The sequence below is a fragment of the Eptesicus fuscus genome, chromosome 7 (genome assembly GCF_027574615.1).
Source record: "Eptesicus fuscus isolate TK198812 chromosome 7, DD_ASM_mEF_20220401, whole genome shotgun sequence".
NCBI lineage: Eukaryota > Metazoa > Chordata > Mammalia > Chiroptera > Vespertilionidae > Eptesicus > Eptesicus fuscus.
Window position 1 is genome coordinate 84,658,143 of NC_072479.1, and position 72,089 is coordinate 84,730,231.

The 72,089-nt window shown below is 39.5% G+C and overlaps 5 protein-coding genes and 3 pseudogenes across 5 annotated transcripts; 6 read left to right on the top strand and 2 right to left on the bottom strand.

Annotated features, from left to right (window-relative positions):
• The first annotated feature begins 4,331 nt into the window (after positions 1-4,331).
• Positions 4,332-5,256, top strand: LOC129149681 (taste receptor type 2 member 31-like). The gene has a single exon (XM_054718509.1). The coding sequence runs from the start codon at positions 4,339-4,341 to the stop codon at positions 5,254-5,256; it is 918 nt and encodes a 305-aa protein (XP_054574484.1). The 5' UTR covers positions 4,332-4,338.
• A 6,865-nt stretch (positions 5,257-12,121) lies between these two features.
• LOC103285432 (polycomb group RING finger protein 6-like) lies at positions 12,122-40,423 on the bottom strand (annotated as a pseudogene).
• LOC129149682 (putative taste receptor type 2 member 33) lies at positions 15,264-16,182 on the top strand. The gene has a single exon (XM_054718510.1). The coding sequence runs from the start codon at positions 15,265-15,267 to the stop codon at positions 16,180-16,182; it is 918 nt and encodes a 305-aa protein (XP_054574485.1). The 5' UTR covers position 15,264.
• Positions 24,395-25,322, top strand: LOC129149891 (taste receptor type 2 member 43-like; annotated as a pseudogene).
• Positions 40,424-44,151: 3,728 nt separating the features above from the next.
• LOC129149683 (putative taste receptor type 2 member 33) lies at positions 44,152-45,074 on the top strand. Its single transcript, XM_054718511.1, has one exon. The coding sequence runs from the start codon at positions 44,157-44,159 to the stop codon at positions 45,072-45,074; it is 918 nt and encodes a 305-aa protein (XP_054574486.1). The 5' UTR covers positions 44,152-44,156.
• A 5,288-nt stretch (positions 45,075-50,362) lies between these two features.
• On the bottom strand, positions 50,363-61,114 carry LOC103285429 (polycomb group RING finger protein 6-like; annotated as a pseudogene).
• LOC129149684 (taste receptor type 2 member 20-like) lies at positions 54,131-55,048 on the top strand. The gene has a single exon (XM_054718512.1). It carries the CDS (start codon positions 54,131-54,133, stop codon positions 55,046-55,048), a length of 918 nt encoding a protein of 305 aa, XP_054574487.1.
• Positions 61,115-66,262: 5,148 nt separating the features above from the next.
• Positions 66,263-67,165, top strand: LOC129149726 (taste receptor type 2 member 14-like). Its single transcript, XM_054718621.1, is given in 3 exon segments — positions 66,263-66,638; positions 66,641-66,839; positions 66,841-67,165. Coding segments are annotated over 3 exon segments (900 nt in total).
• The last annotated feature ends 4,924 nt before the right edge of the window (positions 67,166-72,089 follow it).

Below are 72,089 nucleotides of genomic sequence, written 5' to 3' on the forward strand. Positions count from 1 at the left end.
ATAGACTGAGGAACAAGAACAGAACCAGAAACAAGGAGGCATCGATCGGACTATCGGGCCTCAGAGGGAGGATAGGGGAGGGTGGGGGGAGTGGGGAGAGATCAACCAAAGGACTTGTGTGCATGCATATGAACCTATCCAATGGTTAAGTTCAACAGGGGGTTGGGGCATCCATGGGGAGGGGTGTGGGATGGGAATGGGGGATGAGGACAAATATGTGACACCTTAATCAATAAAGAAATTAAAAAAAAAAAGAAAAAAAATAAATTCAACTTTATGCATGTGGATATTAAATTTTGCTAGCACCACTCATTGAAAAAATACAGAGGTAATTTCCCCATTGATTCAAACACAGTACCTTAAAAAAAACAACATCTGAGACACATGCCCTTAAGATAGCCGTGTATGCAAACGTAGTACTCACATCCTCCCACAACCACACCAAAATTACAACTAGAACAACCATCATGCAGAGCAGCCTGAAATTTGGTTGAATGGAAGCACTACATCCAGGGAATTAAAGAAGAAGCCACATTGAGACTCATAGGAGGGACAGAGAAGCATAAGGGGCTGGTCGCATACCCATAGGTGGTGGAAAAGAATCAGGAGGGAAATCTCGGTTACAGAGGTCCCTCTGAGGAGCAAGGGGTCCAAGCTCCAAATGAGGTACCCAAACCCAGGATTCCAGTGCCAGAAGGAGAAGTGCCCAACATTTCTGGCTGTAAAACCCAGAGGATTGAGGCTGAGGGAGATGGAGAGCTTCTACAGTCCCAGACATTCCTCTTAAAGGGCCCACACCTGGACTTCCTCCAATTAACTTCCTTTGAGCTCTGGTGCTGGGACAGCAACTTGAAAGGCACCAGAGACATATGGGGTGGAACTTATTTGTCCAGCATCTGGGCAGGAGCTGGGAAGGCAGCTTTCTCCCAGACAGAGTGCTAGAAGAGGCCACTGTTCCTTTGATGAGCTCTCCCGCCTCCAGGCAGCTACCATGTCTGAGACTCCATTAATCTGGCTCACATTATTTGCTCTGCCTGGGTGATTCCGTAAAGCCCCTCCTCACTCAACTTTCAGGTCCACCCAAGCTGTTTTCAGTGACTTTTTTTTTTTTTTAAATACAAATAGCCTGTCTTGGCTAATGCTTCAGATTTTCAGAAAATCTCTCAAACAAGCATCATCGTGCCCCATGCCTCTTGCTAAATGACCCCACGTCTGGCACTAGCAGCTGAACTTAGTTTGTGCGTGGCCTTGGCAGGGCACCTCCAAGCCACACAAGTAATAACCATCTGCAGATTGCATTGTGGCTCATGCCAGGTGGCTCCTGGAAGTACACAGGCAGTGACTGACCTTGTCCTGTACCTTTCCAGAGTTCCCAGAGCCAGAGCATGCAGTGGACAGGTTCAGACCACATTGAAGCACCACCACTAAACCACCTCCACAAGTGACACACTCAAGGAGTAGTCTCAGCAGGTACCAGAGTCCTGCTGAAATATGTCCTGCTCTGCGGGGTGGGCCCCAGCATTGCTGACCCTCAACAGGGGTCTGTGGTCACAGCCAGTCCTTGCAACTAATTGGCCTAGAGGTGCCAACAACATGCCAACAACATGCTCCCATTGACATGCCAACAACAATCAAGGCTCAACTAAATGGAAGGGTGTATATAGTGCACACAGGGAATCCTCTGGAGTGCCCAGATTGGATAATCAAGGAGGCTGTGCCATGGACCCTACAGGACACCTACTACACAAGGCAATTCTATCAAACCCGGGAGAGACACAGCAGCTCTACTTAACACATAAAAACAAACACAGTCAATAGGAGGAAACAAAGAAACATGTCCCAAATGAAAGAACAGAAAAAGAACTAAACAAAAAGGAGATTAACAATATACTAGATGCAGTGTTCAAAACAATGGTTATAAGGATGCTCAATGAACTTAGGAAAAGAGTAGATGAACTTAGTAAGAACTTCAAAAAAGAGATAGGAAGTATAAAGATGGAGATAGAATATATTAAAAGAATCAGTTAGAAATAAGTACATTAACTTCAATGAATAATGTATTATAGGAAATCCACAGTAGAGTAGCTAAAACTGAAAATCAAATCAGCAATATGAAATATAAGGAAGCAAATAATACCCAATCAAAACAGCAGCCTTTCTGCCCCTGGAGTCTCAGACACAAAGTGTAGGGGGCTCAGCACCTCACTATGGATCCCTCCCACTAGCCACCTGGGATGGCAGGGTCTGGGGAATGACTTAGTCTATACTCACCCTCCCAAACTCCCACCTGATTCTGTAGACCCTTTCCCCTGTTCTGGCATCTGCTGATCCCTCTTACTCTCCCAGTACCTCCAAACCTTCCTATGCTGACCCCAACTCTCCTTCTGCACCAGCACTCCCCCACAGATTTTACCCTCTCTCCCCTACCCCCCAGTCTTCTACCCCATACTTCTTCCTGCCCTGCTCTGCCCTACCTCCATTCTGCCCTCCTGCCCAGACCATCCAGCAGCCCTGGCTCTGGGAGAAATGGTTAGAACAAAGCTTTCCTTGGCTGGAAGAGACTCTCCAGGGAGCTGCATGCAGAAAGGCACTCCCAGTCCTGCAACTACTCTGTCCTGCCAGATGCCAATCAGAAATTGTGTCTCTGGAGACAGAGGATAGCAGAAGTAGGCTGCTGTCCTTTGAAGCCCCTCATCAGGAGGAAACTCTCCCCTCCCTATCTGAAAAAAAGTTCACCCTGCTGCCTCCCTTGTCACTTTCATCAACCCTCCTTTGCCTCTTTCCTTGGAAGTGGAAGGATTGGAGCACATCCAATATAATAAAGAGGTAATATGCAAATTGACCCTCACACCCTCATATCACAAGATGGTTGCCCCCACATCGTCACAAGATGGCTGCACCCATGTCATCACAAGATGGCTGCCCCCATGTCATCACAAATGGCCACCCCCACATCATCACAAGATGGCCTCCCCTATATTGTCAGAAGATGGCCAGCAGGGGAGGACAGTTGTGGGGACCAGGCCTGCAGAAGAGGGCAGTTTCGGGGGGGGGGGGGGGGGGCATGTCTGCAGGGGAGGCTAGTTGGGGGCGATTGGGCTGGCAGGGGAGCAGTGAGGGGTCAATCAGGCCAGCAGGGGAGCAGTTAGGGGACGATCAGACTGGCAGGCAGAAGCAGTTAGGGGCAATCAGGCAGGCAGGCAGGCGAATTGTTAGGATCCAGCAGTCCTGGATTGTGAGAGGGATGTCTGACTGCTGGTTTATGCCTGATCCCTTCAAAATCATACCTACACCAGCAGTTGGATATCCCCCAAGGGGTCCCAGATTGGAGAGGGTGAAGGCTGAGCTGAGGGACAACCCCCTCCCCCGCCACTGCACAAATTTCATGCACTGGGCCCCTAGTCTATATATATATATATATATCTATATATATATATATATAAACACATATCTATATCTATATCTATATCTATATCTATATCTATATATATAGAGTAATATGCAAATCAATGGAGTGGCAGAACAACAAGAAAGGCTGCTCGACAAGTCGCTATGAGGCGCACTGACCACCTATCGGTCCCTCCCCCTGATGGCGAACGGGGAACCCCAGTTGGGTGATGGTGGCTGCCAGCAGCTGGAGAAGATGGCCCTGATCACAGGCCAGGCCTAGGGACCATACCCTCGCACGAATTTTGTGTGCCTGGCCTCTAGAAGCTAATAAAAGACTTCCCCCTCCCTGCACTCTCTACTGACACCTTTTTGTTGGACTCAGCCTGTCTGCACCCAGGCTCCTGAAATAAAAGCTTTTTGATATATTACAGCCTCATGTCATAGGTGTGTGATCCTGGCACACTCTGAATCTTTCAATGATCAAATCTATGACCAAGCTTTATTGAACAATATAGCTTTCATTGTATATTCAATGTACTGGGCTTTTATGTTTTCCTAATGACAAAGTTGATGAATACAAATTATGGAGAGCTTAAACAAAGAAAATTGCAAATCAATGAAAGAGAATTTGTCTATATTTGCATGCTAGCAAATGAGAATTCAGCTTTTACAACAACATCAGTTATGATATATTCCAGCCTACAGCAAGGACATTATTTGAATAGCAGTTAATTTGAGCTGTTTGGGTAATAAGAATGTTTTCATAAAGAAAACATTGAACTCTTGCATTAGCATTCCCTGGTGCTTTCCTGCTTTGCATTGGTCATAGAATTTAAAAGAAAGAAGAATTTTATACACATTCAAGATCAGCTGCAAATAGAACTTAAGGTCAGAATAGTAAAGGATTCACGACCAATAATCTTTGACTTGGCTTTTTTTTTTTTAGACATGATAAATTTATTACAGAGCATTCTTTCCATCCTCATAATAGTGCAATGTGTTCTAGGAAGTTCTGCCAATGGCTTCATAGCGCTGGTGAACTGCATTGACTGGGTCAAGAAACACAAGATCTCCTGTGCTGATGGAATTCTCACTGCTCTGGCGGTCTCCAGAATTAGTTTGCTTGGGATAATAGTATTCAATTGGTATGGAACTGTGTTGCATCCATCCATCTATAGTTCAGAAGTAAAAACTATTGTTCATATTACCTGGGTAGTAAGCAACCATTTTAGTCTGTGGCTTACAACCAGCCTCAGTGTACTTTATTTGCTCAAGATAGCCAATTTCTCCAGCCTTTTATTTCTTCACCTAAAATGGAGAGCTAACAGAGTGGTTCTCATGATACTCTGGGGCACTTTGGTCTTCTTTATTGTTCATCTTGCAGTGATAAGCACAGATGAAAAAATGAAGATGAATGTATATAAGGGAAACATCACTTGGGAGAGCAAATTGAAGGACATTGCACACCTTTCAAATGTGATCATATTCACGCTTGCAAACTTCATACCCTTTACTATGTCTCTGACAGCTGTTCTGCTCTTAATCTTTTCCCTGTGGAAACATCTGAGAACGATGCCGCTCAGTGGTAAAGGATCCCAAGATCCCAGCACCGAGGTCCACATAAGAGCCATGCAAACTGTGATCTCCTTTCTCTTGCTGTTTGTCATTTACTTCTTTGCTCAAATCATCTCAATTTGGAATTTTAATATTATGCAGAACAATTCAGTTCTCTGGATTTGCCAAGTTCTTGGAATCCTGTATCCGTCAAACCACTCATTTATCCTGATTTGGGGGAATAAGAAGCTGAGACAGGCCTTTCTGTCATTTCTGAGGCAGGTGAGGTGCTGGCTGAAGGAAAGGAAATAAATGGGGCACCTTGTGTCTTCTGTAAGAAAATAAACTGACGAAGTTTGCAATGTTTTGTGCTTCCTACTACATTTCTTAATGTGTATGGAATTAGGTAAGGTATACCTAGAAAGTGCCTTTCTGCATTTTATCACAAAAATATATATTTGTGCATGTTTATAAAAAATACAAGAAAGATTATATGATTACCATGTTATATTTTTCAAGCAAGCAATCTAATTTTATAAAAGATTGTAAGAAATTGCTCCAAATTATAAATTTATGAACACTTCACATACAAATTCTATGTTATCATCTTGCAAGCAAAGAATTTATGGTCTATATTTATGCATTTTTAAGCACTGATAACTCATCTCAGGGAATTATTGACATTTTCCATTGTAATTAGTACCACGCATATGTATCATAGTGAGTTTAAATTTTTTTTTTGTTTGAACCTGCAATCTTTGGGATAGTAAGGGTATTCAATTCTAAATCACACACTGAGGATACATGCTTAAATAGACATTATTCCATCATGAATTCTTACTTCCTGACTAATAGAAAACAATCAGAACTCTTGGTAAAAGATGCACGTAATGAAATTAAAGAGTGACAAACATACTTGGAAAGTATTTCATATTCATGTACAATAAATAGTACGAAAGATTATTAGATTTAATACAGTAGGTGAAAGCTTAGAAAATAAACAAGTTCTGCAATTGTAATAAAGAAGAAAGCAAAATAATCATGATGTTTTTACTGATGCTATTGTTTTTGAGTTGAGAAGACATTTTCTAATTCAAAAACTTATATCAATTTATTTAGTTTACATATTCACCATGTTTGGGCCTCTGAATTTGGAATCATCTGCTCCATCTTTCTATTTAAGAATTTCTTTTAAACTTCGGAGAAAATGTTTAAATTTTACCTATCTTAAACCTGTGCCCAAAATAAATGTAGTATATAATTATGGTACATAAGTCAATGATCTTTCTGCACACATGAAAATTGATATCTATGATGTCTATGTAATAATTATTAAAAAGTCTTCAGATCTGTTTGTATTATAATCTTATGGAAAATGGTGAAATAGACAGTGTGTTGAAATATATTTGGTTTCGAGTTCTATCATAAGAAAGAAATGTATAACCTTGTTAAACAACTGGGGTGGTGGGGCTTGTCCTGGGAGGTGGGAGTGACTGGGGGGAGGTCAATCGAGGAAAAAGGAGACATATGTAATACTTTAAACAATAAGAAAGACAGAAAAAGAAAAATTTTTTTAAAAGAAAGAAAAGTATAACCTGTTTAGCAAGTAAAATGGTAGTATTATGATATTTTAACAATAATATCTATACCTTAATGTATATATTTCATACATCTGATTTATTCATTTGTTTCTTTATCACCTGTCTTCTCAGTAGAATATAAGAACTATAATTTGGGATGCTGTCTTTCCTGTGTCCTACTAAGTCTCCAGGACATAAAACCCAGCCCTTGGGATAACTGGAGAAAATGATATTCTAAATATTAAATAATAACACGAATAAGCCACATTAGTTCTGGAAAACCAATGAAATCAAAACCCATCACAAAATCAGTAGATGGCATAGGAACTGGTTCTGTTTTTTCACCATTCCAGTGACTCTTAACAAATCTGTATGTGCTTGGTTCCAATTACTGCCTTAGACTGGGTGAATGAACAGCGGTCACCAATAGGCTCCAAAACAAAAAAGCAAGTCATACGTGATCTAAATTCCCTATTGCTTTTTTAACAGTCCTGATGTGTTCAAGGAGTCTCCTCTATGCAGTTATCCTGGGAAGAAGGCTGATCACAACTATGCCATCACAGACATGTGGCTTCCACGATTGCCTTGGAATAATTGCCATTGCAGACAGCAGGGCGAAAAAAGATGTATGGGGAGCATGTGTGGGAGATACTTTGGGTGTGGGCCTATAAATGGTTCACTTAATTTTCATTCACAAAACATCAATCCACATCATTCACATTGCCATACCATCTGTAAGGGAGTCTCAAAAACATCGTCACTCTATTGCCTAGAAAGGAGATTAAGAGATTTTGTTTAGGACATAGATATTGGAGGGCACTTAGAAACCTTAGAAGCTTTTCAGTTGAAAAGCCAATTAGATATTGTAAAACAAAAAAAGTTTCTCTGCTTAGAAGGGTGTCATATTTGTTCATGTCACTGATAATTTGACATGACCTTACACCAGTCTTGAATTTATTTCTGTATTTCTTCATAAATTCTAAATAATTCAAGTTCCTGCTAAATATTCCTGACTTCACCAAACTATAATTGATTTTGCATTGTAGCATTTGTAGCTGCCTTGTGTATATTCCTGGTATACATTGCTTATAACTTCTGATTTAGCTTCTATACTATTCCCACATGATTATTTTTAGTTATTTGTTCTAGGACTTGTGTGTGGTCTTTGAACTAGAAATAATTGCAATAAGTTATTTATGTAAATTAAATTACATAAACAAAAATACTAGATATGTACAAGGATCTTATTGATAAGTAGCAAATCATAACTTAATTATATAAAAGCTTTTCCTCTAGCAACTACTATTCAAAATTTAAAATATTTGCATTTAGATGTATGTTCCAAGGAGATAGAAATACAAGTTGGTGGAAAATAATCTCTCTCAGATTTGCATGTTTACATATTTTACTTTCTCCATTTAGTCAGTGGCACAAAGGAAAATTTGCAGCCGGTGTTGAGATAAGTGGACAACATTTATGTTTATACTAGAGGCCCGGTGCATGAAAATTATGCACTGTAGTGGGGTCCCTCAGCCTGGCCTGCCCGCTCTCACAGTCTGGGAGCCCTCAGGGGCTGTAGGAGACCTGGCAATCAGGGGAAGGCGACGCCCCATCACACCTCTTCTCCTACCATTGCCAGCAGCACAAGCCCAGGCCGGCCCTGGTTACCTGAATCTCGGGCGGCCCTGGGCGGCTGGGCAGCTTCCATCTTAGGCTTGCCTATGCCTCGGGCTGGCCCTGGGAAGCTGGGGGGCTGAGGGGACTTGGGGACTCTGGAGGCAGATGCACGGCAAGTCTTAAGGGTCTGGGTGCTGCCATCTTGTGGCTGTGGGTGCTGCTATCTTTGAGGGCAGGGCAGTCAATTAGCATATTCCCTCCTTATTGGCTGTGGGCACCACCATCTTTGTGATGATGTGAGGGTCAATTAGCATATTCCTCTTTATTAGATAGGATAGTAGCTGACTGTAAGGAATACTACAGGTATTCCTGAAATGTGTGTGTCTTCACAGAACTGTTCAGTTTAGCACTGGAATTACAATACAAATAGAATGCACTATTCTTTTGTGAAGGTCTCTGGAACTATATCTCAAGGCAGAATTTTGGTTGTACTTTCTGGAATTATGATGAAAATATTTATGGAAAGCATCATAAATGGATGTCCATCTGCAACTGTTTCACAATAAAGCTTTCATTGAGGCACAACATTAGAAACATTCTTATACCAATGTCATTTGAAATGAAGGCCACCTTTCTGGTTGTGTCAACAGGAATGATCATCTTAGGAGTGCTAGGAAATGGGTTCATCGGACTGGTGAACTGCATCGAATGGTTCAGGACTGGGAAAGTTTCCTCAGCTGATTTCATCCTCACCAGCTTGGCTCTGGCCAGAATCATTCAACTGTTGGTAATACTCTTGGATTCATTTATAATGGGGCTAGCTCCACATGTGTACGCTATTGGTAAACTAGCAAAGGTGGTTACTATTCTTTGGGCATTAACTAATCACTTAAGTACCTGGATTGCCACCTGCCTCAGCGTTTTCTACTTCCTTAAGATCGCCAATTTCTCCCACTCCTTTTTCACGTGGCTGAAGTGGAGAGTCAACAGGGTGCTTCTTCTGCTTTTCCTGGCGTCTTTCTTCCTACTGTCTCTTAACCTCTTAACGCACGATGCTATTAGTGAATTCTGGTTGAATTCCTACAGGGTACATGAAATAAATATGACTTTGCGGTTTGAAGAAAATGAAATGTCCTATCTCAAAAGTCTTCTTCTTCTCAGTTTGACCTATATTATCCCCTTTTTCCTGTCCCTGATCTCTTTGCTTCTTTTATTTCTGTCCTTGGTGAGACACACCAAGAATTTTCAGCTCAACCTGGCGGGCTCAGGGGACTCAAGCACAGAGGCCCATAGAAGGGCCATGAAAATGGTGACAATGTTCCTCCTCCTCTTCATCATTTACATTATTTCTCTTCTAACAGCAATTTGGATCTTCACTAAAGTACAGACCTATCAAGTCATGATGCTTGTCATAGTGATTTCAACTGCCTTTCCCTCAGGCCACTCTTTTATTATAATTTTGGGAAACAGCAAGCTAAGACAGATTGCCTTGAGGCCACTGTGGCACTTAAATTCTCTGAGAAAAAGCAAAACCTTTGCCTTTATAGACAGAATTTGAAATAACCTTGTGCATCCTATTGGAAAATATCTTAATAGAAAACCTTCAGCATTTCTTTATATCAGGGTTTGTTAAACAGCAGTAAAATTTCCCTATAACATCCTTTAAGTAATTATATTTTCTTAAAGTGATAAGACATAATATTTGACTAAAGGACATGTCTTTATTTTTTTAACAGTTTTTGGTAACAGTAGAGTATTTGAGACCTGGAGGAGTATGGTTATAAAAGTCTATAATGAAATATTGATAAATGTATAAACAATATACAATGTAATATGAATAAGTGTATATAGAATTACAGTTACTGAAAACGAAAAAGTAACACAAATTTTTCTAACTAAAGATAAGTTTGAAAGTAGAATTGAAAAAGAATTGTAAAGGTTAAGTGTAATAATATGTTATATAAACATAAAAGTGTTAATATTAGTGTGATGTTTCTACTGTTGGAAAGGATCTGAAATAATAGGAATTTTCATACCATATTTATTGGATTATGCATTGATAAAACAACTTTGTTCAAGAGTATGGCATTATGCATTCAATGTGAACATGCATATCCTAGGACCCATTAATTGTACTCCTCCTTGTTATACTAGAGAATTTTTTCATACATGTGTGACAGAATATACATGCAAAAATGTGCACGGTACTGCTGTTATTAATAGCTGAAATTGGGGAGTCATGTAATTCTCAAATTGAGAAATCATATAAATGCCCATTAGTTATAAAATGGACAAATAAGTCATGGCATACGGACACAATAGGAAACAACACAAAAATGAAAATGAACAAATTAGACCTATAAATTTCTTAGTTCCTTGATGGAGAAAAAAGACAGAGACATAGAAAGGCAAATTTGTAAAAGCAAAATACATATTTAGTGTAGTATTTGGGTATGTTTGTACATATGTAGTGCAACTTCTGTAATAAAATGATTCAGATTAATGACAATAGCTGGGCATGTAATCAGCAGAGAAGAGAAGTTTGCTTGCTAATGATGCTATTAAAATATGAAATAAAGTTTATATACTGTACTCTTATATAGAGGTTATATGCATTCCATATGACAATTCTATACGAGCAAAGTTCTTTTTGTTTGATTCACAGTGCCTTAATTTTATAATGTGGTAAAAAATAGCAAATATATTATCAGAAATATTTTGTTTGTAACTTACTCTTGATAAAGTTTTAGATGATATTGTTCCTTCAAATCAGACCTGATGTTGAGAATTATGTATCATAAGCCATGGAATAGATCTGTAATGTTCTTTCATTACAATGAATTCTGTCTCTTAGAAAAGTGGATAAAGTCACAACTTTCAGAGATCTCCCATTTAACTGCCTTCATCATCATCATCATCACCGTCATTATCCTGTTACTTTATTTAATGATTTACATTTCAAATATTTACACACATAATTTTGGCAATGTGTGAATTATTTCTTAATGATCATTGTATCTAAATTATGTTAGTTATTAGCAAAGTTAACATCAAGTGAAAAGCTTTATAAATTGAACATTCTTTCATTTTAAATGTATTGCTTGAGCAAATTATTCATGAATGATCTTAAAATCACGGAATTAAGCTACTGAGACCCATTTCTAACATTAGAAACAAAGTAAATGCAAAATGACTCCTAAAAAATAACTCATGGATTAGGATTGTGTCTCTTTGATTGATGTATTTATATTTTGGTTATTTGAATAAACATATATATATATATTTTTTAAATAAACATATATATATATTTATGTCGATGAAGTCTTTATTGTACTAAAGGCTTATGTTACCAACCATAAACCACATAGGAGACAGTATCTTCACTCAGAATAATGATAATTTATCTCTTTTAGAAGTAAACAACCAAAAGAAAAAACGATGCAAGTTTAAAATATGATGGCAACACACAAAGGTGGCCGATAGTTTTGGTCTTTGTCAGAGGAATACAACCTGTATAGTTTAACAAAGTCTGGCTTTAGGTCTTCATTTCAAAAGCATACTTTCTTTGTGCCATACTGATGGCATCCCAGAGAGTAGAATCCACACCACCAACTTCAAAAGGATATGGCTCAATGAGGAAACTAGTTATTGATTTACATCAAACATTATGAAACAAAATCATTATTATAGTATTTGAAATCACAAGAACTTTAAAAATTCAGGACTTTGAAATTTCCCTCCTGAGATATTGATGCTTCTAGTACATAGTCGCTAGTAAGACAGATGCATTCTATCATTCCAAGTGTACTTATAAATATGATACTTGGTGCTGAAAATAGATATTATGTCTTAGCACAAAATGGCAGCAGTTACGTTTGCTAAATATTTTTGGTGAGATGCACTCTTTGGTGAGAAGCAAAATAACATTGAGAAGCCACCTTATTTTGTTTCTCTCCTACCTCCTGATACTCTCAGAATCTTTAAGTAATTTTCAGAGGAGAAACCACAAGACCAGAATGAATGAGTGAAGACCATCTATGTGTAGCCCATGGACCATCAGATCTGCTCTAGGCCAATCAGCTTGCATTGCTGTATCACCTGTTGCACATGGAATTTCCCTTAGAGTTTCTATCGCTCTAACAAGTGATGGCCAGAAATGATTTCTACCTGACAAGCTAGGTCAAGATCCATTTTCATTCTCAGAAAGTTTTCTATATGCCCAAATAGTTGCTTTCTGTGGCTTAGCATTGGACAGGTGTTACTGAAGGTGCCTGCCCCTGCCTTGACTTTTCCAAACAAGTCTGAGCCTCTGGGTGTTTCCTCAGACTCCTCCTTGCTTAAAAGACACTACAGATGCATGTGTTTTATCAAGGATGCTTGCCTTGCTGATTGTATCTAGAGGTTAATTGTAGTTCATGCTGTTGTTATAATAAAAGTCTAAGGAGGCAGGCAATCGAGGATGCTTAGTTCCTAAAGCCAAATAGCCCCTTAGCCTTCCCTTTCACAAAAAAAAAAAACATGAGTCAGAGTAATCTTTTCACCCATCATTCAGGTGTGTTGGTCATTCCGGCAGCTTTTCCTGAAACTTGGAGAAACATTTTTTTCAATAGCTTAAAGTATCTTGTGCCTTCATTAGCACCAATGAATTCTAGTAATAAAGACATATCAAGCCAAAACCGGTTTGGCTCAGTGGACAGAGCGTCGATCTGCGAACTGAAAGGTCCCAGGTTTGATTCCAGTCAAGGGCATGTACATTGGTTGCGGGCACGTCCCCAGTGGGGGATGTGTAGGAGGCAGCTGGTCGATGTTTCTCTCTCATCGACGTTTCTAACTCTCTATCCCTCTCCCTTCCTCTCTGTAAAAATTCAATAAAATATACTAAAAAAAAAAAAAAAAAAAAAGACATATCAAGTTCAGGTGGAATCCTAAACACTGATTCTAAGGCTTTCTTAGATCTTCTTTTGCTTCAAGGGCCGGGTTGTAGAAAAGTAGGTTGAGGTACTTCTATACCTCTTTCTTTATAAAAAAAAAAATATATTTTATTGATTTTTCAAACAGAGAGGAAGGGAGAGGGATAGAGAGCTAGAAGCATCGATGAGAGAGAGACATCGACCAGCTGCCTCCTGCACAACCCCCACCAGGGGATGTGCCCGCAACCAATGTACATGCCCTTGACCGGAATCGAACCTGGGACCTTCTAGTCCGCAGACCGACGCTCTATCCAGTGAGCCAAACCGGTTTCGGCTATACCTCTTTCTTTATAAACTCATGCATTTGCTTTTTTCCTCTTTCTTCTAGATTGATTACTAATTTGTACACTATGTCTTGTAACTGTCAGCCCAACCTTATGTTACAAAGAGGTTGTGTCTTATGAATTACTGGTTGCATTTTGGACATCTGTTGCTATAGTAAAAATGTCTTACAATGCAGCTTTTACAACATGTATGAAGATATTCTATAATTTTAGTTACATGTGTTTGTAGTTGAATGGGGTCAGCTTAGAGGGATTATTCTGCTTTTAAGTGTACCTCAGCCCAGCCTGCACCATCTCCAATCTGGGACCCCTTGATAGATGCCTGACTGCCTGTTTAGCCCTGATCCCACAAAACGGGCAGTAGGACATCCCTCTGACAATCCAGGACTGCTGGCTCCTAATCACTTGCCTGCCTGCCTGCCTGATTGCCCCTAACTGCTTCTGCCTATAAGCCTGATCACCCCCTAACCTCTCTCCTGCCAGCCTGATTGATGCCTAACTGTTGCCCTGCTGGATCCATTGCCCCGAATTGCCCTCCCATGCCAGCCTGGTCGCCCATAACTGCTCTCCCCTGCAGGCCTGGTCCCCACCAACTACCATACCCTGCAAGCCTTGTACCTCCCAACAGCCGTCCCCTGCAGGCCTGGTCCCTTGCAATGCCCTCCCTTTCTGGACTGGTCATTCCAAACTGCCCTCCCTTGCCAGCCTGGTCCCCCCAAATGCCCTCCCTTGCAAGACTGGTCATCCCAAACTGCCCTCCCCTGCTGTCCTGGTTGCCCCTAACTGTCCTTCCTTGCAGGCCTTGTCCCCTGTAATTGCCCTACCCTGCAGGCCTTGTCCCTCCCAACAGCCCACCCCTGCAGGACTGGTCCCTCCAACTGCCCTTCCTTGCAGGTGTGGTCACTTAAACTGCCCTACCCTGCAGGCTGGGTCACCCCTAACTCTCCTCCCCTGAAGGCCTGGTCACCCCCAGCTGCCCTCGATTCTGGCCCGTTCTCCCCTAACTGTCCTCCCTTGGCAGCCTGGTTCCCCCAAACTGCCCATCCCTGCAGGTCTGGTGCTCTCCCCCCCACAATTGCCTTCCCCTGCAGGCCTTGTCCCTTCCAACTGCCCTTCCTTGCTGGCCTGGTCGCCTCAACTGCTCTCCCCTATAGGCCTAGTCCCCCCAACTGTCCTCCCTTGCTGGCCTGGTTGCCCCAACTGCCCTCCCATGCAGGCCTGTTCCACCCCCACTGCCCTCCCATGCAGGCCGGGTTCCCCCCTTTCAAGTGCCCTCCCTGCTGGCCTGATCGCCCACAACTGCCCTCCCCTGCTGGCCAAGTTGTGGCAGCCATCTTGTGTCCACATAGGGATGGCCATCTTTGACCACATAGGGGAGGCATCCTGTGTGTTGGAGTGACTGTCTATTTGCATATTACCTCTTTATTATATAGGATAGCTTTCACTATATATTCAATGCATTGGGCTTTTATGTTTTCCTAATGACAAAGTTGATGAATACAAATTATAGAGAGCTTAAACAAAGAAAATTGCAAATCAATGAAAGAGAATATGTCTATATTTGCATGCTAGCAAATGAGAATTCAGCTTTTACAACAACATCAGTTATGATATATTCCAGCCTACAGCAAGGACATTATTTGAATAGCAGTTAATTTGAGCTGTTTGGGTAATAAGAATGTTTTCATAAAGAAAACATTGAACTCTTGCATTAGCATTCCCTGGTGCTTTCCTGCTTGGCATTGGTCATAGAATTTAAAAGAAAGAAGAATTTTATACACATTCAAGATCAGCTGCAAATAGAACTTAAGGTCAGAATAGTAAAGGATTAATGACCAATAATATTCGACTTGGCTTTTTTTTTTAGACATGATACATTTATTACAGAGAATTCTTTCCATCCTCATAATAGTGCAATGTGTTCTAGGAAGTTCTGCCAATGGCTTCATAGCGCTGGTGAACTGCATTGACTGGGTCAAGAAACACAAGATCTCCTGTGCTGATGGAATTCTCACTGCTCTGGCGGTCTCCAGAATTAGTTTGCTTGGGATAATAGTATTCAATTGGTATGGAACTGTGTTGCATCCATCCATCTATAGTTCAGAAGTAAAAACTATTGTTCATATTACCTGGGTAGTAAGCAACCATTTTAGTCTGTGGCTTGCTACTAGCCTCAGCATACTTTATTTGCTCAAGATAGCCAATTTCTCCAGCCTTTTATTTCTTCACCTAAAATGGAGAGCTAACAGAGTGGTTCTCATGATACTCTGGGGCACTTTGGTCTTCTTCATTGTTCATCTTGCAGTGATAAGCACAGATGCAAAAATGCAGATGAATGAATATAAAGGAAACATCACTTGGGAGAGCAAATTGAGGGACGTCGCACACCTTTCAAATGTGATCATATTCACGCTTGTAAACATCATACCCTTTACTATGTCTCTGACAGCTGTTCTGCTGTTAATCTTTTCCCTGTGGAAACATCTGAGAACGATGCCGCTCAGTGGTAAAGGATCCCAAGATCCCAGCACCGAGGTCCACATAAGAGCCATGCAAACTGTGATCTCCTTTCTCTTGCTGTTTGTCATTTTCTTCGTGGCACAAATCATCGCAGTTTGGAATTCGAGTACTCAGCAGAACAATTCACTTCACATGATTTGCAAGGTTCTTGGAACCCTTTATCCTTCAAGCCACTCATTTATCCTGATTTGGGGGAATAAGAAGCTGAGACAGGCCTTTCTGTCATTTCTGAGGCAGGTGAGGTGCTGGCTGAAGGAAAGGAAATAAATGGGGCACCTTGTGTCTTCTGTAAGAAAATAAACTGGTGAAGTTTGCAATGTTTTGTACTTCCTAATACATTTCTTAATGTGTATGGAATTAGGTAAGGTATACCTAGAAAAGTTTATCACAAAAATATATGTGTGTGCATGTTTATAAAAATACAAGAAAGATTAGAAGATTGGCATATTATATTTTTCAGTTAAGTAATCTAATTTTATAAAATGTTGTAAGAAAATGCTCAGAATTATAAATTTATGAACACTTCACATACATATTCTATGTTATCATCTTGCAAGCAAAGAATTTATGGTCTATATGTATGCGTTTTTAAGGACTGATAACTCATCTCAGGGGATTATTGCCATTTTCCATTGTAATTAGTACCATGCATATGTATCACAGTGAGTTTAATTTCTTTGTTTGAACCTCCAATCTTTGGGATGGCAAGGGTATTCAAGTCTAAATCACACTCTGAGGATACATGCTTGAAATAGATATTATTACATCATGAATTCTTACTTCCTGGCTAATAGATAACTATCAGAACTCTTGGGAAAAGATGCACGTAATGAAATTAAAGAGTGACAAACATATTTGGAATGTATTTCATATTCATGTACAATAAATAGTACTAAAGATTATTAGATTTAATACAATAGGTGAAAGCTTAGAAAATAAACAAGTTCTGCAATAGTAATAAAGAAGAAAGCAAAATAATCATGATGTTTTTACTGAAGCTATTGTTTTTGAATTGAGAAGACATTTTCTAATTCAAAAACATATCAATTTATTTAGTTTACATATTCACCATGTTTGGGCCTCTGAATTTGGAATCATCTGCTCCATCTTTCTATTTAAGCATTCCTTTTTAACTTCAGGGAAAATATTTAAATTTTACATATCTTAAATATATGCTCAAAATAATTGTAGTATATAATTATAGTACATAAGTCAATTTTCTTTCTGCACACATGTCTATGTAATAATGATAAAAAAGTTTTCAGATCTGTTTGTATTATAATCTTATGGAAAATGGTGAAATAGACAGTGTGTTGAAATATATTTGGTTTTGAGTTCTATCATAAGGAAGAAATGTATAACCTTGTTAAACAACTGGGGTGGTGGGGCTTGTCCTGGGAGGTGGGAGTGACTGGGGGGTGGTCAATCGGGGAAAAAGGAGACATATGTAATACTTTAAACAATAACATAAGAAAGAAAAAGAAAAAAAATTTTTAAAGAAAAATAAAGCATAACCTTATTAAACAAGTAAAATGATAGTATTATGATATTTTAACTATAATATCTGTACCTTAATGTATATATTTCATTCATTTGATTTATTCATTTGTTTCTTTATCACCTGTCTTCTCAGTAGAATATAAGAACTATAATTTGGGATGATGTCTTTCCTGTTTCCTGCTAAGTCTCCAGGACATAAAACCCAGCCCATGGGATAATTGGAGAAAATGATATTCAAAATAGTAAATAATTACATGAATAAGCCACATTAGTTCTGGAAAACCAATGAAATCAAAACCCATCACAAAATCCGTAGGTGGCATAGATTTCCTGGTTCTGTTTCTTCACCATTCCAGTGCCTCTTAACAAATATTTATTTAGACTGGGTGAATGAACAGTGGTCACCAATAGGCTCCAAAACATAAAGCGACTCAAACATAATCTAAATTCCCTATTGCTTTTTTAACAGTCCTGATGTGTTCAAGGAGTCTCCTCTATGCTTTTATCCAGGGACGAAGGCTGATCACAACTCTGCCATCTTAAACATGTGGCTTCCATGATTGCCTTCAATCATGGCCATTGCAGACATGAAAATTAAGTGCACCATTTATAGGCTCACACCCAAAGTATCTCCCACACATGCTCCCCATGCATCTTTCTTCCAGGTAGGAGCAGTGGGCAGTTCCAGGGCTCACCAGGCTCTCTACTCTCGAGGTGGACTCTGGGGGCCAGGACCAAGGCCACAACCACATGGGTTTCTATTTCCATTCTCTAGACATGTGGTCGGCAAACCGCGGCTCACGAGCCACATGCGGCTCTTTGGCCCCTTGAGTGTGGCTCTTCCACAAAATACCATGGCCTGGGAGAGTCTATTTTGAAGAAGCGGCGTTAGAAGAAAGATGCATGTGGAAGAAAGATGCATGGGGAGCATGTGTGGGAGATACTTTGGGTGTGAGCCTATAAATGGTTCACTTAATTTTCATTCACAAAACATCAATCCACATCATTCACATTGCCATACCATCTGAAAGGGAGTCTGAAAAACATCGTCACTCTATTGCCTAGAAAGGAGATTAAGAGATTTTGTTTAGGACATAGATATTGGAGGGCACTTAGAAACCTTAGAAGCTTTTCAGTTGAAAAGCCAATTAGATATTGTAAAATAAAGAAAGTTTCTCTGCTTAGAAGGGTGTCATATTTGTTCATGTCACTGATAATTTGACATGCCTTTAGATCAGTCTTGAATTTATTTCTGTATTTCTTCATAAATTCTAAATAATTCAAGTTCCTGCTAAATATTCCTGACTTCACCAAACTATAATTGATTTTGCATTGTAGCATTTGTAGCTGCCTTTTGTTTGTAACTTACTCTTTTTAAAAATATATATATTTTATTGATTTTTACAGGGAGGAAGGGAGAGGGATAGAGAGCTAGAAACGTCGATGAGAGAGAAAAATCGACCAGCTGCCTCCTGCACACCCCCTACTGGGGATGTGCCCGCAACCAAGGTACATGCCCTTGACCGGAATCGAACCTGGGACCTTCCAGTCCGCAGGCCGACGCTCTATCCACTGAGCCAAACCAGTTTCGGCTGTAACTTACTCTTGATAAAGTTTTAGGTGATATTGTTTTTTCAAATTAGACCTGATGTTGAGAATTATGTATCATAAGCCATGGAATAGATCTGTAATGTTCTTTCATTACAATGAATTCTGTCTCTTAGAAAAGTGGATAAAGTCACAACTTTCAGAGATCTCCCATTTAACTGCCTTCATCATCATCATCATCACCATCATCATCCTGTTACCTTATTTAATGATTTATATTTCAAATGTTTACACACATAATTTGGGCAATGTGTAATTTATTTCTTAATGCTCATTGTATCTAAATTATGTTAGTAATTAGCAAAGTTAAAATCAAGTGAAAAGCTTTAAAAATGGAATATTGTTTCATTTTAAATGTATTGCTTGAGCAAATTATTGATGGATGATCTTAAAATCATGGAATTAAGCTACTGAGACCCATTTCTATCATTAGAAATGACTCCTAAAAAATAACTCATGGAATAGGATTGTGTCACTTTGATTGATGTATTTATATTTTGGTTATTTGAATATACATATATATATATTTATGTCGATGAAATCTTTATTGTACTGAAGGCTATGTTACCGACCATAAACCACATAGGAGACCGTCTCTTCACACAGAATAATGATAATTTATCTCTTTTAGTAAACAACAAAAAGAAAAAAAACGATGCAAGTTTAAAATATGATGGCAACACACAAAAGTGGCCAATAGTTTTGGTTTTTGTTGGAGGAATACAATTTGTATAGTTTAACAAAGTCTGGCTTTGAATCTTCATTTCAAAAGCATACTTCTTTCCTGCCATACTGATGCCATCCCAGAGAGTAGAATCCACATCACCAACTTAAAAAGCATATGGCTCAATGAAGAAAGTAGTTACTGATTTACATAAAAAAATTAGGAAGTAAAATCATTATCATAGTATTTGAAATCACAAGAACTTTAAAAATTCAGGACTTTGAAATTTCCCTCTTCAGATATTAATGCTTTTAGTACATAGTCGCTAGTAAGACAGATGCATTCTATCATTCCAAATTGTACTTATAAATATGTTGATTGATATTGAAAAATAGATATTATGTCTTAGCACAAAATGGCAGCAATTACTTCTGGTAAATATTTTTGGTGAGATGCACTCTTTGGTGAGAAGCAAAATAACATTGAGAAGCCACCTTATTTTGTTTCTTTCCTACCTCCTGATATTCTTAGAATCTTCAAGTAATTTTCAGAGGAGAAACCACAAGACCAGAATGAATGAGTGAAGACCATCTATGTTTAGCCCATGGACCATCAGATCTGCTCTAGGCCAATTAGCTTGCATTGCTGCATCAGCTGTTACACATGCAACTTCCCTTAGAGATTCTTTTGCTCTAACAAGTGATGGCCAGAAATGATTTCTACCTGACAAGCTAGGTCAAGATCCATTTTTCTTCTCAGAAAGTTTTCTACTAGCCCAAATATTTGCTTTCTGTGGCTTGGCATTGGAGAGGAGTTGCTGAAGGTGGCTGCCCCTTCCTTGACTTTTTAAAACAAGTCTGAGCCCCCCGGTGTTTACTTAGACACGTCCTGGCTTAAAGGACACTACAGAGGCATATGTTTTCTCAAGGATGCTTGCTCTGCTGATTGTATCTAATAGTTAATTGTCCTACCTAATAAAATGGTAATATGTAAATTACCATCACTCCGCTACGCCCACGATTGGGCCAGCAGGAGGCACAGGGGGCGGGACTCAGGGTGGCCGGGGTAGCCGATTGGGCCAGCAGGCTGCTGGCGACGCGCGCTCAGCGTCTGCGCCATGGCTGTGCTGTGGCACAGAAGGAGCCTCTGGGGCAGCGAGCTCACGTCCCACCATGGACCATCAAAAGCGGGGGAGCTGGGTGCCTGTCTGCTCCGGCACCAGGCCTTTCGGAAGCCTCCGCCGCGCTGGAGGCTTCCAAAAGGCCTGATGCACGAGCAGACAGGCACCCAGCTCCCCCGCGATCAAAAGTGGAAGCGTGTAGGGGACCCTACACGTGCATGATTCAATCATGCACTGGGCCTCTAGTAGTTCAATAAAAGCCTAAGGAGGCAGGCAATCAAGGATGCTTAGTTTTAAAGCCAAATAGCCCCTTAGCCTTCTCTTTCACAAAAAATGTGTGTCAGAGTAATCTATTCATCCATCACTCAGGGTCTGCTGGACAGTTCCGGCAGCTTTTCCTGAAACTTGGAGAAACATTTTTTTCAATAGCTTAAAGTATCTTTGCTTTCATTAACACCAATGAATTCTAGTAATAAAGACATATCAAATTCAGGTGGAATCTGAAACACTGATTCTAAGGCTTTCTTAGATCTTCTTTTGCTTCAAGGGACTGGTTGTAGAAAAGTAGGTTGAGGTACTTCTATACCTCTTTCTTTATAAACTCATGCATTTGCTATTTTCCTCTTTCTTCTAGATTGGTTACTAATTTATACACTATGTCTTGTAACTGTCAGCCCAACCTTATGTTATAAAGAGGTTGTGTCTCATGAACTACTGTGTTGCATTTTGGACATCTGTTTCTATAGTAAAAATGTCTTACAATGCAGCTTTTACAACATGTATGAAGATATTCTGTATTGTAGTTGCATGGGTTTCTGTTAAGTAACCTCTGGAAATGGAACACAAGATGAATGGGGTCAGTTCAGGGATTAATCTGCTCTTAAGTGTTTGTCCTTGTCCTTTGACTAGAGGCCCGGTGCATGAAATTTGTACACGGAGAGGGGGGTGTCCCTCAGCCAAGCCTGCACTGTCTCCAATTTGGGACCCCTTGAGGGATGCCTGACTGCCCATTTATGCCTGATTCCTTTAAACAAGCAGTCGGACATCTCTCTCACAATCCAGGACAGCTGGCTCCCAATTGCTCACCTGCCTACCTGCCTGATTGCACCTAACTGCTTCTACCTGCCAGCCTGATTACCTTCTAACCACTCCCCTGCCAGCCTGATTGATGCCTAAGTGTTCCCCTGCTGGCCCGATTGCCCCTAACTTCCCTCCCCTGCCAGCCTGGTCAACCCTAAACGTCCTCCTCTGCTGGCTTGGTTGCCCGTAACTGTCCTCCCCTGCAGGCCTGGTCCCCCCTAACTCTCCTCCCCTGCAGGCCAGGTCCCTCCCAGTGCCCTTCCTTCCAGGCCTGGTTACTCCCAACTGCCCTCCCCTGCAGGCCTGGTCACCCCTAGCTGCCCTCCCCTGCCAGCCTGGTTGCCCCTAACTGTCCTCCCCTGCCAGCCTGGTCACCCCTAACTCTCCTCCCCTGCAGGCCTGGTCCCCCCCCAGTGCCCTCCCTTCCAGGCCTGGTTGCCCCCAACAGCCCTCCCCTGCAGGCCTGGTCACCCCAAACTGCTCTCCCCTGCTGGCACGATCACTCCTTACTGCTCTCCCCTGCAGGCCCGGTCACCCCAAACTGCTCTCCCCTAGAGGCCTGGACATCCCCAACTGTTCTCCTCTGCTGGCCCAGTCACCCCTAACTACCCTCCCCTGCTGGCCTGGACACCCCTAACTGCCCTCCCCTGCCAGCCTGGTTGCCCCAAACTGCCTTCCACTTCAGGTCTGGTACCCCAAACTGCCCTACCCTGCAGGCCTTGTCCCTTCCAACTGCCCTCCCCTGCAGACCTGTTACCCCAAACTTCCCTCCCCTGCAGGCCTGGTCCCCTGCAACTGCCCTCCCCTGCAGGTCTTTTCCCTCCCAACTGCTCTTCCATGCAGGCCTTGTTCCCCCCCTCCCCCACAACTGGTCTCCCTTGCAGGCCTGGTCCCTCCCAATTGCCCTCCCCTGCTCACCATCTTGTGTCCACATGGGGGTGGCCATCTTTGACCACATGGGGGCAGCCATCTTATGTGTTGGAGTGACAGTCAATTTGTATATTACCTCTTTATTATATAGGACCAGAGGCACGGTGCACAAAATTCGTGCACGGTGGATGGAGGGTGTCCCTTAGCCCAGCCTGCACCCTCTCCAATCTGGGACATCCCTCTCACAATCCAGGACTGCTGGCTCCCAACTGCTCACCTGCCTGCCTTCCTGACTGCCCCTAACAGCTTCTGCCTGCCAGCCTGATTACCCCCTAACCATTCCCCTGCCAGCCTGATTGATGCCTAACTGCTCCCCTGCCAGTTGTTTGCCCCTAACTGCCCTCGCTGCAGGCCTGGTCACCCCTTACTACCCTCCCCTGCAGGCTTGATCACCCCATCTGCCCTCCCTTGCAGGCCTGGTCCCTCCCAACTGCCCTCTCCTGCTGGCCTTCTTGTGGCAGCCATCTTGTGTCCACATGGGGGCAGTCATCTTTGACCACATGGGGGCAGACATGTTGTGTGTTGGGATGACAGTCAATTTGCATATTATTCTTTTATTAGATAGTATTCAATAGAGTAGAGGCCTGGTGCATGGGTGGGGGCCAACTGGTTTGCCTTGAAGGGTGTCCCAGATCAAGTTGGGGGTTTCCTTGGGGGGGGGTGGGGCAGCCTGGGCGAGGTTCCTGTGGTGGTTTGCAGGTTGGCCACTCGCCCCGGCGACCCAAGTGGAGGCCCTGGTATCTGGGATTTATTTATCTTCTATAATTTAAACTTTGTAGCCTGGTGCGGAGGCCTGGGCTGGCCAGGGCAGGTGGAAAGCTTGGCTTCCTCCATCTCTGGGGGCACATCAGGCCTCCTGCTCTCTCCAGCTCTGTGGCTGCCCCCATTTTTGTTGGGATTTATTTATCTTCTATCATTGAAACTTTGTAGCCTGCAATGGAGGCTTGGACCGGCAAGGGCAGGCGAAAAGCTTGGGTTCCTCCATTGCCGGCGAAACCCAAGCCTCCCTCCTGCTCTCTGTGGCCACAGCCATCTTGGTTGGGTTTATTTGCATATTCGCTCCTGATTGGTGGGCATGGCTTGTGGGTGTAGCAGAGGTACGGTCAATTTACATATTACCTCTTTATTATATAGGATAGCTTTCACTATATATTCAATGCATTGGGCTTTTATGTTTTCCTAATGACAAAGTTGATGAATACAAATTATGGAGAGCTTAAACAAAGAAAATTACAAATCAATGAAAGAGAATATGTCTATATTTGCATGCTAGCAAATGAGAATTCAGCTTTTACAACAACATCAGTTATGATATATTCCAGCCTACAGCAAGGACATTATTTGAATAGCAGTTAATTTGAGCTGTTTGGGTAATAACAATGTTTTCATAAAGAAAACATTGAACTCTTGCATTAGCATTCCCTGGTGCTTTCCTGCGTGGCATTGGCCATAGAATTTAAAAGAAAGAAGAATTTTATACACATTCAAGATCAGCTGCAAATAGAACTTAAGGTCAGAATAGTAAAGGATTAATGACCAATAATATTCGACTTGGCTTTTTTTTTTTTTTTTTAGACATGATACATTTATTACAGAGAATTCTTTCCATCCTCATAATAGTGCAATGTGTTCTAGGAAGTTTTGCCAATGGCTTCATAGCGCTGGTGAACTGCATTGACTGGGTCAAGAAACACAAGATCTCCTGTGCTGATGGAATTCTCACTGCTCTGGCGGTCTCCAGAATTAGTTTGCTTGGGATAATAGTATTCCATTGGTATGGAACTGTGTTGCATCCAGCCATCTATAGTTCAGAACTAAAAACTATTGTTCATATTACCTGGGTAGTAAGCAACCATTTTAGTCTGTGGCTTGCTACTAGCCTCAGCATACTTTATTTGCTCAAGATAGCCAATTTCTCCAGCCTTTTATTTCTTCACCTAAAATGGAGAGCTAACAGAGTGGTTCTCATGATACTCTGGGGCACTTTGGTCTTCTTCATTGTTCATCTTGCAGTGGTAAGCACAGATGCAAAAATGCAGATGAATGAATATAAAGGAAACATCACTTGGGAGAGCAAATTGAGGGACATCGCACACCTTTCAAATGTGATCATATTCACGCTTGCAAACGTCATACTCTTTACTATGTCTCTGACAGCTGTTCTGCTGTTAATCTTTTCCCTGTGGAAACATCTGAAGAGGATGCAGCTCAGTGGCAAAGGATCCCAAGATCCCAGCACCGAGGTCCACATAAGAGCCATGCAAATTGTGATCTCCTTTCTCTTGTTGTTTGTCATTTTCTTCTTCGCTCAAATCATCTTTTTGGAATTCAAGTACTCAGCAGAACAATTCACTTTAGATGCTTTGCAAAGTTCCTGGAATCCTGTATCCATCAAGCCACTCATTTATCCTGATTTGGGGGAATAAGAAGCTGAGACAGGCCTTTCTGTCATTTCTGAGGCAGGTGAGGTGCTGGCTGAAGGAAAGGAATGAGGCACTTGATTAATGAGGCACTTGATTCTTCTGCAAGAAAATAATCTGGCGAAGTTTGCAATGTTTTGTACTTCCTACTACATTTCTTAAAGTGTATGGAATTAGGTAAGGTATACCTAGAAAACTTGTATAGAAGTTTATCACAAAAATATATATAGGTGTGGATGTTTATAAAAAATACAAGAAAGATTATATGATTGCCATATTATATTTTTCAGGTAAGCAATCTAATTTTATAAAAGATTGTAAGAAATTACTCAGAATTATAAATTTATGAACACTTCATATTCTATGTTATCATCTTTCAAGCAAAGAACTTATGGTCTATATTTATGTGTTTTTAAGGACTGATAACTCATCTCAGGGGATTATTGACATTTTCCATTGTAATTAGTACCACACATATGTACCACAGTGAGTTTAAATCCAATCTTTGGGATAGTAAGGGTATTCAATTCTAAATCATACACTGAGGATACATGCTTGAAATAGATATTGTTACATCATGAATTCTTACTTCCTGGCTAATAGATAACAATCAGAACTCTTGGGAAAAGATGCACATAATGAAATTAAAGAGTGACAAACATATTTGGAAAGTATTTCATATTCATGTACAATAAATAGTACTAAAGATTATTAATGATAGAGCCAAATTACCGTGCTGCCCCTCCCTGTAGACTGCAAGAATGTAACAGTTGCACGTACCTGCTAATAGGAATGTAGAGAGATGGACTCAGTCCACTTTAGGCAAGCTGTCCAGTGTGCCCCTGTGTAACTGGACCCCTCACCCTACCCCTGACCAATCATGGGGGTCATAAACACTCTCCCTGCCCACTGCTTGAGACCCCCTTTAAAGCCTTTGTTCTGGCGAGAGAGGTCCTCTTTTTCCCCAGTGATTGCTGGAGATGAGAGCTCGTGCTAGCACGAATAAAGGTTCTCTTGCAGTTACAGCGGGTCTTGGCTCCTTCCTGGGGGGGGGGGGGGTGTTTGGGGATTCTGAACACTGGGCATTACAATTAGATTTAATACAGTAGGTGAAAGCTTAGAAAATAAACACGTTCTGCAATAGTCATAAAGAAGAAAGCAAAATAATCATGATTTTTTTATTGATGCTATTGTTTTTGAATTGAGAAGACATTTTCTAATTCAAAAACTTATATCAATTTATTTAGTTTACATATTCACCATGTTTGGGCCTCTGAAGTTGGAATCATCTGCTCCATTTTTCTATTTAAGAATTCCTTTAAACTTCAGAGAAAAATATTTAAATTTTACCTGTCTTAAACATGTGCTCAGAATAAGTGTAGTATATAATTATGGTACATAAGTCAATGATCTTTCTATACACATGAAAATTGATATCTATGATGTCTTTGTAATAATTATAAAGAAGTCTTCAGATCTGTTTGTATATAATCTTATGGAAAATGGTGAAATAGACAGTGTTTTGAAATATATTTGGTTTTGAGTTCTATCATAAGAAAGAAATGTAGAACCTTGTTAAAAAACAGGGGTGGGGGGGGGGTTTGTCCTGGGAGGTGGGAATGACTGGGGGGTGCTCAATAGGGGGAAAAGGAGACATATGTAATACTTTAAACAATTAAAATAGAATGAAAAAACAATTTTTAAAGAAGGAAAAGTATAACCTTGTCCAACAACTAAAATGTTAGTATTATGATATTTTAACAATAATATCTATACCTTAATGTATATATTTCATACATCTGATTTATTCATTTGTTTCTTTATTACCTGTCTGCTCAGTAGAATACAAGAACTATAATTTGGGATGATGTCTTTCCTGTTTCCTGCTAAGTCTCCAGGACATAAAACTCAGCCCATGGGATAGTTGGAGAAAATGATATTCTAATTATTAAATAATTATATGAATAAACCACATTAGATCTGGAAAACCAATGAAATCAAAACCCATCACAAAATCCGTAGGTGGCATAGATTTCCTGGTTCTGTTTCTTCACCATTCCAGTGCCTCTTAACAAATCTGTATGTGCTTGGTTCCAATTACTGCCTTAGACTGGGTGAATGAACAGTGGTCACCAATAGGGTCCAAAACATAAAGCGACTCAAACATAATCTAAATTCCCTATTGCTTTTTAAACAGTCCTGATGTGTTCAAGGAGTCTCCTCTATGCAGTTATCCAGGGGAGAAGACTGATCACAACTCTGCCATCACAGACATGTGGCTTCCATAATTGCCTTCAATCATGGCCATTGCAAACAGCAGGGCGAAGAAAGATGTCTGGGGAGCTTGTGTGGGAGATAATTTGGATGTGGGCCTATAAATGGTGCATTTAATTTTCATTCACAAAACATTGATCCACATCATTCACATTGCCATACCATCTGCAAGGGAGTCTGAAAAACATAGTCACTTTATTGCCCAGAAAGGAGACATTCTGTTTAGGGACATGGATATTGGAGGGCACTTAGAAATCTTAGAAGCTTTTCAGTTGAAAAGCCAATTAGATATTGTAAAACAAAAAAAGTTCCTCTGCTTAGAAGGGTGTCATATTTGTTCATGTCACTGATAATTTGACATGCCTTTACATCAGTCTTGAATTTATTTCTGTATTTCTTCATAAATTCTAAATAATTCAAGTTCCCACTAAATATTCCTGACATCACAAACCTAGAATTGATTTTGCATTGTAGCATTTGTAGCTGCCTTATGTATATTTCTGCTATACATTGCTTGTAACTTCTGATTTAACTTCTATACTATTTATCCATGATTATTTTTAGTTATTTGTTCTAGGACTTGAGTGTGCTCTTTCAACTAGAAATAATTGCAATAAGTTATTTATGTAAATTAAATTACATAAACAAAATAGTACATATGTACAAGGATCTTATTGATAAGTAGCAAATCTTAACTGACTTACATAAAAGCTTTCCCCCCAACAATTACTATTCAAAATTTAAAATATTTGCATTTAGTTGTATGTTCCAAGGAGATAAAAATACAAATTGGTGGAAAATAATCTCTCTCAGATTTGCATGTTTACATATTTTACTTTCTCCATTTAGTCAGTGGCACAAAGGAAAATTTGCAGCTGGTGTCAAGATAAGTGGACAACATTTATGTTTATACTAGAGGCCTGGTGCATGAAAATTCATGCCCTGGAGGGGGGTCCCTCAGCCCCACCTCCCCTCTCACAGCACTGGAATTACAATACAAATAAAATGAACTATTCTTTTGTGAAGATCTCTGTGAGAGGCGACCTGGTGATCAAGGGGAAGGCAACGTCCCATCACACCTCTGCTGATGCCACTTCCAGCAGCACAAGCCTCAGCCGGCCCTGGTAACCTGAACCTTGGGCGTCCTTGGGCGGCTGGACAGCCGCCATCTGAGGCTGGCCTGTGCCTCGGGCCGACCTGGGTGATAGGGTGCTGAGGGGACTGGGGGATTCTGGAGGCAGATGCACGTCATGGTTTAGGGGTCTGGGCGCTGCCATCTTGTGGCTGTGGGTGCTGCTATCTTTGAGGGAGAGACAGTCAATTAGCATATTCCCTCCTTATTGGCTGTGGGTGCCACCATATTTGCAATGGTGTGAGGGTCAATTAGCATATTCCTCTTTATTAGATAGGATAGTAGCTAACTGTAAGGAATACTACAGGTATTCCTGAAATGTGTGTGTCTTCACAGAACTGTTCAGTTTAGCACTGGAATTACAATACAAATAAAATGAACTATTCTTTTGTGAAGGTCTCTGGAATTATATCTCAAGGCAGAATTTTGGTTGTACTTTCTGGAATTATGATGAAAATGTTTATGGAAAGCATCGTAAATGGATGTCCATCTGCAACTGTTTCACAATAAAGCTTTCATTGAGGCACAACATTAGAAACATTCTTATACAGATGTCCAGTGAAATAAAGGTCTTCATTCTAGTTGTGGCAACAGGAATACTCATCTTAGGAGTGCTAGGAAATGGGTTCATCGGACTGGTGAACTGCATCGAATGGTTCAGGACTGGGAAAGTTTCCTCAGCTGATTTCATCCTCACCAGCTTGGCTCTGGCCAGAATCATTCAACTGTTGGTAATACTCTTGGATTCATTTATAATGGGACTATCTCCACATGTGTACGCTACTGGTAAACTGGCAAAAGTGGTTACTATTCTTTGGGCATTAACTAATCACTTAAGTACCTGGATTGCCACCTGCCTCAGCGTTTTCTACTTCCTTAAGATCGCCAATTTCTCCCACTCCTTTTTCACGTGGCTGAAGTGGAGAGTCAACAGGGTGCTTCTTCTGCTTTTCCTGGCGTCTTTCTTCCTACTGTCCCTTAACCTCTTAACGCACGATGCTATTAGTGAATTGTGGTTGAATTCCTACAGGGTACATGAAATAAATATGACTTTGTGGTTTGAAGAAAATGAAATGCTCTATCTTAAAAGTCTTCTTCTTCTCAGTTTGACCTATATTATCCCCTTTTTCCTGTCCCTGATCTCTTTGCTCCTTTTATTTCTGTCCTTGTTGAGACATATTAAGAATTTTCAGCTCAACCTGGCGGGCTCAGGGGACTCAAGCACAGAGGCCCATAGAAGGGCCATGAAAATGGTGACAATGTTCCTCCTCCTCTTCATCATTTACATTACTTCTCTTCTAACAGCGATTTGGATCTTCACTAAAGTACAGACAGATCAAGTCACGATGGTTGTCATAGTGATTTCAGCTGCCTTTCCCTCAGGCCACTCTTTTATTATAATTTTTGGAAACAGCAAGCTAAGACAGATTGCCTTGAGGCCACTGTGGCACTTAAATTCTCTGAGAAAAGCAAAACCTTTGCCTTTATAGACAGAATTTGAAATAACCTTGTGCATCCTAAACCTTAATAGAAAACTTCCAACATTTCTTTATATCAGGGTTTGTTATACAGCACTAAAATTTCCGTACAACATGCCTTTAAGTAATTATATTTTCTTAAAGTGATATGATATAATATTTGACTAAAGGACATGTCTTCAGTTTTTGGTCACAGTAGAGTATTTGAGACCTGAACAAGTATGGTTATAAAAGTCTATAATGAAATATTGATAAATGTATAAACAATATACAATGCAATATGAGTAAATGTATATAGAATCACAGTCACCAAAAGTGAAAAAGTAACACAAATTTTTCTAACTAAAGATAAGTTTGAAAGTAGAATTGAAAAAGAATTGTAAAGGTTAAGTGTAATAATATGTTATATAAACATAAAAGTGTTAATATTAGTGTGATGTTTCTACTGTTGGAAAGGATCTGAAATAATAGGAATTTTCATACTGTATCTCTTGGATTATGCACTAGTAAAACAACTCTGTTCAAGACTATGGCATTATGCATTTAATGTGAAGATGTGTATCCTAAGCCCCTTAATTGTACTTCTCCTTTTTATACTAAAGAATTTTTCGTACATGTGTAACAGAATAAATATGCAAAAATGTGCATGTTACTACTGTTCTTAATAGCTGAAATTGAAGAGTCATGTAACTGCTCAAATTGAGGAATCATATAAATGCCCATTAGTTATAAAATGGACAAATAAATCACGGAAATAGAATACAACACAAATAGAATACAGCACAAAAATGAAAATGAACAAATTTGACCTAAAATTTTCTTAGTTCTTTGATGGAGTAAAAAAGACAGAGACATAGAAAGGTAAATTTGTAAAAGCAAAATACGTATTTAGTGTAGTGTTTGGGTATGTTTGTACATATTTAGTGCAACTTCTGTTATAAAATGATTCATATTAATGACAATAGCTGGGCATGTAATAAGAAGAGATGTTTGCTTGGTAGTAATGCTATTAAAATATGAAATAAAGTTTTTATCTGTATTTTTATATTTAATATTTTATATTAAATATTTTATATATTTTTATATATGCATTCCATATGACAATTCTATACCAGCAAAGTTCTTTTTGTTTGATTCACAGTGCCTTAATTTTATAATGTGGTAAAAAATAGAAAATATATTAACAGAAATATTTTGTTTGTAGCTACTTTTGATAAAGTTTTAGGTGGTGTTCTTCTTTCAAGTTAGACCTGATGCTGATAATTATGTATCATAAGCCATGGAAGATATCCGTAATGTTCTTTCATTACAGTGAATTCTGACTCTTAGAAAACTGGATAAAGTCACAACTTTCAGAGATCTCCCATTTAACTGCCTTCTTCATCATCATCATCACCATCATCATCCTATTACCTTATTTAATAATTTATATTTCAAATGTTTCCACACATAATTTGGGCAATGTGTAAATTATTTCTTAATGCTCATTGTATCTAAATTATGTTAGTAATTAGCAAAGTTAACATCAAGTGAATAGCTTTAGAAATGGAATGTTCTTTCATTTTAAATGCATTGCTTGAGCAAATTATTCTTTTTTAAATTGATCTTATAATCATGGAATTAAGGTAGTGAGACCCATTTCTATTATTAGAAATAAAGTAAATGCAAAATGACTCCTAAAAAATAACTCATAGAATAGGATTGTGTCACTTTGATTGATGTATTTATATTTTGGTTATTTGAATATATATATATAATATATATATATATACTATAATATATAATGTCAATGAAGTCTTTATTGTACTGAATGCTTATAGTACTGACCATAAACCATATAGGAGACAGTCTCTTCACACAGAATAATAATAATTTATCTCTTTTAGAAGTAAACAACAAAAAACAAAAAAAGGATGCAAGTTTAAAATATGATGGCAGCACACAAAAGTGGCTGATAGTTTTGGTCTTTCTCAGAGGGGTACAGTCTGTATAGTTTAACAAAGTCTGCCTTTGGATCTTCATTTCAAAAGCATATTTCTTTCCTGTCTTAGAACATAGATTTATGTGAATAGGTGGTTAAGTTTTTCTTAAAGTTTCCTTTTCAAGGCCTGTATGAAGTAGTGAGGTAACTCAGCTGTGAATCCAGCAAGCAGAACTGATAAGCATGGTCATACTGACCCATCAGGAGTCAAAGCATCATCTCATCAACATCATCTCATCGCCTGATAATAGTTGATGTCTACAGACCCCAGGCCTGCACCTAGCTCCATTCCTCACTCTAGTCCCTTCTACTTTATAATCCTGTCCCCTACACCTTGCTAGAAGGCAAGATTTAATACTTGTTAAGTACCCTGTCTTCTTAATTAGACTAACCATTGCTGTCATTATCATTCTCTTTGTTTTGTTATAGTCTACAAAATCGGGAATTGAGCAGTAAACTCGATTTGCAGACCCCGCCATTTCAAAGAAGAAAGTTCACCACCTTCCTCTGTCTTTTGCAGCCAGGAAAACAAAAAGGGGAAAGATGTGGGGAGGCATGGGATGGGAGTTGGCTGAAGGTGCCTGCCCCTGCCTTGACTTTCTAAACAAGTCTGAGCCCCCAGGCGTTTACTTAGACACATCCTTGCATAAAGGACACTACAGATGCATGAGTTTTCTCAAGAATGCTTACCCTGCTGATTGTATTTAGAGGTTAATTTTAGTTCAAGCATTTGTTGCAATGAATGTCTAAGGAGGCAGGCAATCTAAGATGCTTAGTTCCTAAAGCCAAATAGCCCCTTAGCCTTTTCTTTCACAAGAATGTGTGTCAGAGTAATCTATTTATCCATTAATCAGGGTCTGCTGGTCAGTCCCGGCAGCTTTTCCTGAAACCTGGAGAATCCTTTTTCCCAATCGCTAAATGTATCCTGTGCCTTCATTAGCACCAATGAATTCTAACAATAAAGACATACGAAGTTCAGGTGGAATCTGAAACACTGATTCTAAGGCTTTCTTAGATCTTCTTTTGCTTGCAGGGACTGATTGTAGAAAAGTAGGTTGAGATACTTCTATACCTCTTTCTTTATAAACTCATGCATTTGCTTTTTTCCTCTTTCTTCTAGATTGATTACTAATTTGTCCACTATGTCTTGTAACTGTCAGCCCAACCTTAGGTTATAAAGGGGTTGTGTCTCATGAACTAGTGTTTTGCATTTTGGACATCTGTTGCTATAGTAAAAATGTCTTACAATGCAGCTTTTACAACATGTATGAAGATATTCTGTAATTGTATTTGCATCCGTTAAGTTGTAACCTTTGCAAATGGAACACAAGATGAATGGGGTCAGCTCAGAGGGATTAATCTGCTCTTATGTGCTCTTTCTTATCCTTTGATTCTGGCCCATATCCCTCCAGCATCAGCGAGAAGTGGCTCATCTCTTCCTCTTTCTCTTTTTTTCTCCAGCTCCTCATCCTCTTCCAACTTCTCCTCCTTCTCCTGGAAGGGGACCCTCAAGTGGCCCAAGTTGTGCTTGACTCCACCTCAGGGGGCCAAGAGCATGAGTAGCCAGGAGCTCTTGCCTCTGACAAAGGTGGTGGACCCTCCTCATGCCCTGTGGGCACCAGGGTGAGGGCAGAAGAGAAAATGAGTTGTGTGTGTGTGTGTTATGTGGGGCAGGCGGGGAGGGCGGGGCCGCGGAGGTGGGCAGGGAGAAGCATGGCTGTGGCTCCCTCCTCCTTGGCAGTGGTTGTGTTCTTGAATATATTTTGAGATAAAATTCTGCTCCTTAACTTTCCCTATAATGAAAGCCTGTGGTAATGGCACAGCAATAGACAGGCTGCCATCAAGGAAAACCTCATGAGACATTCATGACCGGTTTCTATCAAATTACAGGAGTGTGACTAGTTCATAAATATATCTATTTTGTGACCACAGTTTGGGAAGATACAGGTGTGGATACATTTCCTTATTATCACTAATAAAAATGAAAATGCTTTCTTGAAGTGTTTGTTGTTATGTGTTTTATTTAGTTTCCCCATAGAAGCTGATTTATAGAAGACAAACCAAAGATTGTTTCCAATATGAATTGTAGGACACCTAAGGGCATGGTGTTCAATTTCCCCTTGGGAGCCAAGATCAATTACCCCAGCCAGCACAGTCTCTCCCTTCTTTCCTGTTGATTCAGAGGCCTAAGGAGTACAAAATGGCTAGATGGCAGTCTTATTTCCAGTTTGATAAAATCATTGTTGTATCTCCTGGTAGAACAGTTCCTCACTTTGTCCAATGACCTCCAGGCCAGCAGAACATAGGTCATAGGAACAGGAAACACATTTTGTCACTGTGTTACTAGGAGCAATAGTGAGTGGTGACACGTTTTCACCCCTTTATTCCTGCACTTGTGAATCCTGGTTCCTGGAGAGACAGCACTCTTTATTGCATGCAGACTCCAAGGGCACGTACCAAGGTTTCAGGCTGGTACCTCGGTTGCAGGCTCATTCCCTGGCCTTGCTTGGGTCTGGGAGCATGTAGGAGGCAACCAATTGATGTGTCCCTCTCAAATCGATGCTTCTCGATCTCTGTCTCCTTTCTATCCTTCCACACTTTCTAAAAATCAATGAAAGATATCTTCAGAAAAGATTAACATCAACAACAATGACAAAAACAAGGAAATAAAAAACTAATGTTAATTTATTTATATTATCCTAAACTATGTTGGCATCTCTGAACTGATAATCATCTTCTCTACCTTGCTACCTAAACATTCCCTTTAAATTTCAGAGAAAAGGAGTAAAAATTTTCGTATCTTAAATATATGCTCACAATAAGTGTAGTATATAATTGTTGTACATAAGTCAATGACCTTTATGCACACATGAAAACTGATATCTATTAGAGCATTGGTCTGCGGACTCAAGGGTCCCAGGTTCCATTCCAGTCAAGGACATGTACCTTGGTTGCGTGCAAATACCCAGTAGGGAGTGTGTAGGAGGCAGCTGATCGATGTTTCTCTCTCATTGGTGTTTCTAACTCTCTATCCCTCTCCCTTCTTCTCTGTATAAAAATCAATAAAATATATTTAAAAAATTGATATCTATCATGTCTATGTAATAATTATTAATAATGTCTTCAAGATCTGTTTTTATTATAATCTTGTGCAAAATGATGAATCTTAAAATGAGATGACATAACTTTGGTAGCAAGTCTTATTATAATAATGAAATGTATAACCTTATTTAACAACTAAAAGTTTCGTATTACGAAATCTTCACATTATTATGTAAAACTTAATGTATATCTTTCATAGATCTTATTTATTCATTTGTTTTGTATTGCCTGTCTGCCCCAGTAGAATATAAAAATTATAATGTGGGATGTCTTCCCCGTTTCTTGCTAAGGCCCCAGGACATAAAACCCAGCCCATGGGATAGTTGGAGAAAATGATATTTTAAATATTAAATAAATACATGAATAAACCACATTAGATCTGAAAAACCAATGAAATCAAAACCCATCACAAGATCAGTAGATGGCATAGATTTCCTGGTTCTGTTTCTTCATGACTCAAGTGCCTCTTAACAAATCTTCATGTTTTTGGTTCCAATTACTGCCTTAGACTGGGTGAATGAACAGCGGTCACCAATAGGCTCCAAAACGTAAAGTGACTCATACATGATCTAAATTTCCTATTGCTTTTTAAACAGTCCTGATGTGTCTGAGGAGCCTCCTCTATGCTGTTATCCAGTGAAGAAGGCTGATTACAAGTACGCCACCTTAAACATGTGGCCTCCAAGATTGCCTTGGAATCATGGCCATTCCAGACAGCAGGCAGAAGGTAGATACATGCGGGAGCATGTATCTGAGATCTTTTGGGGGTGGGCCTGTAAATGGTGCTCTGGTGACTTAATTCTCACTCACAAAACATTGATCAACATTATTCACTTTGCCACACCATATGTAAACGAGTCTGAAAAATATAGTCACTCTATTGTCCAGAAAGATGAAGACATTTCATTTAGGACATGGATATTGGAGGGCACTTAGAAACCTTTCAATTGGAAAGCCAATAACATTTTGTAAGACAAAAAGAGGTTTCTCTGTTTAGAAGGGCGTCATACTTGTTCATGTCACTGATAATTTCACATGCCTTTACAGCAGTCTTTTCTTTGTTTCTGTATTTCTTCATAAATTCTAAATTATTCAAATTCCCACTAAATATTCCTGTCTTCATAAAAGTATAATTGATTTTGCATTGTAACGTTTGTAGCTGCCTTGTGTATATTCCTGGTATACATTGCTGATAAGTTCTGATTTAGCTTCTATAATATTTCTCCATGATTATTTTTAGTTATTTGTTCTAGGACTTGCGTGTGGTCTTTGAATTAGAAATAAGTGTAATAAATTATTTCTATAAATTAAATTGCATCAACAAAAATACTTGATATGTACAAGAATTTTATTGATAAGTAACAAATAATAGAATTTTATAAAGATTTCCTCACTAGCAATTACTATTCAAAATTTACAATATTTGCATTTATATGTATGTTCCAAGGAGATAGAAATATACATTTGTGTAAAATAATCTCTCTCAGATTTGCATGTTTACTTTACATCACCATTGAGTCAGGCGCAAAAGAAAATTTGCAGCTGGTATCAAGATAAGTGGACATCATTTGCGTTTATATGGTAGCTGACTATAAGGAATACTGTAAGTATTCATGAAATGTGTGTGTCTTAACAGAACTGTTCAGTTTAGCACTGGAATTACAATACAAATAGAATGTACTATTCTTTCGTGAAGGTCTCTGGAACTATATCTCAAGGCAGAATTTTGGTTGTACTTTCTGGAATTATGATGAAAATATTTATGGAAAGCATCATAAATGGATGTCCATCTGCAACTGTTTCACTATAAAGCTTTCATTGAGGCACAACATTAGAAACATTCTTATACAGATGTCCAGTGAAATGAAGGTCTTCATTCTAGTTGTGGCAACAGGAATACTCATCTTAGGAGTGCTAGGAAATGGGTTCATCGGACTGGTGAACTGCATCGAATGGTTCAGGACTGGGAAAGTTTCCTCAGCTGATTTCATCCTCACCAGCTTGGCTCTGGCCAGAATCATTCAACTGTTGGTAATACTCTTGGATTCATTTATAATGGGGCTAGCTCCACATGTGTACGCTACTGGTAAACTAGCAAAGGTGGTTACTATTCTTTGGGCACTAACTAATCACTTAAGTACCTGGATTGCCACCTGCCTCAGCGTTTTCTACTTCCTTAAGATCGCCAATTTCTCCCACTCCTTTTTCACGTGGCTGAAGTGGAGAGTCAACAGGGTGCTTCTTCTGCTTTTCCTGGCGTCTTTCTTCCTACTGTCCCTTAACCTCTTAACGCATGATGCTATTACTGAATTCTGGACGAATTCCTACAGGGTACATGAAATAAATATGACTTTGCGGTTTGAAGAAAATGAAATGCTCTATCTTAAAAGTCTTCTTCTTCTCAGTTTGACCTATATTATCCCCTTTTTCCTGTCCCTGATCTCTTTGCTCCTTTTATTTCTGTCCTTGGTGAGACACACCAAGAATTTTCAGCTCAACCTGGCGGGCTCAGGGGACTCAAGCACAGAGGCCCACAGAAGGGCCATGAAAATGGTGACAATGTTCCTCCTCCTCTTCATCATTTACATTATTTCTATTCTAACAGCAATTTGGATCTTCACTAAAGTACAGACCTATCAAGTCATGATGCTTGTCATAGTGATTTCAACTGCCTTTCCCTCAGGCCACTCTTTTATTATAATTTTGGGAAACAGCAAGCTAAGACAGATTGCCTTGAGGCCACTGTGGCACTTAAATTCTCTGAGAAAAGCAAAACCTTTGCCTTTATAGACAGAATTTGAAATAACCTTGTGCATCCTATTGGAAAATATATTAATAGAAAACCTTCAGCATTTCTTTATATCAGGGTTTGTTAAAGAGCACTAAAGTTTCCCTACAACATGCCTTTAGTAATTATATTTTCTTAAAGTGATAAGACATAAAATTTGACTAAAGGGCATATCTCCACTGTATTAACAGTTTCTGGTAACAGTAGAGTATTTGAGACCTGGAGGAGTATGGTTATAAAAGTCTATAATGAAATATTGATAAATGTATAAACAATATACAATGTAATATGAATAAGTGTATATAGAATTACAGTTACTGAAAACGAAAAAGTAACACAAATTTTTCTAACTAAAGATAAGTTTGAAAGCAGAATCAAAAAAGAATTGTAAAGGTTAAGTGCAGTAATATGTTATATAAATATGAAAGTGTTAATATTAGTGTGATGCTTCTAATGTTGGAAAGGATATGAAATAATAGGAATTTTCATACCATATTTATTTGATTATGCATTGATAAAACAACTTTGTTCAAGAGTATGGCATTATGCATTCAATGTGAACATGCATATCCTAGGACCCATTAATTGTACTCCTCCTTGTTATACTAGAGAATTTTTCATACATGTGTGACAGAATATACATGCAAAAATGTGCACGTTACTACTGTTCTTAATAGCTGAAATTAAGGAGTCATGTAATTGCTCAAATTGAGAAATCATATAAATGCCCATTGGTTATAAAATGGACAAATAAATCATGGCATACGGACACAATAGAAAATGAAAAAATTAGAACTATAAATTTCTTAGTTCCTTGATGGAGAAAAAAGACAGAGACATAGAAAGGCAAATTTGTAAAAGCAAAATACATATTTAGTGTAGTGCAACTTCTGTAATAAAATGATTCAGATTAATGACAATAGCTGGGCAAGTAATAAGCAGAGAAGAGAAGTTTGCTTGCTAATGATGCTATTAAATATTAAATAAAGTTTATATACTGTATTTTTATATAGAGGTTATATGTATTCCATATGACAATTCTATACCAGCAAAGTTCTTTTTGTTTGATTCACAGTGCCTTAATTTTATAATGCAGTAAAAAATAGCAAATATATTATCAGAAATATTTTGTTTGTAACTTACTCTTGATAAAATTTTAGGTGATATTGTTCTTTCAAATTAGACCTGATGTTGAGAATTATGTATCATAAGCCATGGAATATATCTCTAATGTTCTTTCATTACACTGAATTCTGTCTCTTAGAAAAGTGGATAAAGTCACAATGTTCAGAGATCTCCCATTTAACTGCCTTCATCATCATCATCATCACCATCATCATCCTGTTACCTCATTTAATGATTTATATTTCAAATGTTTACACACATAATTTGGGCAATGTGTGAATTATTTCTTAATGATTATTGTATCTAAATTATGTGGGTAATTAGCAAAGTTAACATCAAGTGAAAAGCTTTATAAATGGAATGTTCTTTCATTTTAAATGTATTGCTTGAGCAAATTATTCATGGATGACCTTAAAATCATGGAAATAAGCTACTGAGACCCATTTGTAACATTCAAAATAAAGTAAATGCAAAATGACTCCTAAAAAATAATTCATGGAATAGGATTGTGTCTCTTTGACTGATGTATTTATATTTTGGTTATTTGAATATACATATATATATATTTTTATGTTGATGAAGTCTTTATTGTACTGAAGGCTATGTTACCGACCATAAACCACATAGGAGACAGTCTCTTCACACAGAATAATGATAATTTATCTCTTTTAGAAGTTAACAATAAAAAAAACAAAAAAAAAAAAAATGATGCAAGTTTAAAAAATGTTGGCAACACACAAACGTGGCTGATAGTTTTGGTCTTTCTCAGAGGGATACAATTTGTATAGTTTAACAAAGTCTGGCTTTGAATCTTCATTTCAAAAGCATACTTCTTTCCTGCCTTACTGATACCATCCAGAAAGTAGAACCAACACCACCAACTTAAAAAGGATATGGCTCAATGAAGAAAGTAGTTACTGATTTACATCAAAAATTAGGAAACAAAATCATTATCAAAGTATTTGAAATCACAAGAACTTTAAAAATTCAGGACTTTGAAATTTCCCTCCTGAGATATTGATGCTTTTAGTACATAGTCGCTAGTAAGACAGATGCATTCTATCATTCCAAGCTGTACTTATAAATATGTTGCTTGGTATTGAAAAATAGATATTATGTCTTAGCACAAAATGGCAGCAATTACTTCTGGTAAATATTTTTGGTGAGATGCACTCTTTGGTGAGAAGCAAAATAGCATTGAGAAGCCACCATATTTTGCTTCTTTCTTACCTCCTGATACTCTCAGAATCTTTAAGTAATTTTCAGAGGAGAAACCACAAGACCAGAATGAATGAGTGAAGACCATCTATGTTTAGCCCATGGACCATCAGATCTGCTCTAGGCCAATCAGCTTGCATTGCTGTATCACCTGTTGCACGTGGAATTTCCCTTAGAGTTTCTATCGCTCTAACAAGTGATGGCCAGAAATGATTTCTACCTGACATGCTAGGTCAAGATCCATTTTTCTTCTCAGAAAGTTTTCTACTAGCCCAAATAGTTGATTTCTGTGGCTTGGCATTGGACAGGAGTTGCTGAAGGTGCCTACCCCTGCCTTGACTTTTTCAAACAAGTCTGAGCCGCCAGGTTTTTACTTAGACACGTCCTGGCTTAAAGGACACTACAGATGCATGTGTTTTCTCAAGGATGCTTTCCCTGCTGATTGTATCTAGAGTTTAATTGTAGTTCACGCTGTCGTTATAATAAAAGCCTAAGGAGGCAGGCAATCGAGGATGCTTAGTTCCTAAAGCCAAATAGCCCCTTAGCTTTCTCTTTCACAAAAAACGTGTGTCAGAGTAATCTATTCACCCATCAACCAGGGTCTGCTGGTCAGTTCCGGCAGCTTTTCCTGGAACTTGGAGAAACATTTTTTTTCATTAGCTTAAAATATCCTGTGTCTTCATTAGCACCAATGAATTCTAGTAATAAAAACATATTAAGTTCAGGTGGAATCTGAAACACTGATTCTAAGGCTTTCTTAGACCTTCTTTTGCTTCAAGGGACTGGTTGTAGAAAAGTAGGTTGAGGTACTTCTATACCTCTTTCATTATAAATTCATGCATTTGTTTTTTTCCTCTTTCTTCTAGATTGATTACTAATTTGTCCACTATGTCTTGTAACTGTCAGCCCAACCTTATGTTATAAAGAGGTTGTGTCTGATGAACTACTGTGTTGCATTTTGAACATCTGTTGCTATAATAAAAATGTCTTACAATGCAGCTTTTACAACATGAATGAAGATATTCTGTAATTGTAGTTGCATGAGTTTCTGTTAAATAATCTTTGGAAATGGAACACAAGATGAATGGGGTCAGCTCAGAGGGATTATTCTGCTTTTAAGTGTCCCTCAGCCCAGCCTGCACTGTCTCCAATCTGGGACCCCTTGGTGGATGCTCAACTGCCCGTTTAGGCCCGATCCCACTAAATGGGCAGTCGGGCATCTCTCTCACAATCCAGGACTGCTGGCTCCCCACCTCTCGCCTGCCTGTCTGCCTGATTGCCCCTAACTGCTTCTGCCTGTCCACCTGATCACCCCCTAACAACTCCCTTGCCAGCTTGATCGATACCTAACTGCTGCCCTGCCGGCCTGATTGCCCCTAATTGCCCTCCCCTTCCAGCCTGGTCACCCCTAACTGCTCTCCCCTATAGGCCTGGTCCCCCCCAAGTGCCCTCCCTTACAGGCCTGGTCCCTCCCAAGTGCCCTCTTGTGCAGGCCTGGTCCCCCCCAACTACCCTCCCCTGCAGGCCTTGTCCCTCCCAACTGTTCTCCACTGCAGGCCTGGTCTCCCCCAACTGCCCTCCCCTGCCAGCCTGGTTGCCCCTAAATGTCCTCCCCTGCAGGCCTGGTCCTCCCCAACTGCCCTCCCCTGCAGGCCTGGTCCCCCCAACTACCCTCCCTGGTCACTTAAACTGCTCTCCTCTGCAGGCCCATTCACCCATAACTGCCCCCCCTGCTGGCTGGGTCACTCCTAACTGTCCTCCCCTGAAGGCCTGGTCACCCCCAACTGCCCTCCTCTGTAGGCCTGGTTCCTTCCAACTTCCTTCCCTTGCTGGCCTGGTCACCCCAACTGCTCTCCCCTACAGCCCTGGTCGTCCTGTCCTCCTTTGTTGGCCTGGTTGCCCCAAATGCTCTCCCCTGTAGGCCTGATCCACCCCAACATCCCTCCCCTGCAGGCCTGGTTCCCCCCTTCCAAGTGCCCTCCCCTGCTGGCCTGATCACCCACAACTGCCCTCCCCTACTGGCCACCTTGTGGTGGCCATCTTGTGTCCACATGGGGTGGCCATCTTTGACCACATGAGGGCAGCCATCTTATGTGTTGGAGTGATGGTCAATTTGCATATCACATCTTTATTATATAAAACTAGAGACCAGTGCATGAAATTCATGCATGGTTATGGGGGTGTCCACCAGCCCAGCCTGCACCCTCTTTAATCTGGGACATCCCACTCACAATCCAGGACTGCTGGCTCCCAACTGCTCTCCTGCCTGCCTTCCTGATTGCCCCTAACCACTTCTGCCTGCCAGCCTGATTACCCCCTAACCACTCCCCTGCCAGCCTGATTCATTCCTAACTGCTCCCCTGCCAGCCTGTTTGCCCCTAACTGCCCTCCCCTCCAGGCCTGGTCACCCCTATCTGCCCTCCCCTGCAGGCCTGGTCCCCCCCGCAACTGCTTTCCCCTGCAGGCCCGGTCGCCCCCAACTTCCTTCCTCTGCCAGCCTGGTCACCCCTAACTGCCCTCCCCTGCTGGCCTGATCACCCACAACTGCCCTCCCTTGCAGGCCTAGACCCTCCCAACTGCCCTCCCCTGCTGGCCATCTTGTTGTGGCCATCTTGTGTCCACATGGGGGCAATCATCTTTGACGACATGGGGGCAACCATCTTGTGTGTTGGAGTGATGGTCAATTTGCATATTATTCTTTTATTAGATAGGATTAGATAGGATAGAGGCCTGGTGCATGGGTGTGGGCCAGATGGTTTGCCCTGAAGGGTGTCCCGGATCAGGGTGGGGGTCCCCTTAGGGTGTTGGGTGGTCTGGGCGAGGAGCCTGTGGTGGTTTGCAGGATGGCCATGCCCCCCCGGCGACCCAAGAGGAGGCCCTGGTATCTGGGATTTATTTATCTTTGATAATTGAAACTTTGTAGCCTTGAGTGGAGCCAAGCCTCCTGCTTGCTCTGTGGCTGCAGCCATTTTTGTTGGGATTTATTTATCTTCTATAATTGAAACTTCATATCCTGGAGTGGAGGCCTGGTCCAGCCAGGGCAGACGGAAAGCTTGGCTTCCTCCATCTCTGGGGGCAACTCAAGCCTCCTGCTCTCTCCAGCTCTGTGGCTGCCCCCATTTTTGTTGGGATTTATTTATCTTCTATCATTGAAACTTTGTAGCCTGGAGTGGAGGCCTGGACCAGCAAGGCAGGAGGAAAGCTTGACTTCCTCCATTGCTGGGAAAACCCAAGCCTCCCTCCTGCTCTCTGTGGCTGCAGCCATCTTGGTTGGGTTTAATTGCATATTTGCTCCAATTGGCTGGTGGGCGTGGCTTGTGGGCATGGCTTGTGGGTGTAGAGGAGGTACGGTCAATTTGCATATTACGCTTTTATTAGATAGGATAATTTTCACTGTATATTCAATGTACTGGGCTTTTATGTTTTCCTAATGACAAAGTTGATGAATACAAATTATAGAGAGCTTAAACAAAGAAAATTGCAAATCAATGAAAGAGAATATGTCTATATTTGCATGCTAGCAAATGAGAATTCAGCTTTTACAACAACATCAGTTATGATATATTCCAGCCTACAGCAAGGACATTATTTGAATAGGAGTTAATTTGAGCTGTTAGGGTAATAAGAATGTTTTCATAAAGAAAACATTGAACTCTTGAATAAGCATTCCCTGGTGCTTTCCTGCTTGGCATTGGTCATAGAATTTAAAAGAAAGAAGAATTTTATACACAATCAAGATCAGCTGCAAATGGAACTTAAGGTCAGAATAGTAAAGGATTCACGACCAATAATATTCGACTTGACTTTTTTTTTTTTTAGACATGATAAATTTATTACAGAGCATTCTTTCCATCCTCATAATAGTGCAATGTGTTCTAGGAAGTTCTGCCAATGGCTTCATAGCGCTGGTGAACTGCATTGACTGGGTCAAGAAACACAAGATCTCCTGTGCTGATGGAATTCTCACTGCTCTGGCGGTCTCCAGAATTAGTTTGCTCTGGATAATAGTATTCAATTGGTATGGAACTGTGTTGCATCCAGCGATCTATAGTTCAGAAGTAAAAACTATTGTTCATATTATCTGGATGGTAAGCATCGATTTTAGTCTCTGGCTTGCTACTAGCCTCAGCATACTTTATTTGCTCAAGATAGCCAATTTCTCCAGCCTTTTATTTCTTCACCTAAAATGGAGAGCTAACAGAGTGGTTCTCATGATACTCTGGGGCACTTTGGTCTTCTTCATTGTTCATCTTGCAGTGATAAGCACAGATGCAAAAATGCAGATGAATGAATATAAAGGAAACATCACTTGGGAGAGCAAATTGAGGAACATCGCACACCTTTCAAAAGTGATCTTATTCATACTTGCAAACCTCATACCCTTTACTATGTCCCTGACAGCTGTTCTGCTGTTAATCTTTTCCCTGTGGAAACATCTGAAGAGGATGCAGCTCAGTGGCAAAGGATCCCAAGATCCCAGCACCGAGGTCCACATAAGAGCCCTGCAAACTGTGATCTCCTTTCTCTTGCTGTTTGTCATTTTCTTCGTGGCACAAATCATCGCAGTTTGGAATTCGAGTACTCAGCAGAACAATTCACTTCGGATGCTTTGCAAGGTTCTTGGAACCCTTTATCCTTCAAGCCACTCATTTATCCTGATTTGGGGGAATAAGAAGCTGAGACAGGCCTTTCTGTCATTTCTGAGGCAGGTGAGGTGCTGGCTGAAGGAAAGGAAATAAATGGGGCACCTTGTGTCTTCTGTAAGAAAATAAACTGGTGAAGTTTGCAATGTTTTGTACTTCCTACTACATTTCTTAATGTGTATGGAATTAGGTAAGGTATACCTAGAAAAACTTGTACTGAAGTTTATCACAAAAATATATTTTTGTGCAAGTTTATAAAAATACAAGAAAGATTATACGATTGCCATGTTATATTTTTCAGGTAAGCAAACTAATTTTATAAAATATTGTAAGAAATTGCTCAGAATTATTAATTTATGAACACTTCACATACATATTCTATGTTATCATCTTGCAAGCAAAGAATTTATGGTCGATATGTATGCATTTTTAAGGACTGATAACTCATCTCAGGGGATTATTGACATTTTCCATTGTAATTAGTACCACACATAAGTACCACAGTGAGTTAAAATTTTTTTATTTGAACCTCCAATCTTTGGGATGGTAAGGGTATTCAATTCTAAATCACACACTGAGGATAGATGCTTGAAATAGATATTATTCCATCATGAATTCTTACTTCCTGGCTAATAGAAAGCAATCAGAACTCTTGGGAAAAGATGCATGTAATGGAATTAAAGAGTGACAAACATATTTAGAATGTATTTCATATTCATGTACAATAAATAGTACTAAAGATTATTAGATTTAATACAATAGGTGAAAGCTTAGAAAATAAACAAGTTCTGCAATAGTAATAAAGAAGAAAGCAAAATAATCATGATGTTTTCACTGATGCTATTGTTTTTGAATTGAGAAGACATTTTCTAATTCAAAAACTTATATCAATTTTTTAGTTTACATATTCACCATGTTTGGGCTTCTGAATTTGGAATCATCTGCTCCATATTTCTGTTTAAGAATTCCTTTTAAACTTCAGAGAAAATATTTAAATTTTACCTATCTTAAATATATGCTCAAAATAAGTGTAGTATATAATTATGGTACATAAGTCAATGATCTTTCTGCACACACGAAAATTGATATCTATGACGTCTATGTAATAATTATAAAGAAGTCTTCAGATCTGTTTGTATATAATCTTATGGAAAATGGTGAAATAGACAGTGTGTTGAAATATATTTGGTTTCGAGTTTTATCATAAGGAAGAAATGTATAACCTTGTTAAACAACTGGGGTGGTGGAGCTTGTCCTGGGAGGTGGGAGTGACTGGGGGGCGGTCAATCGAGGAAAAAGGAGACATATGTAATACTTTAAACAATAAAAAAAAAGAAAATAATTTTTAAAACAAAGAAAAGTATAACCTTGTTCAACAACTAAAATGGTAGTATTATGATATTTTAACAATAATATCTATACCTTAATATATATATTTCATTCATCTGATTTATTCATTTGTTTCTTTATTACCTGTCTGCTCAGTAGAATATAAGAACTATAATTTGGGATTTATGATGTCTTTCCTGTTTCCTGCTAAGTCTCCAGGACATAAAACCCAGCCCATGGGATAATTGGAGAAAATTATATTCTAAATATTAAATAATTATATGAATAAACCACATTAGATCTGGAAAACCAAGGAAATCAAAACCTATCACAAAATCAGTCGGTGGCATAGATTTCCTGGTTCTGTTTCTTCACCATTCCAGTGACTCTTAACAAATCTGCATGTGCTTGGTTCCAATTACTGCCTTAGACTGGGTGAATGAACAGTGGTCACCAATAGGCTCCAAAACATAAAGCGACTCATACATAATCTAAATTCCCTATTGCTTTTTTAACAGTCCTGATGTGTTCAAGGAGTCTCCTCTATGCAGTTATCCAGGGGAGAAGACTGATCACAACTCTGCCATCACAGACATGTGGCTTCCATAATTGCCTTCAATCATGGCCATTGCAAACAGCAGGGCGAAGAAAGATGTCTGGGGAGCTTGTGTGGGAGATAATTTGGATGTGGGCCTATAAATGGTGCATTTAATTTTCACTCACAAAACATTGACTCACATCATTCACATTGCCATACCATCTGCAAGGGAGTCTGAAAAACATAGTCACTTTATTGCCCAGAAAGGAGACATTCTGTTTAGGGACATGGATATTGGAGGGCACTTAGAAATCTTAGAAGCTTTTCAGTTGAAAAGCCAATTAGATATTGTAAAACAAAAAAAGTTTGTCTGCTTAGAAGGGTGTCATATTTGTTCATGTCACTGATAATTTGACATGCCTTTACATCAGTCTTGAATTTATTTCTGTATTTCTTCATAAATTCTAAATAATTCAAGTTCCCACTAAATATTCCTGACATCACAAACCTAGAATTGATTTTGCATTGTAGCATTTGTAGCTGCCTTATGTATATTTCTGCTATACATTGCTTGTAACTTCTGATTTAACTTCTATACTATTTATCCATGATTATTTTTAGTTATTTGTTCTAGGACTTGAGTGTGCTCTTTCAACTAGAAATAATTGCAATAAGTTATTTATGTAAATTAAATTACATAAACAAAATAGTACATATGTACAAGGATCTTATTGATAAGTAGCAAATCCTAACTGACTTACATAAAAGCTTTCCCCCCAACAATTACTATTCAAAATTTAAAATATTTGCATTTAGTTGTATGTTCGAAGGAGATAAAAATACAAATTGGTGGAAAATAATCTCTCTCAGATTTGCATGTTTACATATTTTACTTTCTCCATTTAGTCAGTGGCACAAATGAAAATTTGCAGCTGGTGTCAAGATAAGTGGACAACATTTATGTTTATACTAGAGGCCCAGTGCATGAAAATTCATGCACTGGAGGGGGGGGGGTCCCTCAGCCCCACCTCCCCTCTCACAGCACTGGAATTACAATACAAATAAAATGAACTATTCTTTTGTGAAGGTCTCTGTGAGAGGCGACCTGGTGATCAAGGGGAAGGCGACGTCCCATCACACCTCTGCTGATGCCACTTCCAGCAGCACAAGCCTCAGCTGACCCTGTTAACCTCAACCTTGGGCGTCCCTGGGCAGCTGGACAGCCGCCATCTGAGGCTTGCCTGTGCCTCGGGCCAGCCTGGGTGGCAGGGACTGGGGGACTCTGGAGGCAGATGCACGTCATGGTTTAGGGGTCTGGGCGCTTCCAACTTGTGGCTGTGGGTGCTGCTATCTTTGAGGGCAGGACAGTCAATTAGCATATTCCCTCCTTATTGGCTGTGGGCGCCACCATATTTGCAATGGAGTGAGGGTCAATTAGCATATTCCTCTTTATTAGATAGGATAGTAGCTGACTCTAAGGAATACTACAGGTATTCCTGAAATGTGTGTGTCTTCACAGAACTGTTCAGTTTAGCACTGGAATTACAATACAAATAGAATGCACTATTCTTTTGTGAAGGTCTCTGGAACTATATCTCAAGGCAGAATTTTGGTTGTACTTTCTGGAATTATGATGAAAATATTTATGGAAAGCATCATAAATGGATGTCCATCTGCAACTGTTTCACAATAAAGCTTTCATTGAGGCACAACATTAGAAACATTCTTATACCAATGTCATTTGAAATGAAGGCCACCTTTCTGGTTGTGTCAACAGGAATGATCATCTTAGGAGTGCTAGGAAATGGGTTCATCGGACTGGTGAACTGCATCGAATGGTTCAGGACTGGGAAAGTTTCCTCAGCTGATTTCATCCTCACCAGCTTGGCTCTGGCCAGAATCATTCAACTGTTGGTAATACTCTTGGATTCATTTACAATGGGGCTAGCTTCACATGTGTACGCTATTGGTAAACTAGCAAAGGTGGTTACTATTCTTTGGGCACTAACTAATCACTTAAGTACCTGGATTGCCACCTGCCTCAGCGTTTTCTACTTCCTTAAGATCGCCAATTTCTCCCACTCCTTTTTCACGTGGCTGAAGTGGAGAGTCAACAGGGTGCTTCTTCTGCTTTTCCTGGCGTCTTTCTTCCTACTGTCTCTTAACCTCTTAACGCACGATGCTATTAGTGAATTGTGGTTGAATTCCTACAGGGTACATGAAATAAATATGACTTTGCGGTTTGAAGAAAATGAAATGCTCTATCTTAAAAGTCTTCTTCTTCTCAGTTTGACCTATATTATCCCCTTTTTCCTGTCCCTGATCTCTTTGCTTCTTTTATTTCTGTCCTTGGTGAGACATATTAAGAATTTTCAGCTCAACCTGGCGGGCTCAGGGGACTCAAGCACAGAGGCCCACAGAAGGGCCATGAAAATGGTGACAATGTTCCTCCTCCTCTTCATCATTTACATTATTTCTATTCTAACAGCAATTTGGATCTTCACTAATTTACAGACCTATCAAGTCAAGATGGTTGTCATAGTGATTTCAACTGCCTTTCCCTCAGGCCACTCTTTTATTATAATTTTGGGAAACAGCAAGCTAAGACAGATTGCCTTGAGGCCACTGTGGCACTTAAATTCTCTGAGAAAAAGCAAAACCTTTGCCTTTATAGACAGAATTTGAAATAACCTTGTGCATTGTATTGGAAAATATCTTAATAGAAAACCTTCAGCATTTCTTTATATCAGGGTTTGTCAAACAGCACTAAAATTTCCGTACAACATGCCTTTAAGTAATTATATATATATATATATATATATATATATATATATATATATATATATTTATGTGAATGAAGTCTTTATTGTACTGAATGCTTATAGTACTGACCGTAAACCATATAGGAGACAGTCTCTTCACACAGAATAATGATAATTTATCTCTTTTAGAAGTAAACAACAAAAAATAAAAAAAGGATGCAAGTTTAAAATATGATGGCAGCACACAAAAGTGGCTGATAGTTTTGGTTTTTCTCTGAGGGGTACAGTCTGTATAGTTTAACAAAGTCTGCCTTTGGATCTTCATTTCAAAAGCATACTTCTTTCCTGTCATAATGATACCATCCCAGAGAGTAGAATCCACACCACCAACTTCAAAAGGATATGGCTCAATGAAGAAAGTTACTGATTCACATCAAAAATTAGGAAACAAAATCATTATCAAAGTATTTGAAATCACAAGAACTTTAAAAATTCAGTACTTTGACATTTCTCTCCAGAGGTATCTATGCTTTAATACATACATGCCAATAAAACATATGCATTCTGTCATTCCAAGTTGTACTTATAAATATGATGCTTGGTGATGAAAATAGATATTATGTCTTAGCACAAAATGGCAGCAATTACTTCTGGTAAATATTTTTGGTGAAATGCACTTTTTGATGAGATGCAAAATAACATTGAGAAGCCACCTTATTTTGTTTCTCTCCTACCTCCTGATACTCTCAGAATCTTTAAGTAATTTTCAGAGGAGAAACCACAAGACCAGAATGAATGAGTGAAGACCATCTATGTTTAGCCCATGGACCATCAGATCTGCTCTAGGCCAATTAGCCTGCATTGCTGTATCACATGTCACACGTGGAATTTCCCTTAGAGTTTGATATCGCTCCAACAAGTGATGGCCAGAAATGATTTCTACCTGACAAGCTAGGTCAAGATCCATTTTCTTCTCAGAAAGTTTTCTACATGCCCAATAGTTGCTTTTTGTGGGGAGGGATGGGACAGCAGTTGCTGAAGGTGCCTGCCCCTGCCTTGACTTTTCCAAACAAGTCTGAGCCTCTGGGTGTTTCCTCAGACTCCTCCTTGCTTAAAAGACACTACAGATGCATGTGTTTTCTCAAGGATGCTTACCCTGCTGATTGTATCTAGAGGTTAATTGTAGTTCATGCTGTTGTTATAATAAAAGCCTAAGGAGGCAGGCAATCGAGGATGCTTAGTTCCTAAAGCCAAATAGCCCCTTAGCCTTCTCTTTCACAGAAACCGTGTGTCAGAGTAATCTATTCACCCATCAACCAGGGTCTGCTGGTCAGTCTCGGCAGCTTTTCCTGGAACTTGGAGAAACATTTTTTTTCATTAGCTTAAAATATCCTGTGTCTTCATTAGCACCAATGAATTCTAGTAATAAAAACATATTAAGTTCAGGTGGAATCTGAAACACTGATTTTAAGGCTTTCTTAGACCTTCTTTTGCTTCAAGGGACAGGTTGTAGAAAAGTAGGTTGAGGTACTTCTATATCTCTTTCATTATAAATTCATGCATTTGTTTTTTTCCTCTTTCTTCTAGATTGATTACTAATTTGTCCACTATGTCTTGTAATTGTCAGCCCAACCTTATGTTATAAAGAGGTTGTGTCTGATGAACTACTGTGTTGCATTTTGAACATCTGTTGCTATAATAAAAATGTCTTACAATGCAGCTTTTACAACATGAATGAAGATATTCTGTAATTGTAGTTGCATGAGTTTCTGTTAAATAATCTCTGGAAATGGAACACAAGATGAATGGGGTCAGCTCAGAGGGATTATTCTGCTTTTAAGTGTCCCTCAGCCCAGCCTACACTGTCTCCAATCTGGGACCCCTTGGTGGATGCCCAACTGCCCTTTTAGGCCCGATCCCACTAAATGGGCAGTCGGACATCTCTCTCACAATCCAGGACTGCTGGCTCCCCACCTCTCGCCTGCCTGTCTGCCTGATTGCCCCTAACTGCTTCTGCCTGTCAGCCTGATCACCCCCTATCCACTCCCTTGCCAGCCTGATTGATGCCTAACTGCTGCCCTGCCGGCCTGATTGCCCCTAATTGCCCTCCCCTTCCAGCCTGGTCACCCCTAACTGCCCTCCCCTACAGGCCTGGTCCCCCCAACTACCCTCCCCTGCAGGCCTTGTCCCTCCCAACTGTTCTCCACTGCAGGCCTGGTCTCCCCCAACTTCCCTCCCCTGCCAGCCTGGTTGCCCCTAAATGTCCTCCCCTGAAGGCCTGGTCCTCCCCAACTGCCCTCTCCTGAAGGCCTGGTCCCCCCAACTACGCTCCCTGGTCACTTAAACTGCTCTCCTCTGCAGGCCCATTCACCCATAACTGCCCTCCCCTGCTGGCTGGGTCACTCCTAACTGTCCTCCCCTGAAGGCCTGGTCACCCCCATCTGCCCTCCTCTGTAGGCCTGGTTGCTTCCAACTTCCCTCCCTTGCTGGCCTGGTCACCCCAACTGCTCTCCCCTACAGCCCTGGTCGCCCGCAACTGTCCTCCTTTGTTGGCCTGGTTGCTCCAAATGCTCTCCTCTGCAGGCCTGTTCCACCCCAATGTCCCTCCCCTGCAGGCCCGGTTCCCCCCTTCCAAGTGCCCTCCCCTGCTGGCCTGATCACCCACAACTGCCCTCCCCTGCTGGCCACCTTGTGGTGGCCATCTTGTGTCCTCATGGGGTGACCATCTTTGACCATATGAAGGCAGCCATCTTATGTGTTGGAGTGACGGTCAATTTGCATATCACATCTTTATTATATAAAACTAGAGACCGGTGCATGAATTTCATGCATGGTTATGGGGGTGTCCACCAGCCCAGCCTGCACCCTCTTTAATCTGGGACATCCCTCTCACAATCCAGGACTGCTGGCTCCCAACTGCTCTCCTGCCTGCCTTCCTGATTGCCCCTAACCACTTCTGCCTGCCAGCCTGATTACCCCCTAACCACTCCCCTGACAGCCTGATTCATTCCTAACTGCTCCCCTGCCAGCCTGTTTGCCCCTAACTGCCCTCCCCTGCAGGCCTGGTCACCCCTATCTGCCCTCCACTGCAGGCCTGGTCCCCCCCACAACTGCTTTCCCCTGCAGGCACGGTCTCCCCAACTTCCTTCCTCTGCCGGCCTGGTCACCCCTAACTGCCCTCCCCTGCAGGCTTGATCACCCCCAACTGCCCTCCCTTGCAGGCTTCGTCCCTCCCAACTGCCCTCCCCTGCTGGCCTGATCACCCACAACTGCCCTCCCTTGCAGGCCTAGACCCTCCCAACTGCCCTCCCCTGATGGCCATCTTGTTGTGGCCATCTTGTGTCCACATGGGGGCAACCATCTTGTGAGTTGGAGTGATGGTCAATTTGCACATTATTCTTTAATTAGATAGGATTAGATAGGATAGAGGCCTGGTGCATGGGTGTGGGCCAGATGGTTTGCCCTGAAGGGTGTCCCGGATCAGGGTGGGGGTTCCCTTGGGGTGTTGGGTGGTCTGCACGAGGAGCCTGTGGTGGTTTGCAGGATGGCCATGCCCCCCCCCGGCGACCCAAGAGGAGGCCCTGGTATCTGGGATTTATTTATCTTTGATAATTGAAACTTTGTAGACTTGAGTGGAGCCAAGCCTCCTGCTTGCTCTGTGGCTGCATCCATTTTTCTTGGGATTTATTTATCTTCTATAATTGAAACTTCATATCCTGGAGTGGAGGCCTGGTCCAGCCAGGGCAGGCGGAAAGCTTGGCTTCCTCCATCTCTGGGGGCAACTCAAGCCTCCTGCTCTCTCCAGCTCTGTGGTTGCCCCCATTTTTGTTGGGATTTATTTATCTTCTATCATTGAAACTTTGTAGCCTGGAGTGGAGGCCTGGACCAGCAAGGCAGGAGGAAAGCTTGACTTCCTCCATTGCTGGGAAAACCCAAGCCTCCCTCCTGCTCTCTGTGGCCGCAGCCATCTTGGTTGGGTTTAATTGCATATTTGCTCCAATTGGCTTGTGGGCGTGGCTTGTGGGCATGGCTTGTGGGTGTAGAGGAGGTACGGTCAATTTGCATATTACACTTTTATTAGATACAATAATTTTCACTGTATATTCAATGTACTGGGCTTTTATGTTTTCCTAATGACAAAGTTGATGAATACAAATTATGGAGAGCTTAAACAAAGAAAATTGCAAATCAATGAAAGAGAATTTGTCTATATTTGCATGCTAGCAAATGAGAATTCAGCTTTTACAACAACATCAGTTATGATATATTCCAGCCTACAGCAAGGACATTATTTGAATAGCAGTTAATTTGAGCTGTTTGGGTAATAACAATGTTTTCATAAAGAAAACATTGAACTCTTGAATAAGCATTCCCGGCTGCTTTCCTGCTTGGCATTGGTCATAGAATTTAAAAGAAAGAAGAATTTTATACACATTCAAAATCAGCTGCAAATGGAACTTAAGGTCAGAATAGTAAAGGATTCACGACCAATAATATTAGACTTTACTTTTTTTTTTTCAGACATGTTAAATTTATTACAGAGCATTCTTTCCATCCTCATAATAGTGCAATGTGTTCTAGGAAGTTCTGCCAATGGCTTCATAGCGCTGGTGAACTGCATTGACTGGGTCAAGAAACACAAGATCTCCTGTGCTGATGGAATTCTCACTGCTCTGGCGGTCTCCAGAATTAGTTTGCTTGGGATAATAGTATTCAATTGGTATGGAACTGTGTTGCATCCATCCATCTATAGTTCAGAAGTAAAAACTATTGTTCATATTACCTGGGTAGTAAGCAACCATTTTTGTCTCTGGCTTGCTACTAGCCTCAGCATACTTTATTTGCTCAAGATAGCCAATTTCTCCAGCCTTTTATTTCTTCACCTAAAATGGAAAGCTAACAGAGTGGTTCTCATGATACTCTGGGGCACTTTGGTCTTCTTCATTGTTCATCTTGCAGTGATAAGCACAGATGCAAAAATGCAGATGAATGAATATAAAGGAAACATCACTTGGGAGAGCAAATTGAGGAACATCGCACACCTTTCAAAAATGATCTTATTCATACTTGCAAACCTCATACCCTTTACTGTGTCCCTGACAGCTGTTCTGCTGTTAATCTTTTCCCTGTGGAAACATCTGAAGAGGATGCAGCTCAGTGGCAAAGGATCCCAAGATCCCAGCACCGAGGTCCACATAAGAGCCATGCAAACTGTGATCTCCTTTCTCTTGCTGTTTGTCATTTTCTTCGTGGCACAAATCATCTCAGTTTGGAATTCGAGTACTCAGCAGAACAATTCACTTCACATGATTTGCAAGGTTTTTGGAACCCTGTATCCGTCAAGCCACTCATTTATCCTGATTTGGGGGAATAAGAAGCTGAGACAGGCCTTTCTGTCATTTCTGAGGCAGGTGAGGTGCTGGCTGAAGGAAAGGAAATAAATGGGGCACCTTGTGTCTTCTGTAAGAAAATAAACTGGTGAAGTTTGCAATGTTTTGTACTTCCTACTACATTTCTTAATGTGTATGGAATTAGGTAAGGTATACCTAGAAAACTTGTACTGAAGTTTATCACAAAAATATTTTTTTGTGCAAGTTTATAAAAATACAAGAAAGATTATACGATTGCCATGTTATATTTTTCAGGTAAGCAAACTAATTTTATAAAATATTGTAAGAAATTGCTCAGAATTATTAATTTATGAACACTTCACATACATATTCTATGTTATCATCTTGCAAGCAACGAATTTATGGTCGATATGTATGCATTTTTAAGGACTGATAACTCATCTCAGGGGATTATTGACATTTTCCATTGTAATTAGTACCACACATATGTACCACAGTGAGTTAAAATTTTTTTATTTGAACCTCCAATCTTTGGGATGGTAAGGGTATTCAATTCAAAATCACACACTGAGGATAGATGCTTGAAATAGATATTATTCCATCATGAATTCTTACTTCCTGGCTAATAGAAAATAATCAGAACTCTTGGGAAAAGATGCACGTAATGAAATTAAAGAGTGACAAACATATTTAGAATGTATTTCATATTCATGTACAATAAATAGTACTAAAGATTATTAGATTTAATACAATAGGTGAAAGCTTAGAAAATAAACAAGTTCTGCAATAGTAATAAAGAAGAAAGCAAAATAATCATGACGTTTTCACTGATGCTATTGTTTTTGAATTGAGAAGACATTTTCTAATTCAAAAACTTATATCAATTTTTTAGTTTACATATTCACCATGTTTGGGCCTCTGAATTTGGAATCATCTGCTCCATATTTCTGTTTAAGAATTCCTTTTAAACTTCAGAGAAAATATTTAAATTTTACCTATCTTAAATATATGCTCAAAATAAGTGTAGTATATAATTATGGTACATAAGTCAATGATCTTTCTGCACATGAAAATTGATATCTATGACATCTATGTAATAATTATAAAGAAGTCTTCAGATCTGTTTGTATATAATCTTATGGAAAATGGTGAAATAGACAGTGTGTTGAAATATATTTGGTTTCGAGTTTTATCATAAGGAAGAAATGTATAACCTTGTTAAACAACTGGGGTGGTGGGGCTTGTCCTGGGAGGTGGGAGTGACTGGGGGGCGGTCAATCGAGGAAAAAGGAGACATATATAATACTTTAAACAATAAAAAAAAGAAAGAAAGAAAAAATTTTTAAAAGAAAGAAAAGTATAACTTTGTTCAACAACTAAAATCGTAGTATTATGATATTTTAACAATAATATCTATACCTTAATATATATATTTCATTCATCTGATTTATTCATTTGTTTCTTTATTACCTGTCTGCTCAGTAGAATACAAGAACTATAATTTGGGATGATGTCTTTCCTGTTTCCTGCTAAGTCTCCAGGACATAAAACCCAGCCCATGGGATAATTGGAGAAAATTATATTCTAAATATTAAATAATTACATGAATAAACCACATTAGATCTGGAAAACCAAGGAAATCAAAACCTATCACAAAATCAGTCGGTGGCATAGATTTCCTGGTTCTGTTTCTTCACCATTCCAGTGACTCTTAACAAATCTGTATGTGCTTGGTTCCAATTACTGCCTTAGACTGGGTGAATGAAGCGAGGTCACCAATAGGCTCCAAAACATAAAGCGACTCATACATAATCTAAATTCCCTATTGCTTTTTTAACAGTCCTGATGTGTTCAAGGAGTCTCCCCTATGCAGTTATCCAGGGAAGAAGGCTGATCACAACTCTGCCATCACAGACATGTGGCTTCCATGATTGCCTTCAATCATGGCCATTGCAAACAGCAGGGCGAAGAAAGATGTCTGGGGAGATTGTGTGGGAGATAATTTGGATGTGAGCCTATAAATGGTGCATTTAATTTTCATTCACAAAACATTGATCCACATCATTCACATTGCCATACCATCTGCAAGGGAGTCTGAAAAACATAGTCACTTTATTGCCCAGAAAGGAGACATTCTGTTTAGGGACATGGATATTGGAGGGCACTTAGAAATCTTAGAAGCTTTTCAGTTGAAAAGCCAATTAGATATTGTAAAACAAGAAAAGTTTCTCTGCTTAGAAGGGTGTCATATTTGTTCATGTCACTGATAATTTGACATGCCTTTACATCAGTCTTGAATTTATTTCTGTATTTCTTCATAAATTCTAAATAATTCAAGTTCCCACTAAAAATTCCTGACTTTAGAGACCTAGAATTGATTTTGCATTGTAGCATTTGTAGCTGCCTTGTATATATTCCTGGTATACATTGCTTATAACTTCTGATTTAGCTTCTATACTGTTTCTCCATGATTATTTTCAGTTATTTGTTCTAGGACTTGGTTGTGGTCTTTGAACTAGAAATAATTGAAATAAGTTATTTATGTAAATTAAATTACATCAACAAAAATACTAGAGATGTACAAGGATCTTATTGATAAGTAGCAAATCATAACTGAATTACATAAAAGTTTTTCCCCCAACAATTACTATTCAAAATTTAAAATATTTGCATTTAGATGTATGTTCCAAGGTGATAGAAATACAAATTGGTGGAAAATAATCTCTCTCAGATTTGCATGTTTACATATTTTACTTTCTCCATTTTGTCAGTGGCACAAATGAAAATTTGCAGCTGGTGTCAAGATAAGTGGACAACATTTATGTTTATACTAGAGGCCCAGTGCATGAAAATTCATGCACTGGAGGGGGGGGGGTCCCTCAGCCCCGCCTCCTCTCTCACAGTCCGGGAGCCCTTAGGGGCTGTAGGTGACCTGGTGATCAGGGGAAGGCGACACCCCATCACACCTCTACTGCCACTACTGGCAGCACAAGCCTTGGTTGACTCTAGTTACCTGAACCTCGGGGGGCTGGGTGGCTGGGCAGCTGCCATCTGAGGCTTGCCTGCACCTCGGGCCGACCCTGGGTGGCTGGGGGGCTGAGTGGACTGGAGGACTCTGGAGGCAGATGCACGGCAAGGCGCTGCCATCTTGTGGCTGTGGGCACCACTATCTTTAAGGGTGAGGCCGCCAATTAGCATATTCCCTCCTTATTGGCTGTGGGCGCCACCATTTTTGTGATGGTGTGAGGGTCAATTAGCATATTCCTCTTTATTAGATAGGATAGTAGCTGACTGTAAGGAATACTACAGGTATTCCTGAAATGTGTGTGTCTTCACAGAACTGTTCAGTTTAGCACTGGAATTACAATACAAATAAAATGAACTATTCTTTTGTGAAGGTCTCTGGAACTATATCTCAAGGCAGAATTTTGGTTGTTCTTTCTGAAATTATGATGAACATGTTTATGGAAAGCATCATAAATGGATGTCCATCTGCAACTGTTTCACTAAAAAGCTTTCATTGAGGCACAACATTAGAAACATTCTTATACCGATGTCCATTTGAAATGAAGGCCACCTTTCTGGTTGTGTCAACAGGAATGCTCATCTTAGGAGTGCTAGGAAATGGGTTCATCGGACTTTGGATATTTATTTCAAAAGCATACTTCTTTCCTGCCATACTGATACCATCCCAGAGAGTAGAATCCACACTACCAACCTAACAAGGATATTGCACAATGAAGAAAGTAGTAACAGATTTACATCAAAGATTAGGAAGCAAAATCATTATCAAAGAATTTGAAATTATAAGAACTTTAAAAATTCAGGACTTTGAAATTTCCCTCCTGAGGTATCTATGCTTTTTGTACATAGTCACTAGTAAAACAGATGCATTCTATTATTCCAAGTTGTACTTATAAATGATGCTTGGTGCTGAAAATACATATTATGTCTTAGAACAAAATGGCAGCAATTACGTTTGCTAAATATTTTTGGTGAGATGCACTGTTTGGTGAGATGCAAAATAATGTTGAGAAGCCACCTTATTTTGTTTCTCTCCCCGCTCCTGATACTCAGAATCTTCAAGTAATTTTCAGAGGAGAAACCACAGACCAGAATGAATGAATAAAGACCATCTATGTTTGGTCCATGGACCATCCGATCTGCTCTAGTCCAATTAGCCTGCATTGCTGCATCAGCTGTTACACATGGAACTTCCCTTAGAGTTTGTTCCAATAAGTGATCACCACAAATGATTTCTACCTGACAAGCTAGGTGAAGATCCATTTTTCTTCTCAGAAATTTTTCTATATGTTTTTCCTGAAACTTGGACAAACTTTGTTTCCAATTGTTTAAAATATCCGGTGCCATCATTAGCACCAATAAATTCTAGCAATAAAGACATATCACGTTCAGGTGGAATATGAAACACTGATCCTAAGGCTTTCTTAAATCTTCTTTTGCTTGAAGGGACTGGTTGTAGAAAATCAGGTTGAAGTACTTCTATACCTCTTTCTTTATAAACTCATGCATTTGCTTTTCCCCTCTTTCTTCTAGATTGATTATTAATTTGTCCACTATGTCTTATAAATGTCAGTCCAACCTTATGTTATAAAGAGGTTGTGTCTCATGAACTACTATGTTCCATTTTGGACATCTGTTGCTATAGTAAAAATGTCTTACAATGCAGCTTTTACAACATGTACTAAGACATTCTGTAATTGTAGTTGCATCTGTTAAGTAACCTTTGCAAATGGAGCACAAGATGTGTGGGGTCAGATTAGAGAGATTAATCAAGTGCTCTTGCTCATCCTTTGATTCTGCCCCACACCCCTCCAACCTCAGCGAGAAGTGGCTCATCTCTTCCTCCTCCTCCTCCTCCTCGTTTTCTCCAGCTCCTCATCCTCTTCCAACTGATCCTGGAAGGGAACCCTCAAGAGGCCCAGGTTGTGCTCTGACTCCACCTCAGGGGGGCGAGAAGCATGAGCAGCCAGGAGCTCCTGCCTCTGGCAAAGGTGGTGGACCCTCCTCATCCCCTGTGGGTACCAGGGTGAGGGAAGAAGAGAAGATGAGCTGTGTGTGTGTGTGTGGGGGGGGGGGGTTTGGAAGGGAGAGGGAAGAGGGGAGCATGGCTGTGGCTCCCTCCTCCTTGGCAGCGGTTGTGTTCTTGAATATATTTTGAGATAAAATTCTGCTCCTTAAATTTTCCTATAATGAAAGCCTGTGGTAATGGCACAGCAATAGACAGGCTGCCATCAAAGAAAATCTCACCCTGAGACATTCATGATGAGTTTCTTTCTAATTACTGGAAGGTGACTAGTCCATCAATATATCTATTTTGTTACCAAATTTTGGGAAAAGAAGGGTGTAGATACATTTCCTTAACAATAATAAAAAATGAAAATGCTTTCTTGAAGTGTTTGTTGTTATGTGTTTATTTAGTTTCCCCATAGAAGCTGATTCATAGGAGAGGAACCAAAGATTGTTTCCAATATGAATCCTAGGACACCTAGGGCATGGTGTTCAATTTCCCCTTGGGAGCCAAGATCAAGTACCCCAGCCAGCACAGTATCTCCCTTCTTTCCTGTTGATTCGGAGGCCTAAGGAGTACAGAATGGCTAGGTGGCAGTCTTAAATTCCCATCTGATAAAATCATCCCTATTTCTCCTGGTGGAAGTGTTCCTTCCTTTCTACAATGACTTCAGGCCCTCAGAACATACGGTCGTAGGAAGAGGAATCACATTTTACTATTGGGTTACTAGGGGCAATAGTGAGTGGTGACAGGTTTTCACTCCTTGATTCCTGCACTTGTGAATCCTGGTTCCTGGAGAGACAGCACTCTTTATTGCATGCAGACTCCAAGGGCACGTACCAAGGTTTCAGGCTGGTACCTCGGTTGCAGGCTCATTCCCTGGCCTTGCTTAGGTCTGGGAGCATGCAGGAGGCAACCAATTGATGTGTCCCTCTCAAATCGATGTTTCTCGCTCTCTGTCTCCTTTCTATCTTTCCACACTTTCTAAAAATCAATGAAAAAATATCCTCAGCAAAGTTTAACAATAACAACGACAAAAACAAGAAAATAAAAAACTAATGTCCATTTATTTAGTTTACCCTAAACCATGTCTGGGTCTCTGAACTGTGAATCATCTTCTCCATCTTGCTACCTAAACATTCCCTTTAAATTTCAGAGAAAAGGAGTCAAAATTTTCTCATTTTAAATATATGCTCACAATAAGTGTAGTATATAATTGTTGTACATAAGTCAATTAACTTTATGCACACATGATAATTGATATCTATGATGTCTATGTAATAAATATTAAAAATGTCTTCAAGATCTGTTTTTATTATAATTTTGTGCAAAATGATGAAACCGAAAGTGTGTGGACATAACTTTGGTAGCAAGTTTTATAATAATAATGAAATGTATAACCTTAACAACTAAAAGTTTAGTATTATGAAATCTTCACACTATTATCTTTTCCTTAATGTATACCTTTCATAGATCTGATTTATTCATTTGCTTTGTATTGACTGTCTGCCCCAGTAGAACATAAAAATTATTATGTGGGATGATGTCTTTCCTGTTTCCTGCTAAGTCCAGAGGACATAAAAGCCAGCCCATGGAATAGTTGGAGAAAATGATATTCTAAATATGAAATAAATACATGAATAAACCACATTAGATCTGAAAAACCAATGAAATCAAAACCCATCACAAAATCCGTAGGTGGCATAGATTTCCTGGTTCTGTTTCTTCACCATTCCAGTGCCTCTTAACAAATCTGCATGTGCTTGGTTCCAATTACTGCCTTAGACTGGGTGAATGAACAGCGGTCACCAATAGGCTCCAAAACATAAAGCGACTCATACATAATCTAAATTCCCTATTGCTTTTTAAACAGTCCTGATGTGTCTGAGGAGCCTCCTCTATGCTGTTATCCAGTGAAGAAGGGTGATTGCAAGTACGCCACCTTAAACATGTGGCCTCCAAGATTGCCTTGGAATCATGGCCATTCCAGACAACAGGGAGAATGTAGATATATGGGGGAGCGCGTGTGGGGGATATTTTGGGGGTGGGCCTGTAAATGGTGCTCTGGTGATTTAATTTTCACTCACAAAACATTGATCAACATTATTCACTTCGCCACACCATCTGTAAGGGAGTCTGAAAAACATAGTCACTCTATTGCCCAGAAAGATGAAGACATTTCATTTAGGACATGGATATTGGAGGGCACTTAGAAACCTTTCAATTGGAAAGCCAATAAGATATTGTAAGACAAAAAAAGTTTCTCTGTTTAGAAGGGAGTCATGCTTGTTCATGTCACTGATACTTTGACATGCCTTTACATCAGTCTTGAATTTGTTTCTGTATTTCTTCATAAATTCTAAATGATTCAAGTTCCCACTGAATATTCCTGTCTTCACAAAACGTGAATTGATTTTGCATTGTAGGTTTGTAGCTGCCTTGTGTATATTCCTGGTATACTTTGCTGGTAAGTTCTGATTTAGCTTCTATAATATTTCTCCATGATTATTTTTAGTTGTTTGTTCTAGGACTTGGGTGTGGTCTTTGAACTAGAAATAAGTGTAATAAATTATTTCTATAAATTAAACTGCATCAACAAAAATACTTGATATGTATAAGAATCTTATTGATAACTAACAAATAATAACAGAATTATATAAAGGTTTCCCCCCTAGCAATTACTATTCAAAATTTAAAATATTTACATTTAGATGTATGTTCCAAGGAGATAAAAATACACATTGGTGTAAAATAATCTCTCTCAGATTTGCATGTTTACATATTTTACTTTCTCCATTTAGTCAGTGGCACAAAGGAAAATTTGCAGCTGGTGTCAAGACAAGTGGACAACATTTGTGTTTATATGGTAGCTGACTGTAAGGAATACTACAGGTATTCCTGAAATGTGTGTGTCTTCACAGAACTGTTCAGTTTAGCACTGGAATTACAATACAAATAGAATGTACTATTCTTTCGTGAAGGTCTCTGGAACTATATCTCAAGGCAGAATTTTGGTTGTACTTTCTGGAATTATGATGAAAATGTTTATGGAAAGCATCATAAATGGATGTCCATCTGCAACTGTTTCACTATAAAGCTTTCATTAGAAACATTCTTATACAAATGTCGTTTGGAATAAAGGTCTCCGTTCTAATTGTGGCAACAGGAATACTCATCTTAGGAGTGCTAGGAAATGGATTCATCGGACTGGTGAACTGCATTGAATGGTTCAGGACTGGGAAAGTTTCCTCAGCTGATTTCATCCTCACCAGCTTGGCTCTGGCCAGAATCATTCAACTGTTGCTAACGCTATTGGATTCATTTATAATAGGGCTAGCTCCACATCTGTATGCTACTGGTAAACTAGCAAAGGTGGTTACTATTCTTTGGGCACTAACTAATCAGCTAACTATCTGGTTTGCCACCTGCCTCAGCGTTTTCTACTTCCTTAAGATCGCCAATTTCTCCCACTCCTTTTTCACGTGGCTGAAGTGGAGAGTCAACAGGGTGCTTGTACTGCTTTTCCTGGGGTCTTTCTTCCTACAGTCTCTTAACCTCTTAATGCACGATGCTATTACTGAATTGTGGTTGAATTCCTACAGGGTACATGAAATAAATATGACTTTGCAGTTTGAAGAAAATGAAATGCTCTATCTTAAAAGTCTTCTTCTTCTTACTTTGACCTATATTATCCCCTTTTTCCTGTCCCTGATCTCTTTGCTCCTTTTATTTCTGTCCTTGGTGAGACACACCAAGAATTTTCAGCTCAACCTGACAGGCTCAGGGGACTCAAGCACAGAGGCCCACAGAAGGGCCATGAAAATGGTGACAGCCTTCCTTCTCCTCTTCATCATTTACATTATTTCTATTCTCACAGCATGTTGGATCTTCAATATTTCCCAGACATATCAGGTCAAGATGTTTGTTGTGATGATTTTTACTATCTTTCCCTCAGGCCACTCTTTCATTATAATTTTTGGAAACAGCAAGCTAAGACAGATCGCCTTGAGACTACTCTGGCCCTTAAATTATTTGAGAAAAGCATCTAAAAGTCAAGTGAATTAAAAATCTGAGGAACAGAATAAACTGGTGAACTTAATAGAATCAGGCATAGAATGGGAGTGGATTGATAATTCTCAGGGGAAAGGGGTGTCTGTATGGGGAGTATGGGAAGAGACTGGACAAAAATCATACACCTATGGATAAGGACAGCGGGGGGGGGGGGAGGTAAGGGAAAGGGGGGTAGGAACTGGGTGGTGGGGAGATATGTGGGGAAAAAGGAGAAACAATTGTAATCTGAACAATAAAGATTCATTAAAAAAATAAAATAAAATAAAAATTATTTGAGAAAAGCACAACTTTAACTTTATAAACAGAATTTGAAATAACCTTGTACATTCTATGGGAAAGTACCTTAATAGAAAACCTTCAGCATTTCTTTATATCAGGGTTTGTTAAAAAGCACTAAAATTTCCCTACAACATTCCTTTAACTAATTATGTTTTCTTAAATGATATGACATAATATTTGACTAAAGGACATGTCTCCAGTGTATTAACAGCTTCTGGTAACAGTAGAGTATTTGAGACCTGAACAAGTATGGTTATAAAAGTCTATAATGAAATATTGATAAGTGTATAAACAATATACAAAGCAATATGAATTAGTGTATATAGAATTATAGTTACCTAAAGGTAAAAAGAAACACAAAATTTTCAAACTAAAGATAAGTTTGAAATTAGGATATAAAAAGAATTGTAAATGTTAAGTATAATAATAATTTATATAAATACTAATGTAAATATAAATATTAGTGTGATGCTTCTAATGTTGGAAAGGATCTGAAATAATGGGAATTTTCATGCTATAGTTCTTGGATTATGATTGGTAAAACAACTTTGTATAAGAGTATGGCATTATGAATTTAAGGTGAAAATGCATATCCTAAGACCCGTTTATTGTATTGGTTTTTATACTAGAGAATTTTTTCATGCAAGTGTAACAGAATGTATATGCAAAAATGTGCATGTTACTACTGTTCTTAATAGCTGAAATTGGGGAGTCATATAAATGCCCATTAGTTATAGAATGTACAAATAAATCATGGCATAGAGACACAATAGAATACTTTGGGAAGATGTAAGAACAAGCTGAATAAAACCTAAAAGCCCTTGCTGACTATAGTGTAATGTGTATTACTGAATGGGGGTGAGGCATAAATGAGGAGAATTCATGCTCTGCAGATGAGCCTCTCATTATTGCCAATATCTGGCTTTAACTCAGAGACTGTTTTGTTGGATAAAGATAGAGTTCTATCATTTCTCACAAGTCCTGTCTGTAGTTTCCAAAGTTGGCCAAATGTTTACAGGTCAGTGTAAAATATCAAGAGTAATCATATTTTTAAAATATCTTGATGTATAGTATGATTTTTAACACCAAGATAAGCTCAATAAATACGAATGAAGGAATGAAAGTCTGAATTATTAGAGAGGAAAACAACAGGTTTTGAATCCATATGATTTTGGGTTCTCTGAGCCTCATTTTCTTATTGACAAAAAGAAGACAGTCATTCCTGGACAACAACCCCATGAGGTATTCTGCAAGCAATGTGTGTTTGGGAACGTGCAAATGATGAATTTATAAATAAATATAAATTATCAGCATCTAGCACTCAGCAGTTGTGATTTTGCTGGGTTCACTCAGGAAACTTGAATGCTTTGGATAGCAAAAGCCTTACATAAACTATGGAAATGTCCCATCAGTCTTCCTTCATCACACCTCAGTAGTGACGATCTTAGTGCTCCCCAAATTCCACCTACTAATGTGAGTGTTTGCTGTATGTTAGAGTTGCAGGCATTGAATTTTTTAATGGTAATGATAACAACTGAAATTGGTTAACAAATTGGGTAGAGGTTAAATAAGGCAAGCTTTGAAAAATAATGAAAGAGAATATGTCTTTATTTGCATGTTAGCAAATAAGAGCTCAGGTTTTTTTTTCCTACCATCAAGTATGAGAAATTTCATTTTATGTTGAGAACATAGAGTACCTGGATTAGAGTGCAGCTAACTCTCTGGGAGAAAAACTTTTATAAGGAGAGTTATGTGCCCACCCATTAGCCTACCTGAGTGCTTTCTGACTTAATATTGAGCCTGCAATTTTTAAAAAGAAATGAATTGCACATCCAAAAAACAAGTATACATACTATTTCAATGTGGTAAATCAAGAAATTATCCATGTTCCAATTAGACATCAAAGCTTTCTCTTTGAAGACATGGTGAGTGCCTTGCATTGCTTCTTCACCATTTTAGTAAACACGGAATTTGTCATTGGTATTTGGGGGAGTAGATTCATAATACTGGTGAACTGCATTGACTGGTTCAAGAAACGAAAGATCTTCTCAGTTGATGGAATCCTCACTGCTTTGGCGCTCTCCAGAATTTGTCTGATTTGGGCAATAATGATGAGTTGGTTTGCAAAGGATATTTATCCATCTTCACACATGAATATAATGGAAGTTGTACTTATTATTCTCAGGGTTGTGGCCAATCATTTTAGTAACTGGTTTGCCACCGGCCTCAGTCTCTTTTATTTTCTCAAGATAGCCAATTTCTTAAATCCTGTCTTTCTTTGCCTGAAGCGTAGGTTGAAATGGTCGTTCCGGTAATGTCGCTGCGAGCATTAGTGTTCTTATCTTTAAATCTTACTATAATAAGTATGTATATTAATATCCAGATACATCCATGTGAAAGAAGTAGGACTTTGAGTTCTAAAAGGAGCAACACTAAAAACATTTCAAAACTGATTGTACTCACTCTTGGAGCTCTCATACTTGTTTCCATATCTCTGAATTTTTTTTATCCTGTTCATCTTCTCCCTATGGAAACATCTCAAGAATATGAAGCACAGTGCAATGGGATTCAGAGATCCTCACCTCAAGGCCCATATAAGAGCCATGAAAAGTGTGATGTCTTTCCTGTTACTATTTGTTGTTTATTTCCTGTCTCTTTTTATAACAATTTTCCATTCTGAGGTGATGCAGAACAAACTGGTCCTTTTGCTTGGCCAGGCTATTATAAATCTTTATCCTTCTGGCCACTCATTTATCCTGATTCTGGGAAATGGTAAGCTCAGAAAGGCTTCCCTTTCGGTGCTGGGGCAGCTGACGTGTTATTGAAAGTTGGGAAACCCTGAGATTCATCGACCACTCTGGAGAGCAGAACATATAATCTAGAAGGAAAGAAGTTAATAATTTTTTTGTGTGGTATTTCACCCTTCTTTGGGGTTCTTCTGTAATATGTAATATCAAATATTTTTAAATGTTTATTTGAAACTAGTGGCCCAGTGCATGAAATTCATGCACAGGTCGGGGGAGGTGTTCCTTAGCCCGGTCTGCAACCTCTCCAATCTGGGACTCCTCGAAGGATGTCCTACTGCTGGTTTACAGGGATCAGGCCTAAACCAGCAGTCTGACATCCCTCTCGCAATCTGGGACTACTGGCTCCTAACTGCCCACCTGCCTGCCTGATTGCCCCTAACCACTCTGCCTACTGGCCTTCTTGCCCCCAAATACCCCCCCACAAGCCTGATCACCCCCAACTGCCCCCCGTGCCACTGTGCTCGCCCCCAACTGCTCCCTCCTGCTGGCCTGCTCGCCCCTACCTTCCCTCCCCACTGGCCTGCTTGCCGCCAACTGCCTCCCTGCTGGCTTGCTCACTACAGTATCTATAAGAGTCAGAGAAGGAATGAGTGCCAGAAATAAAACATGAAAATATTGATGTATAAATATTTCTCTCTTCTCCGCGTCCAGTGCATCTAGAGAGTGGTCCAGTTCCTGAGTAGGGTTCATGGAGGATTGAGAAAATGAAAGAGACAGACACAAATACAGTAGGGAGAGCTGGGACTGGGAGAGACAGGGACCCAGAGCCAATACAGCACATTTATTTTATACAGCAAAAAAACAGGACGTTTTACTAAAGGTCAAGACAAAGGAGATTATGTACATTCTTGGGTGGGCCCGAGTCATATTCATTCTGGGTGCTTGGCTGGAGTTAGATAACAAAACCTACCTCTTGGCGCCTGGACTGAAGGTCAGGCTGACAACACTCCTGCCTCTGGCAAGGTGTGTTTCCAGGACGTGGCTCTGCCGACACCACTGGATTCAGCTGACAATAATTAAAGAAATGCTCATGTGCCTTCCCAGGCACTCTCTACATTGATGCATTTGAAATTTATCCTGAAAACAATAATGAGGTTATTACTGGGGAAAACCCTCTACAAAAGGACAAGATTATAAATAGAGGAAACAATGAGACGAATCTTACCATCACTGGCAAAAATGATAAGGGTCTGAACTAAGATGGTTGCCACAGGCTTGGAAAACAGGGGGTAGATTTGAGAGATATTAAAATCATAAAATCAACTGGATGTAGTAACCAAATAAATGTGAAAGGTGAACAAAGGTGAAATCAGGTTGACACAGGTTTCTGGCTTCTGTGAATAGATGACCTACAAAGGACTAGCTCTGTCATTGCAGAATTGATACTGGATTCGTTTGAGAAATTAAGGACCAGATTTTGTAAATTCTTTATTTTATGGAGTGAATCATTCAATACCAGACAGGTTAAAAAAAAAAAAGAAAGCTCTAGCTGTTTGGCTTAGTGGATAGAGCATTGGCTGGAGGATTAAGGGGTCCTGGGTTCAATTCAATTTAAGAGCACATATCTCTGTTACAGGTTAGATTGGTGTGTGTGGGAGGCAACCAATTGATGTGTCTCTCTCACATCGATGTTTCTCTCTCTGTCTTTCCCATTCCCTTCAACTCTCTCTAAAACATCAACGGGAAAACATCCTTGGGTGAGGATTAACAAAAAGGAAAGAGAGAGAGAGAGAGAGAGAGAGAAAGAGAGATAAAAAAAAAAAAAAGGTGTCATCAATCTTATCAATCTTCTATCTCTCTTATTTTATCTCTGGTCCTGAGGGCATGAAACGTTGAAGGTGCATTCTTCCTCTGAATGTAATTTGTTGGCAACAAACATGATGATAAAAAAAACAACAACCCTCTTCTTTTATTGTGTCTGGGTTGTGGTGGACCCCCATTTGTTTGTTCTGAGAGGTTGACATGTAAAGTTCAATTAGTCTGAAAGCATCATCTAACCAGCAGAAGTGTCTATGTGGTCCTGCCTTTACACATCCAGGAACAGTGGCTCACACCATCTCCTCCCTCAGGTTAGCTGGGTCATAATTTGAACTTTTATGTTTACTATTAGTTTATTTGCTCTAAAGACCCCATCAAAAAAGTGGGGCTGGGGATGACATCTAATTACTCTTGGTTCCACTGCATTGAAGCTATTAGTAAATTAAAATGTTCTTCTTGTTAATTTCAGATGATCAGAACAGATACCTCTAAGGTATTTTGTATTTCAAACAAAATTATATGCAACAGAATAGTCCTAAATATAGTTACAAATTTTAAAGCACTTTTCCATAAAATAATCTGAACAATATTCTGGGGAGGGGGGAATTCCTATGCTTTAGCTAATGCTTTTCGTTCTTCCTACTCTCCTTACTTTCTCAAGAATTTTTTTAAAAAAGTAATACTCCCTTTTTATACTTCAAAAAAGTTTTTGAGGAAACAAGATAAATTCAGTTTTTGTGACTTATAGTTTGGGGTGCCTATGTTTCATAAAAGATTTAGCATTAAAAATAATGTTTAAAATGCTAATGACAGATGAACTGAAAGGCCCACATCTTTAAAGCAAAAAAAAAAAAAAAAAAAAGTTTCCATGGGAATTATGGTACTGAATTTAGATGCATATATTGCACACCAAGTTTCTGAAAATTTCCAACTCTATACCTTACTCTCAATGTAGTGACTTACACTACAAAAGCTTCATAATTAATCAGCAGTACAGGGATTGCTTGTTTCACTTACATCTTGAAGTATTTTAATGTGGAGAAAACAGGTGTTTGAGGTTTCTATTTCACAATTCAGATTTGTAAATCAAATGAAGCAGTTCCTTGGGAGAGGATAAAGAATTTTCATTCAAAAGAGTGAAAATTAATCCATGCCTTTATTTACATGTTAGCAAATGAGAATTAGATCTTTCAGTCATCTCTCCCCATATAGAATAGTACAGTTTGTAGCTGACAATCTGGACCAAGACTGGAAATTCTTAGCAGAGCAGGTTGAAACGTCCAGTAAGTGTTACAGAAAGTGATTCCACAGTCTAACTGCAGATTTCTGGGTTTCACAGCTGTAAAGAAAAGCCACAGTAAAACACAAGGAGAAGAATACTACTGCGTAATTAACTATATTATCTAGCAAATCATCTGGAAATTGGTCAGTCAACAAACTATAGATCAGAATTTCCTCTTTGAAGCCATGTTGACTATGCTGGAGAAAGTTTTCGTGACTGTAACAAGTGGGGAATTTTTAACAGGAATTTTAGGAAATGGATTCATTGGACTCACAAATTGCATTGCCTGGGCTAGAAATCAGAAGTTCTGCTTGGTTGACTTCATTCTTACCAGTTTGGCCTTCATCAGAATCAGTCTTTTGTGTCTAACAATTGCCAATTTGTTTTCAGTGCTGTCCTATCAGGAAATCTCTGATACTATGGAAGGAAACCTTATTTATTCTAGTTTCTGGATACTGGCCTCTCACCTGAGTACGTGGTTAGCTACTTGTCTCACTGTCTTTTATTTCCTGAAGATCGCCAATTTCTCCTCTCCTTTTTTTGTCTGGCTAAAATGGAGAATTAACAAGGTAGTTTTCACGCTTCTGCTGGTATCTTTGCCCTTCCTGCTCCTGAGCCTTCCTTTGCCATATAATTTTGGTATCTGCTGGTATCATTTCCCCAAAAAACATGAGGGAAATATGACTGGGTTATTCAATGTGAGTAGAAGTAAAAATCTAGATCAGGTTGTTATGTTCATGATTGGGTCCCTCCCTCCTTTCTCTGTTTCCTTGATTTCCTTTTTCCTATTGCTGCTTTCTTTGTGGAGACACACAAAACAGGTTGAGCTCAACATTAGGAAATCCAGAGATGCCAGTACAGAGGCCCACTCCAGAGCGATGAAAACTGTGTTTTTCTTTCTTGTGCTCTTTGCACTGCAGCACTTCGCCTATTTCATGACATTTGGGGGTTATTTTTTGCCAAAGAACAAGCTCATTGTGATGCTTAGTTATATGATAGGAATTTTATATCCTTCAGGGCATTCATATGTTGTGATTTTTGGAAACAGCCAAATGAGGAAAGCCTTCTTGCGGATTCCTTGGCACCTGAAGCGATGCCTGAGAAGAAAGGTACTCTCAGTTACATAGGTAGGCCTGCGAGAGAAGTCAGCAAGATGGCTTCGTGGAATCTGCTTTGCTTCATTGGAATCATCCATTTGTGTGTGTAATGTATCACTGAGCATCATTCTTCTAAACCTGGATAGAACTCTAATCTAGTAACTAGGACAAAAAATACGAAGAGGAAGTATTACCTTTCTGAGCTGTTAGAACTTTTATGTATATATATAAATGTATATATATGTGTGAATATAAATATATACATCTACAGAAGTCAGATGTCAAAATTAAACAAAAGTCAACAAAATTGAATGAGTGGGTATAGTAAGATCTAACAGAGAAAAAAAGTTATATAGAAAAAAATATTCAAAAACCACCTGTAAATCACTATTATTAACATTGAGTCATTCACAAAAGTCAGTAGTTCAATATGGATGGACATGTAAACTATCACTCAGGATTCCCAGTTCATATTAATGTGTTAGTACCTAAAATCATTTAGTTCCTCTAGGTAACCACCTTGTCTCTGTCATAATATAAATTTAGTCATTAAATTAATGTTTTGGTCATCTTTTACACTAAATTGTATTTTTTGAATATTTTTGTTACTGGTATAACTGCAGAAATGAGATAGTCTACAATTCATTGAAGCTGTTAAAATCTTTTTGTAATGACCAGTTACTATAGCTGGAAATTTGATTGTAGTAATATCCTATCTAATAATAGAGTAATATGCAAATTAGGCATCACTCCGCGACAAAAATGGCAGCCCCCATACCCACAAGATGGCGGCACCCAGTCCCCT

What these genes read in the sequence shown, in the direction of transcription:
- LOC129149681 (XM_054718509.1), top strand. Translation starts at nt 4,339, where the DNA reads ATGATAAATTTATTACAGAGCATTCTTTCCATCCTCATAATAGTGCAA.
- LOC129149682 (XM_054718510.1), top strand. Translation starts at nt 15,265, where the DNA reads ATGATACATTTATTACAGAGAATTCTTTCCATCCTCATAATAGTGCAA.
- LOC129149683 (XM_054718511.1), top strand. Translation starts at nt 44,157, where the DNA reads ATGATAAATTTATTACAGAGCATTCTTTCCATCCTCATAATAGTGCAA.
- LOC129149684 (XM_054718512.1), top strand. Translation starts at nt 54,131, where the DNA reads ATGTTAAATTTATTACAGAGCATTCTTTCCATCCTCATAATAGTGCAA.